The sequence below is a fragment of the Ceratotherium simum genome, chromosome 19, assembly GCF_057802395.1.
Source record: "Ceratotherium simum simum isolate JZ-2026a chromosome 19, ASM5780239v1, whole genome shotgun sequence".
NCBI lineage: Eukaryota > Metazoa > Chordata > Mammalia > Perissodactyla > Rhinocerotidae > Ceratotherium > Ceratotherium simum.
Genome location: NC_141918.1, coordinates 5342459 through 5414547, shown reverse-complemented (window position 1 = coordinate 5414547; position 72089 = coordinate 5342459). Strand labels below are relative to the sequence as shown.

The following is a 72089-nucleotide window of genomic DNA, read 5'->3' as shown; positions in this document are numbered from 1 at the left end:
TTAAAACAAAGAACGTATATTTTACATGTAGAAAAATTTTTTTAAAGTATTTTAAAGAAAAGGTCGTATTGTCAAATGAATATGGGTTCATCAATTTTAAAGTGAATTTACTAGCAAGTGCCAAATTCATCCCTAACCTTATTCTTCAAACAATTCAAAAAGATTACAAATGTCTGAAGATAGTCAAATGCTCTCATTTCATCTCAAAACCCAAATTTATAACCAGGAAAGGCAGGATTTACACAAATTATTCTTGGTTCTCAGGTGTGGTGATTTTCAAAGCCGGAATCAGAATCTACTAAGGCTGAGAAGCACATTAAAAGACACATCTCATATAATGCTTGGGTATCCCCCACATTCCACCTCAGGGCTGACTGGCCCTTTAGCACTCTAGGTCCAGCTGTGCCTAAGATGGAAAGACCCGAGTTAGTCTAACCAGTACTAGCCCCTCCTGCCCTTTCCTTCCCCCAGACTCAGAAACTGCTGGATCATCCTTTCACCACTATCTGCTCCAGACTGTGCCCCCTAATCCCCACCCATCTAATCCTGAGTCACTCTCTTTGGATTGGCAATTTGAACTCAGACTGACCCTTTAGTTGAGATCCAACACTTCATGAAGAAGTAGTTTTCAGCAACTGCCTGTTGATTCCCGACATCAAGGCTGCTGGTTAGATTGCATCAGTTTCCACACCCAACTCCAGGCCCAGCTGCTGCTGCTACCCCCAGGCCCATCCCAAGCCTGCCTTATCCCCACAGAGGTGTTGAAAATTTAGCCCAACACATCTCCATGACTGAGAACTCACTATCTCTAAAGGCATCCCTTTCTCTTTAAACAGTTCTGCTTATTAAAAAATGAGTTGGGATACGAAGTTCAGATCTGTCTCCCAGTAGTTTCTACCCAGTCGTCCTACTTCCTCATCGTGGGCCTCACCTACTCCAAGTCCTCTTCCACATAACAATGCTCCAAGAATGTGAAGAACCCTCCTGAGTTTTCTCTTTTATCTAAAATCCTGGATATTTAAAAGCACTCCTTACATGACATGATTTATATGTTTTTCTACCTTCCTGCTCCCTTTCCTAGAACCTGATCCATTGGTCTATAGTAGGGGCAGCCAACTCAAACATCTATGGGATCTTGTCTGAAAATGTGAATAAGTGAGCAGAAGGTTGAAGAGTACAGGCCTGCTCTAAAGGGGCGGCAGCTACTCAGCTCCAAATGATTATTGCAGGGGGCAAGATGGGCTCAGATTTGCCAGATCTTACCAGTTTTTAAGAGAACCTGAAAATCAAGATCATATGAAATTTCTTGATTTTTAAACTATTGACAATATTTCACTTTTTAGCTGCCTCCCCTCCACACCCTCACCGTTCCCCCTGTCCCCCAGGACCAAAGATGCAGCCTGTGGCCACCAGTTTGAGACTTCTAATCTCCAGCCTTTTTAAAGAGGGACAGCCAGAACTAACTCAGGACATTAGGTGTGGTCTGAGCATACAGAGTGGAGCTATTCTAGACCAGTGGTTCTCAAGCCAGGTGGAGTAGGGTGGTGCATGAGGACCCCAACCCAAAAGGCTTATCACAACCTTGGGAAGAAGGGGCTCTGCCGCGTGTATTTTGACAAACGTACTCTCAGGTGATTCTAATATCTCCTGCTCCCAGCTAAAAACCATTATTCTATTTTTTGTTCTCAATTCTACTTACTTGTTCTCCAATTTGGCTGCACATTGGAATCATCTAGGAAGTTTTAAAAAATACTGACATTTAGGTCCCACCCCCCAGAGATTCTGATTCATTTGGCAGGGGGTGTAGCTTGAGCAGAAGTTGTAAAAATTCCCTTGTTGATTCTCATGCATAGTAAAGTTGGAGAACCACTGTTCTAGATACTATGCTCCAATTTAATCAGTCTAAACTCATCTTACCTCTTCTTGGCAGCCATTTCATGCTGTTGACTGATACCAAGTGAAGTATCAACTAGTTCCTATAAGTTTTTTCTTTCTACAATCAATTGCTAAGTCACATCACACCATCCTGTACTTGTGCTACTGAACCTTTAATTCTTTTTAAATTTTATTTTATTATAGAGCCTTTAGTCAGTCAAAATTGTCTCACATCTTAATTCTTTTATCTAATATGTTTTCTATTCCTCTCAGCTTCACACAGTCCAAACTTTTAAGGAGGGTGTCTTTAATCTAGGACATCGACTGAAATGCTGAATACAAAGAAGAGTCTTGCTACTCTCCACTAGGGTCCTCCCTCCAGGCTGACACTAGGCATTCATCAGCACATTTAGAGATCCTCACCCAAATGGTTTCAATTTGCCTGATTTTACTTGTATCTAGAACATATTTATCCATTTTTATAAGCAATTTATGGAAAATGGGCCCTCCTCCTAACTTTTTAATAGTTCCTTCTTGGTATCCTTTATAGGTTACTCCTCCTCTGCTCATCACTCAAAAATGTTGGACTTCTTGATGGTTCCACTTGGATCCATGCTTTTCTAATCCACATGCTTTTCTACTATATTTTTAACCAGTACTTGTACACTGATGGCTAACTGGCCCCATCTTCCCCCTAAGTTTCAGAATCATATGTATAACTGCTTGCTGGAGAGCTCCAATAGATAACCTACAAGTTCCTCACATATACATCTTCAGAACTGAACTGATCATCTCTCCCTTGCCCAAACCTGATTCTCCTTCTGATTTCCCCATATCAGCTACTGATAACATCATTTATCAAGGTACCATGCCAGAAGTCCTTTTTTTTTTTTAATCAGCTTTACTAGATATACAGATCAGGGAAATGTTGTTGCTTGATTTATCATACTCTTTATCGCTAAATCAAATGTCACTAAATTATGCCTATCTTACATCCCATGTGTCTCAACCTGCTCCTCCTTTCAGCCCGTACCATCACTGCCCTCGTCTAGGCACTGACCCCTTCTCAGTTGGAGTCTACCAAGAAACCCCAAGTCAGGCTCCCGGTTTCCTCTTTTGACTCACACCATTGCCAAAGGGGCTCATCTAATTTGCAAATCTGACAGTTTTACTCCAGCAATTAAAATGCTTCAATAGTTTTCTTTGCTTCTGTAATTAAGTCCAAGCTCATTAGCTTGGCAAAAATTCCTTCCCTGAATCTGGCCTCAAGCTTCATCTCCTGCCGTTTCCCACTTTCCACTTTATAACACCATCACACCAAGATTTATTCTCCCTTTAAACATGCTATGTGGTGCCCTGTACCACTGCGGAAGCAGATGTCTCTGCTTGTAATACTGTGCTCCATCCCGCTCATCCTTCAGCATTCATCTTGTACCTTGTTTTCTTCTAACTGGTAAACTCCTCCCTCAAAGCTTTCTCACCATTCTGGATGTAATCCTCTCATAGTAAGTACTACTTTTTTTCTGAATTACCCTTTTATGTATGTGTCTCCTCTACCAGGCAATTATTTATCTTTACATTCCCAGTGTTTGGCATATATTAAATACTCAAGAAATGGTGGTTGAATTTTAAGTGAAGACCAGGTGCTCAATGTCAGGAAATCAATTTCCCTGATCTATATATCTAGTAAACCTGATCAAAAAAAATATTGTTTCATTGGACTGTTCTTAGCAAACTCAAGTCCTAGTGCACAATGCTTCTTTACCTAGAGCAAGGATCAACAAACTTTTTCTATAAAGGGACACATAGTAAATATAGCAAATTTTACACATTGTAAAAATAGGCTTTTGCAGGCCATATGGTCATTTTGCAACTTCTCAAAAATGTTTTGTAGTGCAAAAGCAGTCATAAACAAATGGGCATGGCTTCATTGCACTAAAAATTTATTTACAAAAATAAGTAATGGAGATCAAGGCCAGCCCAGTGGCGTAGTGGTTAAGTTAGTGTGCTCCGCTTCGGCAGCCCCGGGGTTCGTGGGTTCAGATCCTGGGAGTGGACCTCTGCACTGCTCATTAAGCCATGCTGTGGTGGCGTCCCATATACAAAATAGAGGAGGATTGGCACAGAAGTTAGCTCAGGGACAATCTTCCTCTAACAAAAAGAGGTGGATTGGCAAAAGATGTTAGCTCAGGGCCAATCTTCCTTACCAAAAATAAATAAATAACTAAGCAATGGGCCAGATTTGGCCTAGGGACCATAATTTGCCCACTCCTTATCTAGAAGCTCCCAAACCAACTCTTTAAAAATCCAACACCTTTCTCCCACAGGAGGCCTACCTGCCACTGCCATATCTCGAGTGATCCTCAAGAAGTTCCAGCACAGTTTGAGAATACTCAGCACCAACATCAATGGTTTGCAGAAAATAGCCTTTGCCATCACTGCCATTAAGGATGTGGGGCAAAGATACGCTCATGTGATGTGGTGTGGAGGAAAATAGGCATTGATTCACAAAGAGAGGTCACTGAGGTTGAGGTGAAGCTTGTGATCACCATCATGCAGAATCCAAGCCAATACAAGATCAAAGACTGGTTATAGAATAGAGAGAATGAAGTGAAGTATGGAAATTACATCTGGTTCTTGGCCAATGATCTAGACAACAAGCCGAATAAAGACCTGGAGCAACTGAGGAAGACTCAGGTGCCACTTTAGGGTCTTCATGTCCAAGGTCAGCACCCATGACCACTGGCTGTAGTGGCCACACTGTGGGTGTGCCCAAGAAGAAACAGGTCTATAGGCATTGTCTATTAATAAATGGTTTATACATCTAAAAAAAAATCCAACAAGTCATTGGTATTTATTATGCAAAATTTCCCTTCTTCCGCTTCTTGAAAATAGGGATAGTACTTACCCATCTCCAATAAACCAGCATTTCTACCATTCTTTATAGGTCTTCTTCTTTACAGATTAAATCAGCAATGTAATTTGAACATTTTTCACAGAATATTGGGATGTGACTTATTAGAGTTGGGAGACTATTTAGAGTAACTAGGTTCTCCCACCTTGGCTTCTCTTTCTCTTGCTAATGTGTCTCTCCTCCCTTCCTCTCCCCTCCCCACTCTCCTCAATAAGAAGATGGAAGTAAAACTGAGCTTGAATAGTATGGTTTTTCCTAAGTAATCTTTCAACAATAGGTCCCTGCTGACTTGACTCCACCCAAAGGGCCTTCTGCCTCTTTGTTCCTCTTTTTTAATCAAACTTTAAAAGTTGTGTTTATTGTTCCCTGCACTTTTGCAAATCTCAACTCATTTTGATTTCTAGGTTTAAGCTATACCTGTGTACTTGCTTTTGGTAGTGTGCACTTTCTTCATATATTACTCTTTATCCTGTAAGAGGAGTGTTCCCTTCCCTGTAGTGAGACAGCTGACTGTAGAGAATTAGGACCTGGAAATAGGATTCTCAGGTATAGGGAAAGGTATCCAGCTGTGGTGGATGAGAGGGAAACCAGTTCACCAGGCCTTGGTTTCTACTAGAATGCGAAGCTCCATAAAGGCAGAGTTATTTGTTTTTTGGTTTTTATTTCTCTATTTTGTCCGCTGTTATATTTCCAGGTCCTGGAAAAATGCCTGGCATACAATAAATATTTGTTGAATGAAAGAAAAATAGTTATCAGTGGACAGACCTACACACAAGTGATAGATAAGCCAAATGTCAGAGAATTGAACATGTAACCCTGGGTTCTGCAGATAGGCGAGGCCTGATTACGGAGGATCCGGGACAGGCGATGTGAGCAGACAGCACCGGGCAAGTCTGCTGGCAGGTAGCAGGGCATCAGCACTGCCAAGGCATTAGGGATAGAAATGCAGACTCTGGGGAGGAAGTGTCCCACGAGGCAAGGAAGGGCTCTGGTCTGAAAAGCACACTGTATGCGGCAGTTTACTCACAATGGGCTTTAGGCCCAGGGCAGTGGCAAACCCAACTTTCAGATGTGGGCCGTGTCACTGGGGATAACAGCAAAGCCATCTTGATGCTGCTGATTTCCAGATGGGCAAAAGTTCCTTAAATTCCTCCTGTCTTACTTAGCTCTTGATTCTAACCTAAAAATTTGAAATAAAATTTCCTAAAAATTTATTAGTCAGAGTTTTTCTTTAGAATCAAAAGCAGAAGTAAGAGCTCTTTGAGAACTTTCCCTGTAATCTCCCTTTGCACCCAAGCAGAGCACCCATACGGTGGGGTGCCAACCTGGATTTGAAGATGTAGCCAGCAGCTACGGTATCTAACGTCCCTGTAGAGTGACCTCTGAAATTTCAGAGGCCTGGGGAGCAGGCAAGGTAGAACCTGCTGATTCTTTAGACCAAAATTCTAACTTACCTATATTTCTTAAGTTTTACATTTGCTAAGTGAATCTCTTTTAGGTGAGGCTATATAAAATATAAATATAAAAAACAAAGAAGGAATAAGTTTTTGTTACCGAACCAGGTTCCTTTTGCCCGCCACCCAGAAAGCCAATCACCGAGACGAGATTGCAGAGAGAGAGAGGGTTTGATCACAAGGCAGTCAAGTGAGGAAAACGGGAGAACGAGTCTCAAATCTGCTTCCCAGAAAACAGGGACTCAGGGATATTATGGGGTATTCAGACCAAGGTGGTCTGAAATGTGGAGATAGACGATTGGAGGTGAGGAGAGGTGAGGTAATTGATGATCTGTGCAAGCATAATCAGGCTTCATGGCTCTTCATAGGATGCATGTCCACAAAATGGCAGCTTTGGCATGACCAGAGGGTGGAGTTTTTAGCCTCTTGCCGTCAAAAGGTCACTTATCGGACATCTACATGGGCCCAGTTGATGAGTTGGTGGTCTCAACTGGCCTGAAGTGGACAAGGGATTCTAATTCATGAAAAACAGTGCAAACACCCATTACCATGGTGACCCAGGCTCCAGGGAGATCTTATCTATAGGAACATAGCGGGAGTCAGACAGCATATTGCCTATGCAGCACAGTTAACAATGGGCTGGGGAACAACTAAAAGCTACAATCAGCAATTGCAAAAAGGAAAAAAACTTTAGTTACTAGCTACCTAATCATCCATGGCTAACTGCTTGCTGGCTTCATTTTAACAAGAGAAATGACTAGTCAGGTGTCACGTTTTCTTGAAATTGGCTGGGACCATCTCTTGCTGGGAGGCTGTGTCTCTAGTTCTGACTCAATGCCTGCTAGGAGCCAATAAAAATTTGTTGGTTGGGTGAATAAACAAATGAAGGAAATAGCCAGCTGATTAAAATAATTTCACCTTATTTTGTCAATGTATTTGTGTCAGGATTGACGATTTTAATGTAACTCAAGGTCTTAATTGAGAGGTGTCTCAATGCTCACCAGGGAACAATCAGTGGTGCAGCAAAATGCTGATAACAGAGTGGGGACAAGTGTGATGTTCCATCAACTTACAAAGTCATTTTTCTCTATTATATTTTTAAAAGGCTTTCAGCAAGAGTCTTGAAAAGCTCTTAAAAAATACTGTATCATGTACCAAGCATGCAGTAGTTGAGGTACTTTCAGTGTAGAAAAATAATGAAAAGACAAAATAACAAAAATCTGCTGTGAATTAGATAATGCTTTTAAATCTATTTATAACTTTTTAATCAAAACACGTAGAAATGTTTGTTAAATAGTGATTACACACATGTAAGAGACATATCATAGTTAAGACCGTAGACTTTGAGATTGAATGACCTGGATCTGAATACTAGTTTATCCATTTGCTAGCTGCATGATCTTGAGCAGTTTATTTAACCTCTCTGGAGCTCTTTCCTCACCTGTAATGGGGGTGATCACTATGCCTACCTCATAGCATTTTTGTGAGGATTAAATGAGATAATGTATGCAATGGGCTTGGCACAGTGCAGGAGATACAGTACAGTAACTCTTAATTAATACTGTTTATTCAGGTTACAGACATACTTGATGTGGATATTGATTCACATGTTCTTGCAGTAATTCAATGGCTTCTCAGGAATAGGAAGCCCACAGGTTAGAAAACACTGTGACAAAGTAGAACTACACCATGAGCAGCCTTTAGAAAGAATAATAAAGAGTTGTCTTGTCACTGAAGGAGTGGAGCTTGGAACTTGAAAGACTCTGTAAGGGTACTCTCTCCTCAGGAGCTGTGGCTGGCAGACGGAGCAGCCCCTGGAAGCCCCTGTCATGGGAACAAAGAGGGGACACCACTAACTGGATTAGCTCCTGGGAGCTGGGCACCACTGCTGACAAGAGCTCTGTCACGATGTCTGGTAGTGGTCTGCCGCAGGGACCTGCTGACCACACAGGCCATGAGGGTGGCTTACAGAAGGGGGACTAGGGAAACCCAGAGATTCAGGGCTTCTGATTCTGTCTTCCCGTCATGGCCTCTTGCTTGCAACGAAGAGTGTCAGCCCCAATTCTCCAGGCAACCTCCAACGGAGAGGCAAAAATCTATGCTCTGTACACACACGTAGGAGAGTCAATAATCATTTCCCACCGGGAAAGCTAGAGGCCAGAAACTGGATGAGGATTCAAGCCAGTTTAGGAGTTTGATCTAGATTCTTGTTCTCAGGCTTCTAGGGGGTTATTCGAGTCCTTTATCTGGGGTGGATGCCAGAGTTTTCTGTTCAAACACTCGGTAAAAATAGTAAGGATGCTGCTGCTGCTCGTTTTTATGCATTTACACACATCCACCACGTCACTTTTGTTATGATAATACCTTAGCAATAACTAATGAGAACATATTAGGTGATGTTAAATAATATAAATTTTTTCCCAAGCCTGGGAACAGTTTCTCAGTTCAAATCCCATTTCTACCACCATATAGCTTTTCTCTAAGCTCAGTTTTGTTCTCTGAAATTGAGAGTAGAAGCATAGGTTCTCAAGGTCACTTCCAGCTCTCACATTCTCTGACTAGACCACTCTACCATAAGGTCCCAGTGAAAGTCAAGGCTTGCCCTCCCTGTTTCTCCTTTTACACCTTTGGAATCTCGCCTCCTTCACCTTGTAGTGCTTCCTCCACGACATGCTTCAACTAACAGTGCCCATCGCCAAGGCTTCTTCCTCTCCCCATATTGGTAACGTACGAAGGATTTTAAATTCTGGTACAAAATTCTATTCCCAAACCATTAGAGAAATCATATTCTCTGAGAGCTTGGAACCTCTCAGGCTTCTCTTAGACCAGTTATTTTCTAGACTAAAACTGAATATATACACTTTCACAGTCCTGCCTTTGGAATATTTGTGAGTTTTCCTACAAAACTGTTAGCCTATATGTAATCGTTTCCTTCTTCTGATGAAGGTTTGTCTTATTTTCAACAAATGACCACTTTCTCAGCCAATTTTACCTTACTATTTCCAACTTAACTTATTTTTTCCTCTGAATTTCTTAATAAGAAAACATTTCTTAAACACTTATACTTTGGATTTGGGGAACACTCTTTCAGTCCTTTAATTTTTTTCCTTCTAGATTCAATACCATTTTTCCCAAATAAAGATATTAGTGAGTATACAAATCAATTATTATACAAATTATTTTGTATATTATCATTTGATATTAAATACACATCTATCTTCAAACATCATAAACCAAACTTGGGATTTCTTATTTTTTTGCACTATGTAAATATCACTAGCACAAGGCAAAGTAGAACTTATTACTGGAAACGTGAGAATGGAAGGATAACGTTTGTTTCCAAAAAACAACGCTACACATCAAAATCATCCAATGAAGCTGACCTGAGAAGAGATGTCATAGTTTTCCTAAAAAAATCAGAAGGATTGTCAGTTGGAAGTAGAGTCGATATGTTTATAATGGAACCAGAGATTACAGTTGAAACAAATGGATTAAAGTCATATTTTTTAAATGTATAAGTAACATTTACATTAACTATTATATGGAGGCTGTTTTATAGGTTCTTGAAGCATAAAGGGATGGGATTTAAATTTGATGACCTTCCAGTCTGAGGTCTTTTTCTCTACTCCAGAATCATATCAAGGTGGTGTTAGCATTCTGTTAGTGTTTGGTGAACTGTTTAAATCTAATAGCCTGATTTCAGAATATAACAAAGGATAGGCTTTCTGATCTAAGAGTCTAAGCCCCTAGGAAATAAGAATGTATTTAAAAGAACTCCTAAACCAAAAAAAAATGTAAGTATTTAGTTTATGTGATTTAATCTTAATATTTTCTGTCAACATGAACACCTAACTTGATATTGAAAGTTAATATGGTTTTTGTTCACATGTTGCTTGGGAAATTGAAAATGGGTTAAGCTTCAGATCTGAACTTGTATAAGGTACATTATTCAGCAACACAGCGAGCTGGCGGTGAACACCAGTTTTTGATAGCTTCTTATTTCAAAAACTGTGCTATAAAAACTCACCTTTTTAGATATGTACTTTCTAAACAATACAGAGCTTTAAGCAGGTTCTGCAGTTAATCTATACCATTTTGGGGTCCTGTTCTATAAAAGTTAGTATATCTCCTAGACATTAAAATAATAGACTGACCTTACTAATTATGTAAATAACACAAATTTTAAAATAGAACTAAAATAAGTAAAAACTACGTAAACATTAAATTAAGGCGCCAAGCATCAATATTTCCATTACTGCCTCCATGAAGCTCAACTGATCACCAACACCCTGTATGGAATTTCTGACATTTAAGTTTTCTTACCTCCAAAAACAGCAGTTTCCCATAGTCCAACCTGATATGAAATGGGAATATGGGCAGCAGGAGAATGATTTACACTAGTTGCTCAGAGTACGTTTTCCCAGTTGGAAGAAAATCATCATGGCATTGGACACCACTTCTAGGTGCAATATGATCTTTTCAGTCTATGACCAAAAGCAGGGGGAAAAATGTTGAAAGAAACAGTAGTCTGAGGATCCCCTGGGACTGGCAGAAGAGGGATCAGCTATATCATGAGAGCTGAGTCCCAGGAGCAGGGCACTGGGCAGAGGCAACGACACTGTGAGGCCGTGTGCAAGAGGAGCTGAGGCAGACCCTAAAAGCAGCGTTCAGACAGCCGATGGCTCAGGGCTTTTCAAGGGAAATGAACGGTCTTCCTGAGGCTACAAAATCCAAGCAAAGTGATAACAGTCGAGGTTAGTAGGAGTGCTACTTAACTTACACTTCACTTTTATTATTACTTCGAATCTTAAGCTAAAATGATAACTTTATTAAAAGATTTTTGTGAGGATTAAATGAAATCATGTATACAAGGACTCTGCACCTGATAACTGCTGGAAAATGTCAGTTTACTTCATACTCTGCTGAGAAACCCTGGCTTCTCAGGGTTTGGTCACAGAATTTGTTAAACGAGGGGAAAGTCTTGAAATAGAGCCTAGAAAGATTACTCAATAGCCTCCAGCAAGTTTATGTCAAAGGGTGCCACTCAAATGCAAAGGTTGCTATGTTTTTCTTCACAATACCATGAAAATAACTTATGTTTGCTTTCTCTCCTTCCTGAACCAGCATGACTTCTCAACAATGGTAACTTGGCTTCCACCCAGCACTGCTCTAAGCTGATCTGATGAATGTCACCAATGTCACCTCCTTAGGTCCAAAGTCAACATATACTTTGGAGAGCTGTGCAGCACTGGATACTTCTTGGAGCTTTCTCTGCCCTCCCTCTCTGTCACTTCTCTTTCCTGGTTTACCTGTACGTCCTTCCCTCTTCCTCTTCTCTGGTTCCCCTTTTACGTATCAATGCTCCCCAGAGCTCTTCACTAATTTTCATGAGTTTCTCCATGCCTTTCTCCAAACCCACCACTCTCGCTACTATCTACACATATTCCTATACCTATATCACCATTCAGGTTGTCTGCTCCAGCCTCCAGCCTGTAAATCCCACTGCCGAGTGTCCCAAAGACATCTCAAATTAAACATAGCCCTACCCTCCTCACCCGTCTGTGTTTCCACGGCACTTTGCTGATGACTTATCCTAGCATTTATCACACTATACTGCTGGGGTTTAAAGATATATTGTCATTATTTTATTGAAGACAGGGACTATTTCTTATGCAACTTAGAATTCCCGGCTCCTGGCAAAGCACTGGTGCATAGGAGACATCCACTCAATATGAGTGAGCAAGTACAAGTCTTGTGAAGCTGCTAACTTGAACCCGACACAGAGCATCTCCATTCAGCCTGGAGTGTTTCCTTCTTTCCTTGGCTCCTTAGCATGTCTGGGTTATGTTTTGGTTACTGGGTTGCTTTGTTTTCAGCTTTCTGATTGTTGCTGGGTGATTTCCTTGGGACTCTCTCCTGGTTGCTATGCTTCACATACTCTGAGATTTCCATTTGTAGCTAAATGGTCACATTTTTTATCAGCCTCTGGAATGGGATAGGGTTTCAGAGAAGCTCAATTGCAACCACACACATATTTGTGGACTATAACAGGCAGGAAAGAAGTTTGGCAGGAGTCTCCTTATCTCTACCCAAGTCATCCCTCGTGTCTTATTGCACTGTCTGCTTCCTCAAAAAGGATCTCCCTTTCCCACTATTCAACACTCTGGTGTGAATGTTTATTCCATGGGTAATGAATCTATAAACTTAAAAAATGAAGAGGTTTATTAACCTCAAAATAAAAATGAAAGAGTTGAAGGTTTTTTCTAGCTTTTTGGGATAAGGTATTTTTTTGGTTATTTTTCTTTTAAACTTTAAAACAGATACTCTATAACTGATTTTTTTATTTTATGAAAGACTTCTACTATCACCTGAATTTGGGAAAGACATCTAGATTATTTGCCTTTTACAAACGTTATAGTAAACTTCCTTTATCTGGAAATGTTGGGAACTGAGATAATCTGAGTCCTTGGATACTCTAGTTAATCAACCCAAAAATATTTCTTAAATGCTTTCTCAACACTGGCCTAGACATCCAGGGAAAATTAGAAGAATTTAAAAATACAGTTGGGACTGAAAAGTCTAAGACACGTGTAGTAATTTGTGAACAATTTAAGATGATGGTAGCAAACCAGATAAATCCTTAAATGGGCCCTCAAAACTGACAAAAATACTACTACATCCCTCCAGTCAATCTATTCTCCCAGTCTCCAAAATGAGTATTCAAGCCTTCTCCACTCTCCTCAAACTTCTGCCTTGATGCTGTGGCTGCCACCACCTCCACCACTACCTCCCCCTCCACTCCTCCGCCGTCCCTCCTTCCTCCTCCCCCACTCTCAGAGGGCAACCTTGACTGACACTCACAGGACAGAAGAAAACATGGACGTCCTCAGAAACATCCTCATCCTGCTGATGCCAAATACATCCACCAGCCTCCATCCCTTTCCCTCCAGTCTGATACAATAAAGAAATTGCCCTTTCCTATGTAAGGTCAACCCCTCCACAGAGTGATGGATCCTGCCCCTCCCTTCATTCTCAGAATTCTTAATTCTTAATCATTCTTTAATGATTCCCCTACTAATGGTCATTCTAGCCAAGGTTTAGTGAGTGCCACCATGAGCTAGGCACTGTTCTATGTAATCTATGTAGAGTAACTACTTCACCCTCCTGGCAACCCCGTGACAAGGGCACTCTCATCATCCCCATTTTGACTGTGAGGTAACTGGGCACAGAGAGGTTAAATTATGTGTCCCAGCTGCAGAGCTAGTAAGCAGGACGCTGCATTCCAGTACAGGCTGCCTAGCTCCTGGATCAGCCTGTAACTGCTCTCCATCCAGCCTCCTCCTTGGGGTCTGCTTTCTCAGGAAGGCTCTCACAGAGGCAGAACTTTGCACTGGCATCCTGCTTCAAGTTTTTGAAAACTTGCACACGGATGACCTCATTCCAGAGCCACTCAGAACCAGGGGCTGTGTTTCTTCCCTGGATGCCAGGTTTTGCGCTCCTCCCCTCCATACAGTCACACCCCCCCTCGATATTCCAGGCCCAGGCTCCCCAGGCCTCAGTTTCTACACTTCTCAAATTTTAGACCCAAGTTGAGCTTTCTATACTTTTTAAAGAAATTCCTTTTTGAAGTTATTCCCATAAAGAGAATATTCTCTCTTAAAATTTTTTTTTTCACCTTTTTCTTATTTCCTCCATCAGAATTTCCCAACAGTTTTTAAACATCTTCAAGACTTCCATCTAAAAATGACTTCCCCGGCCCTGTGGCTTAGTGGTTAAGTGCGCGCGCTCCGCTGCTGGCGGCCCCGGTTCGGATCCCGGGCGCGCACCACTTCTCCGGCCATGCTGAGGCCACCTCCCACATACAGCAACTAGAAAGATGTGCAGCTATGACATACAACTATCTACTGGGGCTTTGGGGGGAAAAAATAAATAAATAAAATCTTTAAAAAAAAATAAAATAAAAAAATAAATAAAAATGACTTCTCTCAACTCCCATTCTGCCACACAGACACTGTACTTTCTCTCCCCCTTCATAGGCATATTTTGCAGAAAAGTTGTCTACACTTGCAGTCTCCACTTCATCACCTCTCATTCACTTGTCAGCCCGATCTCGCTTCTGCCCCATCACTCTACCAAAAGAGCTACAGCAAATGTGACTGACATACTCCATGTGGCTAAATTCAATTGTTGTCTTCAGATAGCTTCAATATCACTTACATAATAATTCACAGGTCTATTTGTGAGAAGTGACCCCAACTCTGAAGCCAGACTCCCCACATTTGAGTCATATTTTTACCAGTTACTACTTCTATGCCTCAGAGAATTTACTGAACCACTCCAAGCTGTGGTTTCCTCATATAAAAAATGTAAATAATAAGTAATAACTAACCTCAAACACCTGTAGGTATCAAATGAATTAATTCTCTCACACATATATAAATTAGTTTGGATAAGCCTAGAAACCACTATTATATTTTCAGCCCCAATCTTTCTTCTGAACCCCGGACTCACGGATTGAACTGCATACTAGACATTTCCACTTGGATGTCTCAGAGGTACTGTATTAGTTTTTTATTATTGCTGTAACAAAGTACCACAAACTTAATGGTTTAAAACAACTTAAATGTATTATCTTACAGTTCTGAAGGATACAAGTTTGGCATGGGTCTCAAGGGGCTAAAAGCAAGGTATTGGTAGGGCTGATTTTCTTTCTGGAGGCTCAAGAGGGGAACCTGTTTCCTTGCCTTTTCCAATTTCTAAAGGCCACATTCCTTGGGTCATGGGCCCCTTTCCCCGTCTTCAAAGCCAGTAACATTGCATCTCTTTCTCTGACTCTCTTCTGCCTCCCTCTTCACTTTTTTTAAATTGAGATGTAGTCCACATACTATAAAATTCACTATTTTAAAGTGTAAAATCCAGTGGTTGTTAGTATACTTACAAAGTTATACAAGCATACCATTAATTCCAGAACATTTCCATTATCCCCAAAAGACATCCCATACCCCTTAGCAGTCATTCTTCAGTCCTCCCTTCCCCAGCCCCTGGCAACCACTAATCTACTTTGTGTCTGTATGGATTTGTCTATTACAGATATTTCATACAAATGGAAACATACAGTATGTGGCCTTGAGTGTCTGGCTTCTTTTCACTTCTTTCACTTAGTATAATGTTTTAAAGGTTCATCCATGTGGTAGCATGTATCAGTACCTCATTCCTTTTTATGGCTAAAAATACTCCATTGTATGGCTATACCACATATTGTTTATGCACACATCACTTGATGGATATTTGGGTTGTTTCCACCTTAAGCTAGAATTATGGCTAATGTTGTTACAAACATTATGTATAAGTTTATATATTAACATGTGTTTTCAATTCTCTTGGGTATAGACCTAGGAGTAGAATCATATTGTAACACTATGTTTAATCTTTTTAAGAACTGCCAAACTCTTTTCCAAAGTGGCTGAGCCATTTTACATTCCAACTGGTAGTGTAGGAGGATTTTAATTTCTTCAAATCCTCCTCAACACTTGTTATTTTCTTCTTCTTTTTCTTTTATTTCTGTAGCCATCCTAGTGGCTGTGCAGTGGTAGCTCATTGTGGTTTTGATTTGCATTTTCCTAATGACTAATGATGTTGATAATCTTTTCATATGTCTATTGTCCATTTATGTATCTTCTTGGCAGAAATGTTTACTCAAATCTTTTGCTCTTTTTTAATTGATTTTCTTGTCTTTCTATTTTGAGTTGTAAACTTTTTTTTATATTCTGGATACTACACCCTTCTCAGATATATGATGTATAAATGTTTTCTCCCATACTGTGGGTTGTCTTTTCACTTTTTGATAGTGTGCTTTGATGGACAAAAGTTTTTAATTTTGACAACATAGTATATCTATGTTTTTTTTGGTTGCTTGTGCTTTTGACGTCATGTCTAAGATGCCATTGCATACTCAAAGTTCACGAAGATTTACACTTACATTTTCTTCTAAGAGTTTTATAGTTTCAGCGCTTACATTTAGGTTTTTGATCCATTTTGAGTTAATGTTGGTATATAGTGTAAAGAAGGGGTCTGAATCCATTATTTGACATGTGGATATCAAGTTGTCCCACCATTATTTGTTGAAAAGACTATTTCTTCCCCATTGAATGGTCCTGGCACACTTGTCAAAAATCATTTGGCCATATGGTAAGCTCCTTGACATTGGTCTTTTTTTGTGTGTGTGAGGAAGATCAGCCCTGAGCTAACATCCATGCTAATCCTCCTCTTTTTGCTGAGGAAGACTGGCTCTGAGCTAACATCTATTGCCAATCCTCCTCCATTTTTTTTGTTTTCCCCCAAAGCCCCAGTAGATAGTCATATGTCATAGTTGCACATCCTTCTAGTTGCTGTATGTGGGACGCGGCCTCAGCATGGCCCGACAAGCGGTGCGTCGTGCGCACCTGGGATCCAAACCCGGGCCGCCAGTAGCGGAGCGCACGCACTTAACCGCTAAGCCATGGAGCCAGCCCTTGACATTGGTCTTGATGGTTTTTTGATTCAACACCAAAAGCAAAGGCAACAGAAGCAATAATAAACAAGTGAGACTACATCAAACTAAAAAGCTTTTGTACAGCAAAGGACATCATCAACAAAATGAAAAGGCAACCTACTGAATGGGAGAAAATATTTGCAAATCATATTCTGATAAGAAGTTAATATGCAAAATATATAAAAAACTCATACAATGCAATAGCAAAAAAGCAAACAATTCAATTAAAAAATGGGCAGAGGATCTGAATAGACATTTTTCCAAAGAAGACAGACAAGTTGCCAACAGGTACAGGAAAAGTTGCTCAGCATCACTAATCATCAGGCAAATGCAAGTCAAAACCACAATGAGATATCACCTCACACCTGTTAGAATGGCTATTACCAAAAAGACAAGAAATAACAAGTGTTGGTGAGGATGTGGAGAAAAGGGAACCCTTGTGCACTGTTGGTGGGAATGTAAATTGGTGCAGCCTCTATGGAAAACAGTATGGAAGTTCCACAAAAAATTAAAAATAGAACTACCATATCCAGCAATTCTACTTCTGGGTATTTATTCAAAGAAAATGAAAACACTAATTCAAAAAGATATATGCACCCCATGTTCATCACAGCATTGTTCACAATAGCCAAGAAACAGAAACAACCTGTGTCCATCAAGGGATGAATGGATAAAGAAAATGCGGTATATATACAAAATGGAATATAATCTAGCCATAAAAAGAAGGAAATCTTGCCATTTGCGACAACATAGATGGACTTTGAGGGCATTATGTTAAGTGAAATAAGTCAGACAGAAAAAGACAAATGCCGTATGATCTCATTTATATGTGGAATCTAAAATGACAACAACAAAAAATTCTACCAAGCTCATAGATACAGAGAACAGATTTGTGATTGCCAGAGGTGAGGGTAAGGGGTGGGGGTAGGTGAAATGGATGAAAGAGGTCCAAAGGTACAAACTTCCAGTTATAAAATAAATAAGTCATGGGGATGTAATGGACAGCATGGTGACTATAGTTAATAACACTGTGTTGCAGATTTGAAAGTTGCTAAGAGAATAAATCTTAAAAGTTCTCATCACAAGAAAAAAAATTCTCATAACTCTGTATGGTGACAGATGTTAATTAGATTTATTGTGGTGCTCATTTCGTAATATATACAAATATCAAATCATTATGTTGTACACCTGAAATTAATATAATGTTATATGTCAATTATACCTCAATAAAAAGAAAAGAAAAGGAAAAAAGTCAATTGGTCACATATGTATGAGTTAATTTCTGGATTCTAAGTTCTATGCCATTGATCTATATATTTATGTTTATGCCAGTACCATACTGCTGTTTCTTTGAAGTACGAATTGAAATCAGAAAATGTAAGCCCTCCGACTTTGTTCTTCATTTTCAAGATGGTTTTGACCATCCTGGGTTCCTTTTAATTCCACATGAATTTTAGGATCACCTTGTTCATTTCTGTGAAAATGGCAGTTGGAATTTTGACAGGGATTGCATTGTATCTGTAGACTAATTTGGGTGTTATTGCCATCTTAATAAGTCTTTCAGTCCAAGATCACAGGATGTCTTTCCATTTATTTAGGTACTCTTTTATTCCTTTCAGCAATGTCTTATAGTTTTCAGTGTACAGGTCTTGCACCTCTTTGGTTAAATTTATTCCTGAGTATTTTATTCTTGTTTATGCTATTATAAATGAAATGGTTTTCTTAATTTCATTTTTGGATTGTTAATTATAATGTATACAACACAACTCACTTTTGTATATTGATCTTGTATCCTGCAAATTTGCTGAATGTATATAATAGCTTTTTTTGTGGATTCTTTAGGGTTTTCTCTATATAAGATCATGTCATCTGCAAATAGAGATAGTTTTACTTCTTCCTCTCCAATCTGGATGCCTGGTTTTTGTTCATTTTTGTTTGTTTGTTTGTTTTCCTGATAAATATAGAAGTGTTAAGAGCAGAAATCCTTTGCTTGTTCCCGATTTTAGAGGAAAGTTTTCAGCCTTTCATCATTAAGTACGATGTTAGCTGTAGGTTTTTCATAGATGCCCTTTTATCAGTTTGAGGAAATTCCCTTCTGCCCCTAGTCTGTTGAATATTTTTATCATGAAACGGTGTTGGATTTAGTCAAATGCTTTTTCTGCTTCTATTGAAATGATCATGTGAGTTTTTTTCCTTTATTTTATAATACAGTATATTTCACTGATTTATTTTGTATGTTGAAATAACTTTGGATTCCTGGAATATATCTCACTTGGTCATAGTGTATAATCCTTTTTATATGTTACTGGATTTGGTTTACTAGTATTTTGTTGAAGATTCATAAGGGATATTGGTCTGTAGTTTTCTTTTCTTATGATACACTTTTCTGACATACTTTGGTATTAGGGTAACAGTGGCCTCACAGAGTGAGTTAGGAAGTGTTCCTTTCTCTCCTACTTTCGGAAGAGTTTGTGAAGGATTGGTGCTAATTCTTCTTTAAATACACTGTAGAATTCACCTCTGAAGCCATCTGATCCTGGGCTTTTCTTTGATAGAAGGTTTTTGATTGCTCATTCAATCTCCTTACTTGTTATATAGGTCAATACATATTTTCTATGTCTTCTTGAGTCAGCGTTGGTAATTTGTGTCTCTGTAAGAATTTGTCCAGTTCATCTAGGGAATCTAATTTGTTGGCATATAACTATTTGTAGTATTTCATTATAAGCCTTCTGTTCCATCTATACCCTGTAGTTGTGCGGTGCTGATCTGGCATACATTTTGTGTATCTTCCTTGAATTCAATGCCAATGCTGCTCATGTGATACCCCAAAACAACCCCCAAATGATTTGCTTAATCATTCCTTTCTCAAAGAATCCTTTCCTGTTATGTCAATTTCATCAAATCTGCCTTTAATAAGCTGTGATTCCACTATACTCTCCCTTCAATAATACTCATTGCAGTTATAATTTTATAATTATTTGTGCTATAAGTTTTATAGTCTCTACATTTTGTGTCTGGTTTTTTCACCAGTATCTCCCCAGTATCTAGCATAAATCTAGCACAAATCTAGCACGTAGTAGGTACTCAATGAATTTATTGAATGAATGCATAATTGATGAATTAATTGTGTGTTAAGAACTCAGAGGATTGAGTAACTCAAAGAATTGAAAAAAATCAGTGAAAGCCATACCATAATAGTCAGCAAAGGCCTGATAAGGCAAAAGTAAAACTGTTGTAACAAGTTATAAATCATAAAAACAAGCAGTATGACTCTAGACCTTGAGTTTTCTATTGAATTGTATTCTAAAAATCTTATTTTAAAGTTCGATTAAACCAATTGTATTTGACTGAGAGTTGCCATATTGTCACCTTAGAATGCTATCATATGTAGTAAATGCTAAAACTGTTGCAAATAGAATAATTCTTTGATACTTCAGATCACATCCCGGGAACGTGCAGTGCCTTAGGCTACATCAGAGCAAACCACAATGACCACAGCACAACTCAGCGGCTACAGAGAACACAGGCTTGTTTTCCGGGATCTGTCAAAAATGCTGCACCAACACTGTGCCTCCCAGTCTTCTGCTCTGCTCTGGGCTGAGGACAATGCCCCGGCATACAAGCAAGCAGGCAGAAGCAGCTCTTGCAAGCCTTTGGGTATGAAGGCAGCCACTACCCTCTATCCACAGAAAATGGCGTTCATGCCACTAACGGCACAAGCGTTTAATGTTATCCATGCTGAGGACTGCGTTAATGTAGTGGAAAGTATGACAGATTTTAGTCAAAAATTTGGGAGGGACTTAATCCTGCCTCCATCATTAACCAGTTGCACGACCTTGGAAAATACATTTGACCTCTGTAGAACGTTAAGCCCGAAAGTAACAGAAACATTTTCACTACTACACTCTCCTGTTAATAATTTTTAACCATGGACCTTGGGCTTCAAAATATTATGTCTAGAAAAAGTCACTTAGTGAGCAATAACTACGTGTTTCATTTTTTGTTTTGTGAAAAATTCTGACAAATCTCTACAGGGGATTAGGAATGGTGGTGACACAAACGAGGGAAGCTTTGGTAGGCAGAGGGCAGGGCAGGTGATGGGGCCAAAGGAGATGTCAGTTTCATGAGGTAATTAACCAACAATTTGATGTCCTGTTTTTGTGGAACAAAGACCTACAAAACTGAGCACATTAGGGGAAAAAAGCCCAGCAAGGGTATGACTTCATCTAGGCATTTTGAAATACTGAAAATAGCTCACAACACTCCATTACTATCTTCATAAGTATTCAAAGATCCCAGGCTGGACACCACTGCACAAGATGATCCCTGATGTCTCTAGGAAAACTGTGCTCCAAAATGAATTTCTATTAAATGAGCTTTGGGATCACTGACTCTGTAGTCAAATTAAGGAATTGTTTTTTTAGAGAGGGACAGTTGTCCCTTGTACATAAAAATTACATGTAAGAATCTCCCCAAAATTAAATTATACAATTCAAGAGAAAATATATCTTTCTTGCAAATATTTATTTTATAAATGTGTTCTGTCAGTGGTTTAAATTTATTTACATTATGCATTCTCAGTGGGGCACTATTACACCAAATAGGACAAAAATTGTTCCTTTGAGAGTGTTAAAAAAAAAAAATCTTAATATTACAATGTTATGTAGCCCTCCAAAGCTCAACTCTACCTAATAAAATCTTATTCCTTAGTATTTAATTCCTCTTGTTGGGTTTTGGGTTTTTAGGGGTACCACATGAGCAGCGTTGACATTGAATTCATGGAAGGTACACAAAATGTATGCCAGATCAGTTCTACAAAACCATGGCTAATAGAAGGCTGTGAATCCAGGACTTTCTCTTGCTCAATGGTTTGACTCAAAGTCATATTGCAAGAGGCGGCCTGCATGTGGCTACGGGCTGCGGTTGGCCTGGTTGTTTACGTTTGTTCCTCACGTTTTTGTGTGTGAGCTGGACTTGGAGAATTAAATAAAAATAGTTTATATTTTATCATTTAACTCGACAAAAATTATTTCCTACATTATTAGTTATGTCAAGTGCTGAAAAGAAAAATGTCAACAATATCTGTAACAATATCTAGTAGCTAAATTAAAAGTTATATTCTCATATAAGCAAAAGTCTAAAGTTAAGTTTACTAAAAATAAAGAAATTAATTTAATTTTTTCAGTAGTTTTACTTTTGCAAAAAAAATAACACTTTTGAGTGATTTTTTTAAAAATTTGGTTACATTGCTATCATTACTATGTATTTATACACACTGCTAGAATTTGTTCCCTTTCTGGAATTTAGTTCCCTTAGACTTCTTTGCATTCAACAGCTCTCTGTCTTTTTGAAAATATGATTTTCTTAGTTTGTCTAATTTTTTCCTATTTAAGGATGGAAGTGATTGTCACAACTTTCTACGTCCTAACTGGAGCAGAATGCCATCTATTTTGATTTTGTCATTTTGATAAACAAGAAAAATCAATAATATACAGGGATTTTATATGTTTGTTTTGAACCTTTAAGAAAAGAGGGGCATGTCAGCGTCTGAGACGAGGATTACTTCTCCAGTCCAGACACTGAGACACTAGGCAATTTACTCCAAAGGTGGTCTCAGCATAGGGAAGCAGCCAAATGAAATTTTTAGAAGTGGACCTCAACACTGGACAATGCTAATTCTCAGATTGTGGGGCTTCTTATATAAAGTCAGTTGATCCTCACCTTCAAACTAAAATTTCTCATGGTTTCCTCTCAGGGTCACAAGCTGATGTGAAGCCTCATTGGCTTTCTCTCTGGTCTAGCAAGAGATATTAGTCAAAACAGTGTCAATGCCAGGCTAGATCAAAGAGGGAGAGAGGAGTTCTAGTTTCTAATGTCCCTGTGTGGTGATGCTGTGTGGGGCACAGACTATGCAGGCCTGGAACTATGCAGAGCGTGCATCTTTCTGAAGTCGTGTGTTCTGGTAAGCGATCATTTCCCTGAAGTGTGGGGTTCTTGTACACCAAGGAAAGGAAATGACAAGTTAGCTGAAAACTGAATGTAAAAAAAAATCTGAATAGAAAAAAATATAATCATTTTGCTGTGTAATAAGATTTGATTTATTTATAACCTCATTTATCCTAAAGCTTTAAAATACTTCTTTGGAAACCACTGGTCATTTCTCAAAGCTCCCTTTCAAGGCCAACGTTGTAAGTAAAGCTCCCTAAGCTCCTTCCCCCTGTCTTTGGGAAACAGAGGCCCAGTGAAACTCCCAATTTGTTCAGAGTCCAAAATACAAAACGTGGTTCTAAACTTAACCAAATGTTCAAAGCTCTTCCCATCATTAAGAGAGGCAAACAGCTTGCTTTATTTTTCTAGTGTTACATGGTTAGACCTGAGATCAAGGAACTGTCCTGCCATCTGGTCCCCCTTACAGCCAAAAAGACGTGACAGCTGGCCATGGTGAAGGTCACTGACTCTGGTACCTCAGTTTTGCAGAGCTTTGTAATCTACAACGCACACTTGTACATGAAAACTACACAGTTTTCATGAGGTAGACAGTTAAAGCAAAACCCATCAGGGTCTTCGAGAAGCTGACAGGCATAGCTTAATACCTCTGTGTATCCACCTCCCCGTTGGATGGCCAGTACAGGGAAGAGTCAAGGTACCCAGAACGCTAGTAGTAAAGGACTGGGAAATGTCAACCATGCCTCCTCCAGTTCTTTTATTGGTTTTGTTGCTATGAGCTCTCTCTACATCTGAATGACAAGATTCATCCCTCAAATGATCCAGTTCAGAAATGCAGCATCATCCATTATAATGTAGCTCCACCTAGTTCTACTCACCAAATTCCCTGATGTCTACAAACCAAGTACAGTAGAGACTGCTGCTAGCTGCCACCTAATATCTATTTACACTTCTTCCTCAGTAATAGAAGCCCCAAATGTTAGTTAGGCACATGGACACCCAAAATAAAGACTACCTTCTCCCTTGTAGCTTGGTGTAGCAACATCAGTAACTTTTCCCTAGTGGAGCAGGAGCTGCAACTTCTGTTAGATGTCTTTAAAGGGACACAGAAAGCCCTTTTCTTTCTCTTTTCTTCTTTCTCATATCTGCTGGCCAGAGTGCAGGTACGATGGCAAAGGGGGAGCAGCCACTGCGTACCACAAAATGGAATCTACACGTCAAGGATGATGAAGCCTGGGAATCTGATCTTTGTGGAGCTTCCAATCAGCCCCAGATCTGACTTTTACTTGAAGTAGAAAAACATATCTACCCTGTTTAATCCACTGTTATTTTGGAGTATCTGATGCTCACAATCAAACCTAATTAGAATTTGGTACCTAGAAGTCTTTTCTGCAAGTAACAGAACTAAACATGTGACTTAATGAAAGTGGTCAAGCAGTGGAAGATAAGCAAACTGGAAAACTGATGATGCTTGCTATTCTGTGGCAAATATTTGGTAGTAAAGTGGCCATAGAAACCTTGACAGGCAGGGTCAATGGTAGGAAAAATTCAGACTGTAGGAGTGTATGGATGTTTTTTGCTGCCTTCAGCAAAGTCTTACAAGGAAAAGATACACTCAGGCTAGAACTAGATAGTGTGAAAGCAGAGAAAGTAAGGAATGTAGCTCGGCTAAGAGAGGGATAAGTCTGGTAATGTGGGGTTTTGCAGGGCTAAGAAAGGTCAACAGTCATAGCTGGAAATAAGACTGTGGCCCTACATCTTTTTCAAGCTATTCCTATTAAGAATTATTTGTCAGACCACAGGAGACAGTTGAGCAGCAAATATCAGAATAAAAATATTTTCTTCCTACCTGAGTCTATTGTTTCATATGCTCTCAAGGTAGCCATCATTTTATTGAGAGGGATAGATGGGAAGAGCATAAAGTCCAGTATTTAAAAGAATAATCTTAAGGCTTAAAAATTATATCTAGACAACATCTGGCTATTGTTAATTGCCAATGGAACTGACAGAAAGTAAATAAATTGGAAGCCTACCAACCGTTTGGGAGAAGTATATTGCCAAAGAAACTGCAAACTTAGAAAATCCAACACCGTTTGACCTCCAAAGCGATCCTTGGGCACTCAAACCATACCAGGAAGAAGTAGGATACCGAAGTTTAGCAGCTTCTAAATGGGATGAATTCTTCAATACCCACTTCATATTGGCCCTGAAGGATGCAGCACAAGGAAGACCTTCCCAGAGGGTGGAGTCAGGGAGTATGCAGGAAAGTGGGCATTGGCGATCCTCCTGAAGAGGAGAAGCTGCCATCAAGGCTGCTGGATGAGCCAGTCAAGGAACTTAGTGCTGGAGAACGAGTCTGGTCTACCCCATCACAATATATTAGGTATTTGGAGAGTAGATAACTTGGCTACATCCAGATCTGTTGGAGAGGACGGAATATCTCCTGCTGGTCCTGGACTTTGAGCTGGACACTGTAAATGGAAGAGATGGATGGGATTTGAGGGGTTTCTCCCTTGGCCAGGTGAGTCTGTTCTATGTGTGAAAAAAAGAGTATGCACAGATATTCGGGTGGCCAAAGAGGAGCACTGTGACTGAAATGTTAGTGCATTAGTTTTCTAAGGCTGCTCTAACAAAGTACCATAAATTTAGTTGCTTAAAACAACAAAAAATTTATTATCTTACAGTTCTATAGGTCAGAAGTCCAACATAGGTCTCACTGGGCTAAGATTAAGGTGTTGGCTGGATGGTGTTCCTTTCTGGAGGCTCTAGGGGAGAATTTGTTCCCTTGCCTTTCCCAGTGTCCAGAGGCCACCTGCATTTTTTGGCTCATGATCCCCTTTCTTCCTTTTTAAAGCCAAAGTGGTGAGTTGAGTCTTTTTCACATGGAATCTCTCTGACTCCCCTTCTGTAGTCACATATGCTTTCTAACCACAACCAGAAAAAGTTCTCCACTTTTAAAAATCCACGTGATTAGATTGCGCTCACCAGGATAAACTCCCCATCTCAAGGTCCCTAACTTAATCACAACTGCAAAGTCCTTTTTTCCATCAAAGGTAATATACTCACAGGAATATTCTGAGAATTAGCATGTGGACATCCATCTTTGGGGCACAATTATTTTGCCCACCATAGCTAGTTATACCTCCAAATCTGTTTTCTTCTTTTTCAGAAGTAGAATCTCCACGTTATTTACTGAAAGCAGAGAACATCACTGCCCAAAATAAAGACTATGTTTCCCAGTTTCCTTTGATGTTTGATGTGATTAAATTCTGCCATGGAATTTAAGTGGAAATGGAATATCCAGGTTCTGGAAGTTGACTTAAAGAGACAGGCATTTCTTTCTCTTTCTCTTTTTTCCTTCCTGCTGGCCAACATGTGCACACTAGGAATAAAGCTGGACCGGGTATCTGGGACCCCGGCATACAGAGAAGCTGCACAGTGAGGGTGACAGGGTAATGAGATAGGAGACGGCCTCCCAGTTGGTTGTGGAACTACCGTATCAACTCTGTGTTTTTAATGTGAGGAGAAAAAGCAACTTCTATCTTCTAAGCATCTGTTATTCGGGAGTTTGATGCTCATAGTCAAACCTACTCCTATCAAATATACAAGGTGCAGTGATGTTGCCAATCCAAAGTATAGAAAATGAGATAAATGGACAGGGAATGAGGAAAAGGGATCTGGGATTTCTCCAGGCCTTGGCCAGCTAAAGAAGGAGAAGTAACGGGTATGGTCATGGCCACGGCCACAAAAAAACAAAACAAAACAAGAAAAACTCCAGAAGAAGGTGTAACCAAGGGGACACAACAGAAGTATAGGACTCAAATACAGCAGCCTTCCTCACTATAGGAGTCTTTGATCAACGTGCTTCTCTGCAAACTTTGAAAGAGCTCAATTTTAATTTTAAAAGTTAAGACCATATCAGTTTTCACTGGGGAAAAAAAGGACTAAAAATCTCAGTGGCTTAAAACAACAAAGGCTTATTTGTCGCTCACTGTTCATGTCCAAAGGGTCAGGGGGGAGCTCTGCTCATTTTGATAACACAGGGACCCAGGCTGAGAGAAGCTCATCTTAATGTGTGCTTCCTTGCTCACAGCAGCAGGAAGAAGGGAGTACAGTGGATTCTACATGGGTTCTTTAGAACAGTGCTCAGCATGACAGCACTATTCACAATAGCCAAGAGGTGAAAGCAACTCAAGTGTCCACTGACGGATGAATGGACAAACAAAAGGCAGGTTACTTATACAGTGGAGTATTACTCAGCCTTTGAAAGGAAGGAAATCCTGTCACGTGCTGCAACATGGATGAAACTTGAGGACATTATGCTAAGTGAAATAGGCAGTCACAAAAAGACGAATACTGTATGACTGATTCCACTTACACAAGGTGCCTAGAGTAGCCGAATTCATAAAGACAGAAAGTAGAATGGTGGTTACCAGGGGCTGGGGGAGGGAGAAAAGGAAAGTTGTTTAATGGGTATAGAGTTTCAGTTTTGCAAGATGAAAAAGTTCTGGAGATCTGTTTTAAAAGCACATTCATGTGAATATGCTTAACACTACAGAATTATACACTTAAAAATGGTTAAGATGGTAAATTTCATGCTATGTGGTTTTTACCACAATAAAAGAAAAAAAACAGCACTCAGGAAAGACAAATGTCACTTTTGTTCACATTTAACTAGCCAAAGCAAGTTACATAGCTGTGCTTAACTTTAAAAGTGGGGGCAGGGAAAGTATAATCCTAGCATGGGCCCCTCAGGAGTGCAGCAGACATATTTGGTGAATAGTACTAATTATTACCACAGTCTCCTCTTCTGGGCATGAGATATTTCTCTGACCTTCCTTCTGGCATACACAATGCATTCACTCCCTCCCTTCCCAGGGAAGATGACTCAAAAGTCCCAGTGACGGCATCCAGCCCAAGGCCCAGGGTCTCTGGGTGATGTCCGCTAGTCTTCCTCTCAGGGGGTAACGTGCAAGGGGCCTTTGCAACAGGCCTGTGTGCATCTCCTCTTGATCCAGAGACAAGCCCCCCGCCCCCCACACACACTGGAGCAGGATCAGGATAACTGGTAAATGCTCACACTAAAAATAGGAAGAATGGGAAACATATGACCGTCACTGACCTGCTCCAATTCTGATATCAGATTGGACAGAAGTTTCAACCCCCTACCCCGAAGGTGAGAAACGTTCCCTGAAGAGACTCCCTGTGGGTGTCCTAGGAGGGCTCCTCTGTCCGTTGAGCTCCACGGCCCTTGGATTTTTCCTTTGGGAGCCTCCTCCTTTCCCATTGTCCTCGGTCTTGTCTGAGGTGGGCATTGAAGAACACAGCAGTCTTAGCGGTCAAGCAGCTTTCTCAGCCTACTTCCTGCCTAGAGATGGTAGGGAGTCCAAGGGTCATTTTAAGTCTCAAAGAGCCACGATCCCATTTAATCCCAACTGGTGCTTCTTTAGCAGTAAAACTCTTCCAAACTTAAAATTGGCTGACTTTTTATCTACTCCCGTGTTTCCTTTCTAGACATTTTTTTGCCTTAATTCTGTGCTCTCTTGCCCCAGCGCCTCTCTGTCTCTCTTTCTCTCTCCCTCCCTAATTGTAGATTCCGTGAACCTAGCAGTGAGAGCAATGCTTTTTCCCCTGAACCACTTAAGTCATTTTGAGTCCTTTAGTCCAATTGAAAGGAATTTTAGGGCCCCACGCCCTAATCCGTGCTCAGTGATCTGATCCCTGCTGCAGTTTTAATAAGCCTTTGTTGCTCAAAGTATCAATTTTATCTTCTACTGTTTGTGTTGAGAAACAGTTGCCTTTTCCAACCTTATAAGTCCCTGAATTTGTAGACTCTCTAGTCTCTTTTATTTATTCTGACAAATTGACAAATTCCTCTCTGAACATATCTTTTTCTTGTAATATCTTACCAAATGCAGCTAACAGCAACCAATAAACAGTAATAATGATTTGTTTCCGACCTCTTCCCTAAAATTAGGTGTGCCTTTTGCCTTCCAATTTACTGCAGGCAACACTTTTACCAAATGTTTCACCAATAGAAAACATGGGTTTCCATTCCTCCAGTCTTCAGTAATAGTTTCCTTGACTCACTCTGACCAGCTGTTATGCCAATGCCACATATTTTAGGGTTTATTTTATTATTAAAGCAGCACCCCTCTCTTAGGTTCTAAGTTCTGTATCATTTCAGGATAAGATAGATAATCCTGTGGTAACAAATTTCCCCCAAATATCAACAGCTTCGATAAAAGAGTTATTTCCACTTGTGCCCACATCCATTGGAGGGGTCTTCAAAAGGCTCTGTTCACTGTGGTCCCTCAGGGACACACACCGTCTCCATCTAAGCACCTGCTTCCAATATCGTAGCTTTAGGGGGAAGGGAAGGTGCTCCTTAAAGCTGGAAGTATTTGGTAAGCAACACTAATAGAAGCTCTAAAGCTGTGGGTTCAGTTGCAGAAAATAGAACCCACTGTGTCTAATTTAAGGAGGAAGGGATAGACTCAAGGATTCAATGGCTTATGGGATAGTTATGAGGACTAAATAAATAGACTCCAGTTGAGCTTTCAGAAAACTCTCCGAAGTCACAGCCCAGAACCAGGTCATCAACGGAGCTGTGCCTCTTCTGCAATCAGGAATCCACTAGTGTCAGGACTTCATGAAAATAAAAACACTTTCTCAATCAGGAAGCCACTATCGCTGCCGGTTCCAGGCCACACCACACCTGCTACAGTCTGTCTGCAGAGTGGATGCAGGAGACCTGCCTCTCAGCACCCACCACGCTGGCGCCCAGGATCTCTGCTGATGTTGTCGAGGAAAACGGAAAGCAGCAGACACAGCAGATGTAGCTAAGTGTGGCCTCCTCCTAAACTTCACCTTCCAAATCTCATGCTGGTGCTCTGATTCGCCAAATCCAACTCACACCCAGAACCCGGGTTGCTGGGGGCTCTGGAATAGGGTTTTTCAACTCCAGTATCCACAGTACAGCGAGGCACACTACAGCGAAGACAGAGCCAAGCAACAAGCCAACATATCTAGACAACGGCGTAGAGCAGCACATTCTATGGCAACAGTAAAGCTTGTGTATGATGTTTATCCCAGCCTACTTCAATTTTAAGAGGTTAACAATAAAGGCTCCTAATGAAGCCCTTAGGGATTCAAGAAAAGTCAAACTTTTCCTGTGCTCTCTTTTATAATGTATGAGGATTATAATACACTTTCTTCAAACAAAATGTGTTCCGTACTATGCTTCAGGCATATGTGCATTCCCATAGTTTATGGTCTTCGATTTTCACACCAATTCTATCAGGTAGTGTATCAGTTAGGGGTTGTATTCTGCTGCATGTCACAGACACCCACCTACAGTGGCTTGGTCCAGCATGGTGTTTCTTTTCCATGCTTAATAAATAGCCTGGACGGGGGCAATCCAGGGCCAGTCCAGGGACCCAGACACCTGTCTTTCTGTTCTTTGATCCTAAACTTGTGGCCCTCATCCTCATGGACATAAGATAGCTGCTCTACTTCCAGACATTATCATCAACTTCCAGGATGGAAGAGGGGAAAGAACACAGGCAGAAGGCAGCTGCTGGGCTGGGTCTGCCCCGCGATAGGCTGGTTACCCACCTACCTTGTGACCTCCACACACATCTCAGGCCCCAAAACAGTGTCACATGGCAACCACACTCCGCAGGGGAATGGGGAACTAAATTTTTTTAGGCCAGGACTATTACCCAAATCAGAATTCTGTTAGTAAGGAAGAAGGCTAGCATGAATATACAGAGGTAACTAGCAGTGTCTGCCTTGGAAAAACATTATCATTGTCATTTTACAACAAGGAAACCAGGATCTCAAGAGGTTAAATAATGTGATCATAGCTCAATGACTTGGGATTTGAATTCAAGCCTTATGACTGCAAATTCAGGGCATTTATTTAAATAGCTAAAACTTTAAGAAATTTTTGACATATAAAGAGGCAAATAGGATTATTCAGAAAACAAACAAAAAGAAACCATTGGCTAAAGATTCTGGAGAGCAGAAGTGGGAGTAGGAATGAGAAAAGGGGAAAGGATGAAATTTTCTGTGGGAATAGCGCAATCCCATGCTTAAAAAACAACAATAACAAAAAAGCCTCTGTGCTTAAAAGCAGCCTTAAAGATTAGGGCACATTTTCAGGCTAGTTTTCCAGTGCTGGGTAAAAATTTACTGCCTTGTGGCTACAATTCATTCTGACCTGGCAAACTCATTTCACTGCCTCTATTAACTCTTACCTAGTGCTTGAGAATTATAATAGTTATTAACCAAGCTAACCTGAAATCATCTCCAAGTGCTAGAAGGTGTTTTCCAGAATGACTCATTTGGTTCTCATTTTCCTAAACCGGGATTTTTTGCTTTCTCTGAGAAAAGGAAATGGTCCGATCTGCCCTGAAAGCCAGGACCGCTGTGAACAGACACATTCACAGATGTGAATGGTTGGAGCTCTTGGACGTTTCTTATAAGCACCCAAGGTTTGAAGGAAATGCAGAAGACATCAGAAATGCGTAGCCAACTTCGTCACCTCAGACGGCATGTGCGGTCCTGTGTGAGAGCGTGCTGGCAATGGCAGTAGTCTACAAGGATGTGTAACTCAGCTGAGAGCTCTGCCACAACCCCTCACCGGTCTTTGGCACCTTACAGCTCATGGTTTTTCCCCTAAGGGGATGTGTCCTTACTTTGCTGTGTCTTCTCGGGAGCCTTGGGGATTCCTCTCCCTCAACTCTGGCCTCCTTGAACCTGGCTGGCTCTTGGCACTGGACATGCTCACTATCTGGCAGAAAGGGATGGCTGAGCGAATGTAGCCCAATCTCTAGTTCTAGCTTCTGAACATGGCTAATTCACCCCCAGATAGTCATTTGGCAGCTACAAAGACCAAATTAATTACACTCTTGTGAGTTTAGGCATTAATAACAAGAAGGAGAGAAAAATAACACAGAGATTGAACCTGAAAAGGACTCGGGAGTGGGAAAACTGTGTAAAACATACTTGGGGTAAAGAATCTGCACACAGATTAAATTTGATTTAAAGCTGGGAAAAACAAAAACTGGGTTCCTCTTGGAAGATCACAGAATGCCCTGGACCCCCTTGCTGTTAATGCAGTTACAAGGTATGCGCATACAATCATTGAAATCATACAGCCTCGGAAGGGTGTGGCTTGTGGGACTTTGCGCAGGTTAGGTTCCCTTTGAGGTTGTAGGGCCAGGGAATTAAATCTTGCCACAGGCTCCAGGAGCCGCCTAGAGCACTGCCAGGGAAGATGGGAGGAGGTGCTTTTTTTAGTGTTAAAAAACAAAATTCAACTGAGTAAAGCAGAAGATCTAATTGGCTTTACCAAAAGATTCATGAATCTAGCAAGCAGAGAGATACTCCAAGGAGTTATGCAAAATTAAAAGCTTTCATAGAAAAGGAGGGTGGGGTAAGGAAGTCACTAGTGAAGGAAAAGTGAAAGTTCATTGGAGGAAAGAGTTCAAAGTGACCACAGCTTCTCATTGGCTGAGCTGCAGCATTTTCCCTTGGCTGGGCTGGTTGCTGGGCAAAAAGAAAATCTTTCTTTCTCCTGCTGGGGTAGTAGAGACAATTTCCTGTTGGAGATACAAGGTATAACTCTTCCTGTTTGGGGTAACTGACACAAGTGGTAAGGCATGAGAGCTCCCTCTACAGGCCTTGCCCACTGCAATTTTAGCTGGGATTTCCTTTATTAATTTTCACACCAGGGATCCTCAGGTGTGCAGTGTTTAGTCACCCTTCAGGCTCCTTGCAAGTAGAGAAGAAGGATGTGAAGTAAGCAGGTAGTGCCAAGCAAAACTGGAATTGAGGAGAGATGGAGCACGAAGCCCAAGGTGAGGTCTATGGTGGGGAGTTTCACCCACAGAATTATGTTCCTGCTTTGGAAGTGTGTTAAGAAGTCAACAGGCTTTTACAGATATACATCATTAGACTCTAAGTACCAGCATTCAGCGATTATTTGTTGAAAGTTAAGGCCTAGTCTGTAATTCTCAAATTCTAGTATAAGAATCACATGAGAAGCTTGTTTGAAATGCAGATTCCCAGGTCCAGCCATAAAAGATTCTGATTCAGTAGGTTGAGGTTGGAGTCTGGGAATCTGCATCATTATCAGGCAGCTCCTGTGATGTGGAATCAGTGGCTTTTGGACTATCCTCTTTACTTTGTAAAAACTAAACGTGGTCTCTTCAAAACTTAGCATCCAATTAAATTAGACACTTGACTAATAAAAATAAAACAAAATAGAGTATTCCTTTCCCACCTCTTGTTTCTTGTTTTTGGTGTTGTTTTGTTATACTTCTGAATTCATTCACCTTTGGAATTCTTTGGCCTATTTATTGAAGAACAGCAACTTAATCTGGAATTACAGTGCTATCAGAGGCAACAACATATAGATTCTAGATATGACTTCTCCAGCAATTTGCCATTACTTAGAGCAGAAACCAAAGTGAGCCTGCCTGTGCCTGCCTGGAAGAGGGAAGGAGGTACAGATCAAGAAGGAGGTGATCTGTAAGTAATTTTTTCCTTTCAAAATTTCCTTTCAAGATTTGAACATTAAGCACCTTTCTTCCAGAGGAAGAAAGCGCTGGAGCCCCAAAGATCCACAAGATTCATTAGGGCTGTGCAGTAGCTTTAAAGTTTTTTCACCAAGACCCATCCTAAAAATACATTTCAAGTCACAACCTAGCACACACACACACACACACACACACACACCCCATGTATATGTACATGTGTGATGTGTGTTTATGTGCGAAAGTATGGGAAATGGAAACTTTTTTTTTTTTTTTTGGTGAGGAAGATTAGCCCTGAGCTAACATCTGTTGCCAATCCTCCTCTTTTTGCTGAGGAAGACTGGCCCCGGGCTAACATCCGTGCCCATCTTCCTCTACTTTATATGGGACGCTGTCACAGCATGGCTTGATAAGTGGTGCGTAGGTCTGCACCCTGGATCTGAACCTGCGAACCCTGGGCTGCCGAAGTGGAGCACGTGAACTTAACAACTACTCCACTGGCCGGCCCTGGAAATGGAAACATTTTATAAACACTACTTACCTTTACCATACACTCTGATGTTTTCTACACTCTGCCCTTTCTTTTCTTTTCTCTTTTCTTCTCCTCTCCCTCTCTCTCTCTCTCTTTTTCCTAACAACAGTCATGACACTATAAATGGTTTTGCCCTGCTGTGTGAAAAATGCTGGGGTGGGTGTAGGATTCCAACAGTTTTGAGTAGGAAAGAAGGGAAGAGGAATTGGAATTGGAAAAGAAGTTTGTTCACTCATTTGTCCTCCTTTCTTCCTCAGGCAGTAACTCCCTTAATGTACCCCTTGTCTGTCCTGGCTAAGATAGTATCCACACCCTGTGGAGAAGACTTGACTGTCTTCTGCTCATTCTGCTCAGGTGTCTTTATCTCCTAACCTGGCATTCTAGTGACCCAACAAAATCCTTCTCTTTGCCTACTCCTCTTACCTCCAGGGTTGCCAGCGGAGGGCTGTGGTTATTTTCCCAGACCTGGAAGGCTCCTGAAGGTGCAGGGAGAGCCCTCCGTTCCCTAGTGTCCAGCTCAGGCAGGTGCAATCCACTTCAAAGGGAAGATAACCAATGCTGTGATTTATTTTACAACTACAGCTGTTATTTTCATCACCTATAAATGAACTAAGAGACTCAAATGACCCAATGTCCCCACAATCAACTTTCTTTATCCAACTAGCAAGCTTCATTTTCATTGCAGCCATTTTATTATTTTGTGCAGTAAAAACATTCACAATTTTGTTTGCTCTTGTTGAACGAGTGTTTAGCCTTGAAAAATATCAACTAAAGAAGCCAACTTCATGAGTTACTTTTCATCACAGAAGGAAAAAATTCACCATTGCCCTACCTTTGTTGTGACACCTTTTTATCTCCATAAGGAGAAACAATTCAACCCACATTTCACATGCTACCCAGCATCTTTCCCACACATATCTTATTAAAAACGTCTTCAATAGCTTTTTTTTAAACCATCAAGCACTTTGCAAATTAACTCTTTTCCAAGATATCTTTATTATAAACATTATTTTTAATGGTAAAATTATTAACCTCTAAGTTTTTATCTGTTTCTAGAGCAAAGAACTGGTTTTATCCCAGTTCTTTTGAGTATATTGTGATACACTGAATGCCTGAAAGCAAGGAATCTATCAAAGACATTGAGATCATGCCAACAGGGCATAGGCACTAATTTGAAAAGGCTTTCGTATTGGGGCAACATCAGCATCAAACAAAAATCGTAACAATGGCAATAAATTGAAGCACACTGAGTACATAGAAATCCACGTAGTCCTAAAGATATTCCAAAAAAGAAAGTCATTGCCACTTCCAGAGTTTGCTAGTATACCAATTCATTATTCTCAAAATTAATAAAGAAAAAAGTCAATCATTAATTACTTGATGACGTTAACACATATTTACTGCCTCTGTGTAACCAAACTAGATTTGGCAGTATTTGTAGTGTAAGGCTTTAATACATTTTCCTGTGATGAGAACTTTTGCCTTCTAATGTGATTATGAAACTAACCTTGCCTAATTTTGTTTTTTCTATAATTTAAATGAATGAAATTATCCAGCATGGTCTTTTGTATTTGATTTCTGTCACATAGCATTCTGTTTTTGACATTCATCCTTGTAGGAATATTTTGTTACTTTTTATTGATGAGTAGTATTCCATTGTATGTATTTACCACAATTTGCTTATCCACTCACTAGTGCTTTTCCTATATCTGGTAAAATGATCATATTGGTTTTTTCCTTTATTCTATTAATATGGTGAATTACATTGATTGATTTTCAGATGTTAAACCAACTTTGCATTCCTAGGATAAACATCACTGGTCATGATGTCTTATCTATTTAAATGTTGTTGGGTTTGATTTACTAACTGATTTGTTCAAAATTTTTGTGTCTATGTTTATGGGATATTGGTCTGTAGCTCTCTTTTCTTTCCAAGTCTTTCACTGGTTTTGGTATCAGGGTAAAACCGGTCTCATAGAATAAATTCAGAAGTGTTTTTGCAATGCCTGTTTAATGCCTTGCAGTATTTGGGGAAACATTAAATTCTGCATATTTAAATTATGTATATTTAAATATATGTTTCAAACATAAAATAATCTGTTCTGACCTTGTTCATTCTTTTTCCAATTTCCGTAACAAACACGCTATTCATCTTCAAGCCTAGTTTGAAATGGGCTGAATTAGTGAGTGACTTGTAATGACAGATTTTGGGAAATTAGAGCTAAGCAATTTTAGGGATTATTGTCACTAGATATCTAGAGAGGGATTCCAAGACCCTTAGAGACCGCCAGACTCGTCCAGAACAGAACCTTCCCACTCTTCTAAGTCTCCATCATATATCCATTACAAGGCTTTATCAGTAAGAAGCGTATGAACTGCCTGATGTGTATATATTTACATTTTAGCGTTAAAGTCTCTATCTTTACTCTTTTTGCTCCTTATGAAGGCCCACACTGCTCCTACTTACACAGTCCAGAGAAGGAGCAGCAAAACAACGCAGCTCCAGAACCGTGTGGTTTGGGAGTTACCAGTTGAACTGGGCATGCTCAGTCACCAGGCAGATTTCTTTCGAAGTGGAAACTACAACAGCGCGTACCGTACGCGCGGAGGTGGGCGTGCCCTCGTGGAATTTAGAACGTTCCCGCAACCAATGGGGCCTCGCGGCCGGCTGCCGGGGCTCCTCATTGGAGGAGTCGAGAGGCGAGCGAGTGGAGGGACCTGGAGGGACCGCCGAGGTGCAGGTCGGAGAAGCCGGGTCCGCCGTGCCCTGCGCGTGAGCAGCTGCAGCGGCGGGGCACATCCAGCGGCGGTGCCAGCACTTCCAGCACGTTGCTTGACTTTTTAGCTGCACGAACATAGTCATTATGCCGAAGAGAAAGGTAAGTCTTACCAAAAAAGATTTCAAAGGCCTTCAAATTGTGCTTACAGCAGATCTTGTCATTGCAGTGGATTGCGCGGAATGTGCTCGAGAGTAACTCGCGGACGCTTGTTTTCAGCTGCCTGTTGCAGACATTCCTCCCTTCCCCTCCCTCCCTCCGTCTTCATCAATCTCCGAATGTTACTTTCTCTCCAGCGACGCGGCTTCCTCTCTTTTTGAACTCACTCTCTCTGGAATGGTGTCCACCTCCAACAACAAGAAGCGAAAGCCCTTTCCATTCCCCCTTCCAGGAGGGGAGTTTCCTCTGCAAACTGCCAGGTTGTGATTAGTGTGGAGGGAGAGCAGCGAGAGGGGGAAAAGAAGTACATGCAGAGGGAGATCGGAAAAAAATAAGTCGGACAGATGTTGGGTTGTTCCCATGCGGGCCGTGCCCCGGCTGGGTGCGCCGCGACGGCCCTGAGGCTCGGGCAGAAGGAAAGCCGTGTTTAAAATACGCTCACCGCGGCTCGGCTCGGCGGCAGACCCGTGTGTACCCACTCCGCTGTCAGTCGGCCGAGGCCGAGGCCGGGGGGCGGGGCGGCGGGAGCGCGGAGGCGGCGCCGTGCGGGCGGGACGGCGCCCGCTGTGGCTCCGGGCAGGGCCGCGGGGTCCGCGCGGCGACCCGCGCCCCCGCTCGGCCGGGGTCATCGTGGCCTCGGCTTCCGCTCCCTGCGCACTGTTACGGCCCCTTCCGCGCCGGCCCCGGACGCCAAGTACTTCGCACAGGGACGCATGTTTCCCTCGGAGTCCGGCCGCCACTTGTCATTGTCCCCGGGAGGGAAGGGAAGGCTTTCCTCCACCCCGAGAAAACCGGGGTGCGGCAGCTGTGTCTGAGAGGGTGCTTTACACCTTCCCACCGCCTGCCCCAGTGTCTCCAACAGTGCCAACCAGTGAGGGTGTTACATTTGAAGCAAAATTATAAGTAATATCCTGCTTTATCAGTTAAAGACTGTGGACTGATTTGTGTGTGTGAGGGAATATGTTATTCAGAAATATTGAAGTTCTAAAAATACAGAAGCTTTTGCCTTTCTTAGAGTTTACTGTGCACATACTATGTGCCTCTTACTCTGGGAAGTTTGTCTTGCATTATTTCATTTAGTCCTCGGAGCACCTTCAGAGGTGGTACCTCCAGTGAGCTGGGGCTTAAAGAGGTGACTTGCCCAATATCTCACCAACCAGTGCTAGTACCAAAGATTTAATTAGGTGCTGCAGCTCCAGAGTCCCTACTTTCAAACACGGTTTACTCGTTCTCTTCGTTTAGTAGTGAATGGGTCAAGAGGAATTTAGGAACTCCAAAGGGATTCTCAGCCTAAGAAGGCGGATGGTATATTGAGAGGACTAATACTTGAGGTTGATTATTTAAACCTAATTTTTATGAAGGTATTGTTTTTTCAGCCCTATTGTACTGGAATGAGGATATTAAAACGATGCCACCATTTTCAGCATTTTCTCTGAGGTTTAATGACAAGCTTGGGAATTCTAGTCGAGTCAGAGGAACTAATCGTGAAGAAATGGGTTACAGAGTTAGTTGGTACCATCTCCTTTCCTGGGAATTATTAACAAATTTAGGTGAGCAGTAGGTTAAATGTGCATGAACTCTTTATGTATAATGGACCCCTTTGGCGGAATCCTTGTTCAAGGGCCAGAGTTGGTGAAACCATTCCTTTTACTTTCCTTCACTGCCCACCTCTCTCTCTTTTTTTTTTATTTTGCTGCAAAAGATTAGCCCTGAGCTAACATCCATTCTGTTGCCAATCTTCCACTCTTTTTTTTCCCCCTCCCCAAAGCTTCAGTATATAGTTGTATACTCTAGTTGTAGGTCCTCCTAGTTCTTCTGTGTGAGCCGCCACCACAGCATGGCTACTGACAGACAAGTGATGTGATTCCAGGCCCAGGAACTGAACCTGGGCTGCCAAGGTGGAGTGTGCCAAACTTTAGCCACTAGGCCATCAGGGCTGGCTCTGTCCACCTCTCTTAAGGAAATAAAAGGGGAGAAAAGAACAGCCATAGAGGAACTGGCTTTTGATTATTATTTTATTTCTCTGGAAGGCAGAGCCCCCATGAAGAAGCTAGCCAGGCATCTTGGGACGAGAGGTAGACCTGTGTACAGGCACCTGTGTGTCATCCCTCAGAACATCAGAATGTTCTTCAGAGATAGAAAACTTCTCATTGGTTAATAGGAAGGCTTTTCATCTCTACCTGGAGCCCAGAGATCTGGGCTGGTGCTTGGACAGGAGCAGTCACAAATTAAACATGGTTGCATGGCCATCAGTTAGACCTTGGAGTTGCCTCATGGAATTCTGGAGTTCACTGGAACTTACTTTGAAAACCATTGTCATTAGGTAAAGCCTACCTAAATGCAAAGAAAAGAACTGGGTACAGTCCGTGCATAGCTGTTGGAGATCTGTAAAGCTGGGGTAACTGCCAAAACATGTACATACTACTCCACAGTATTTTTCTTGACTGAAGTACTGCTTGTTCCACATTATAATAACTTTTAAGAGTGCCCCCACAATACTTTTTACCATCTTGGCCCCTTTTTTCACCTTTTCTCAGAAATCAAGAAATGTTATATATTGAGCACCTGTTTAGTTTATTCTCAAGCAAGAAGTGGCACCAATAAAGTCAGTAAAAGCTTCTAGAATCCTAGCACTGCATTAATGCTCTAGGGATACACAGTTTGCTCTCATGGAGCTTATATTTAATTCAATGAGGTGATAAGACTAGCCGGCACAAAACAATTGAATAACATTAAGCCTGTATATATGTTCCAGAATGTATAGTATAGATTCTAAAAGCTGTAGGATAGATAAGGAAAGAAGGTTGAATTTGGGCTGGTCTTGAAAGTATGGGTAAGGACTCAAATATACAAAGAGGAAAAGAGTCACTTTCTGTTATCAGGCATTAGAATGCCTCTTTTGATTGTATCTTAACATGACCAGACCTCAGTTTTAGAACTTCAAGGCCATAATATCCACATTTATATACAACGTTCTTATAACAGTTCTTAATCGTATCTTTGAGTTTTATCTATATTTTTGTATGTGATGGTCATAGCTACATTAAACTAGGTGGTTTTTGATAACTGCTGTAGTATTTTTTGAAGCACTACAGCACTCAACAGTGAGAAGTTCTTCAGTTAGCATTAAATCACTTTCTGAGTTTGTGAGATTTAAGTAAAATTGAGTTTCCTATGTTTATTACCTAATGGGTGGGAGGTCACGACCTTTAATAGTGACTGGAATAGCAGGGCAAATGATAATATTCATGACTCAGGTGGTGGTGGGCCAGGGAGTGACTAGGTTCTAGACTGTTCTGGTCAGCCGTCCACGAGTGCCCGCAGTGGTCACATTGTTATGTGATGATCTGATGTTCTACAAAGAGGCACCAGCCGGTGAGGCCTAGAGTCACAGTCCTGGCATGATGAGCAACAGCAAACACGTTTGCACATCCTTCTTTTTATTTTTCCAGTTCCTCATCACTAGAACTATTGGAAATGTCCACTCTGTCACATCAGAAATTCTCTAATGAGGCAATTTCCATTAGTTTGGGATGTAAACACTAGTGTCTCTTTACACTTAAAGGTTTAGGGGAGAAAAGGCTGCCTGCCTCTAGCTTTGAAATTTGAAATTAGGTTTTATCTGTTTTCTTAAAATGGAAAGGCTAGTAGTGCTGGGCCTGGCGCAGGGGTGCCTGACTAACAATACTCAAGGTTTCTGAATAATCTTTCAAACGAATGTCACTTGTTGTAACACCAGAGACAGACTCTGAAATGAAAATGAAAATACACATAAGTAAAAATATAGATAAATTTGACTACATGAAAATGAATATTTTAATATGGCCAAAAAAACTCACTGTTAACAAAATTTTAAAACTTATGAAAAACTGGGAAAAATATTTGTATCACATATCACTGAAAAAAGTTTGCTATTTTCAAGAGATTTACAGTCTCACATGTCCTTAAGGAAAAGATGTATATCCTTATAAGAAAATAATAGATTCAAATAGATGAAAATGTTTAACTAGAGACCAAAGAAATGTAGATTATTAGGAATAATGAGATGTGATTTTTTTAAACCAATCTGGTTTAAAGAAAGATTGATAGTATCACTGCCTAGGCTGAGGGATACTGACACTCCAGCACTCTAAAAAAGCAGTGTGGATGAGAGTATAATCTCCTTTAAAGAAGAAAAAAAAAGCTTTATTGAGGTATCACCTACTTATCATAAAGTCCCTTCATCTATTCAATGTATACAAGTTAATGATTTTTAGTAAAATTATAGAGTTGTGTAACATTACCATAATCCAGTTTTAAACCATTTCCATCACTCCAAAAAGGTCGCTCATGTTGTTTGTAGCCAATCCCTACTCCCACCCCAGTCCCCACAACCACTGATCTACTTTCTGTCTTTGTAGATTTATCTTTTCAGGAAATTTTATATAAAGGGAATCAAGCAATATGTAGTCTTTAGTATCTGGTTTCTTTTGCTCAGCATAATGTCTCAAGGTCCATGCATGCTGTAGTATGTGTCCGGACTTCATTCTTTTTTATTGCCCAATAATATTGCATTGTATGGATAGACCACTTTTTGTTCATCCTTTCACAAAGTGATGGACATTTGAATTGTACCAGTTTTCAGTTATAAATAATGCTGCCAGAATATTTGTATGTAGTACTTTGCATGAACATATTTTCATTTCTCTTGGGACATTTTCTAAGGGTAGAACTGGTGGGTGGTATAAAAGTCTGTTTTTAACATGTTAAGAAACTTCCAAACTGTTTTCCTAAGTGATTGTACCATCATGCAGGAGGGTTCCAGTTTCTCCGCATCTTTGCTTATATCTAGTGTTTGGTTTTTTTGCTTATAGCCATTCTAATGAATTTAATTTACATTTCCATAATGGCTGACGAGGAGGGCAACTTTTCCAGTGCTTACTAGCATTATATATATCTTAGGTGAGATGTCTATTCAGATATTTTGACCATTTGGATTCAAGTCCTTTATCAGATATATGATTTGTAGATATTTTCTTCCATTCTGTGGCTTTTTAAAAAAATTTGATTTGATGTTTTTTGAAAAACAGAAGTTTTGTAGTTTTGATGAAATCCATTTAGAGTCATATCTAATAAATCTTTGCCTAATTCAAGGTCACAGATATTTTCTCTTAGAAGTTTTATAGTTTTAGCTCTTATATTTAGGTCTGTGATCCATTTTGAGTTAATTTTGTGTATGGTGTCAGATAAGGATTTAAATTCATATTTTTGCATGTGGATATCCAGTAGTTCCAGCACCAATTGTTGAAAAGACCATACTTTTTCCACTGAATTGCCTAGGTACCTTTGTCAAAAATCAATTTATTGTAAATGTAAAGGTTTATTTCTGGGCTCTGAGTTATGTCATGTTATATTTTTGTGTATCCTTAAAATTACATCAGTACTTCATTATCTTTTTTGTGTGTGTGTGAGGAGGATTGGCCCTGAGCTAACATCAGTTGCGATTGGCCCTGAGCTAACATCAGTTGCCAGTCTTCCTCTTTTTTTGCTTGAGGAGATTAGCCCTGAGCTAACATCTGTGCCAGTCTTCCTCTATTTTGTATGTGGGTTGCCACCCCAGTGTGGCTGACGAGTGGTGTAGGTTGGCGCCCAGGATCCCAACCCACAAACCTGGGCCACCAAAGCAGAGCACACTGAACTTAACTACTGTGCCACAGGGCTGGCCCCAATACCACATTATCTTGGTTACTGTAGTTTTATGGTAAGATTTGAAATCTGATAGCGTCAGTCCTCCACTTGGTTCTTCTTTTTTCAAAATTGTTTTGGCTGTTATATCCTTTGCATTTTCGTACACATTTTAGAATCAGCTTGTAAATTTCTACAAAAATGCCTGCCATGATTTTCATAGGGATTGAATTGAATCTATAAATCAATTTGGGGAGAATTGCCTTCTTAACCATATTGAGTTTCCCAGTCTGAATATGAAAGGGCCTGACATGTAGTATGCCATTTATAAATACTTGCTGAGTTTACTTGAGTTAATATTGATATACAACCTATATTTGAGTAAAGGCAAATATGGCAGGGTTGTACCTTTTATTCATCCATTTACTCGCTCCATGTTAAAGAAACATTTATTGCGCATCACCTTTATGCAAGATACCATCACCTTGCGAAAGTAAGTGAAGTATTGTTTTTTTTTCAACTCATTTTGAAGTGAATGAGTCAATGCCCTTATTTTTAAGGATCTTTTAGTCTGACAGGGTAAGTAATATACATATGCAAGTATTTATAATTTATGGCAAGAAGGATAATGAGCCACAAGAAAAGCTATGAGCTATGGGCATTCAAAGGTTTGGCCAGAGAAAAAACACTACATGTCCAAAGAAAAAGCACTGACAAAAAGTTGTTTGGTTAAAAGGATTGGGGGTTATAGCTTTTTTGTTTTTGAATCTCAGGATAAGGGCTAGTTTGTGACTAAAGGGGACCTGCCATTGGCCTTTCTGTGAGGTCTTGCTTTCTTTGAAGTCCTATGAGGAATTCAAGGCCTGTTCTGACAGTTGAGATTCAATTGTGTGCAGTAGCTTCCCTCCCTCGTTAGTAAAGATTCGATGACTTCTTGGTCCCTTTCTTGTAACTGCTCTCTTGTGTTTTAGAGGTGGTTGTCTGGGACCATGTTTCTGAATTGGCACATGTTACCTGATTGATTACCTATTTTGGATTAATTTTGTGACCCTCCTAATTTGCCTTGACCGTGAAGTCTCTGATGGCTCTGATCTTTCTTTTATCCCCTGTGGTACCCAGCACGGTGGTGTAACTGTTTGTTGAACGAGTGTGTGAATGGATTGTTTTCAAAGGAAGAAGGGAGTCAGTTTAATCATTTCACATACTTCTTGGGAGATAGTCCAGTGTGGTTCTGACAGTTACTGTTTACTAGCTATATGATTTGGGGCAGGTTACTTAACTTCTCCCTATGCTTCTAAATTCCTAATTCTCTAAGACTCAGTTTTCTCGTCTGTAAAAGCAAGATAAAAATATGTTCTACCTCATTGGGTTGTTGGGAGAATTAAGTGAGATGGTGAATGCAAAGTACTTAGCACAATGCCTGGCGTGTGTAAAACAGTCAGTGGATGTTCATTCATTATTGTGTTGGTATTTTTAATTATTAAGAAAACTACAGTGACATAATGAGCTTGTAATAAGCACCAGCCTTCCATTTTGTAGGAGGACGAATGGCACGAGCAGTGGATAGCGAGCAAGGGGATCTCACCCTGGGTGTCTAATTAACCGCGGTTACAGGAGGAGATGTGCAACAACCAAATAGCAAATGTCGTGTTTTTGAAAGAACATAAGCTTTAATCTGGTGCATTTTTACATGCTTGATTTTTCTCACAGGAAAAACATATGTTTAAAAATATCTCCATATAACATTAAGATTCCTTTGGCAAATCAGTTACCAAGTGATCCTCTTTTCATGTATTTTTCCCCTAAAACATTGCTTTAGTTTACGCCAAAGTTAAATATATTCCACTTTCCTGCAGGGTACAATTTGGAAATGGTGACTGAAATAAACACCATTTAAGCTGTCTGCTTTCACGGTACCTAGTATATTGAAAAATGATGTTCGTCTCCTGAGTAATTTAAAAATCAGTGTTGAAGATAACAAACCAAATCAAAATGTTGAATTCCTTTTCACCAGCTGCTTAGTTACTGTACATTTCACTGTCTTCTGAAAAGAGTTCAATAGAATCACGTATTGGTTCCCAGTCAAGGTGTTATTGAGTCCAGTATTCTAATATCTTGTGGACATGTCCAGAAACAGGACCATTTAGATAAGCCCAAGGCAAATGCATATTCCGTTACGTATAGAGTAAAGGACATGCATATTCAGAAGTAGGGAAATAGAGAAAACGATTTTAAATTTCAAAATTGGTTTCAAAATTTAATATTTTAAAGGTAACATATCAATAACAACATATGAATATATTTATTGCTATTAAAATTTAAATAGCTACCATTTAATAAATGCCTGGATATACCAGGCCTGAGCTATGTGCTTTATATTTATTAGGCACCTTAGTTTAAATAAAAATACATGAAGTTATTAGAAATAAACATGTATGGGAAGTATTATGGTATAATTTCATTATTTCATTTTATTCTCAGAACAGTTCTATGAGACTGTCCTCATCTCACAGATAGTGATATTGACAGCCACCATAAATAACATTTAGGTGGCTTTCTGTGACTCAGGCACTGTTCTGAGCGCTTTGCATGAATACACTGAGTCCTCCCAAGCACCCAGTGGGTGTGTGCTCTTCACACTGCCGTTTACAGAAGGCCCTGCTGGCAGGGAAGGCCGAGCTGTGGGCCTGGCAGCCTGGCTCCGGAGCCCGTCCTCTTACCCACTGAGCCCTGTGGCCTTCCGCAGACACAGTGAGCATATCGGGATTTCAGGAGATTCAGGAATTTTCCCCAGGGCATAAGCTAGGAAGGGCTAGAACCAGGAATTCTAACCCAGCCCTCTTTTACTCAGGAATTTTGCTCTTAACTGTTACACCACAATACTTCCCGTAAATGTTTATTTCTAATAACTTCAAGTACTTTTATTTAAACTGAGGTGCCCAATGAATGAAACAAGGAAGAATCAAGAGTTATGGAAATATATGAATGTTCATTTGTTTAAAATGTTGCCTTTGTTAAGATAGAGGCTGCTGCTGTTGCTTCCAGTGCCAGTCATAGAAAGTTACCCAGCAAGTCATTATTATCTGTGATCATGCCCTAAGGCTGGCCTTGGGGGCCTGGCCTCTGCTTCTGGGAGAAGCACATTATCATGAAGCCTTCTGCGTGTGTTAGTAATCAATGGACTGTAGTGTCATACACAGGATATATATGTAAACAATTTTCTCACCCAAGTATTGATACCTTTGAGTATTGAGAGTCTGAGACTTCACATTTTCTCAAATTCCACCAAGAACTGCTGGATTTACTGTGTCCAAGATATATTGTCTTCGTTAATTTGTTATATATAGAATAACAGGGATACTTCCCTATGACCAGGAACATGTAAATATGCTTGCATATTATACAATATATTGAGAGATTGTAATGTAAATATTAAGCCACTATTACTTACACATTGGATTTTGAAAATGAGCAGGTAGCTTTTGTTTTTGAAACTCATTAAATAAGAAGAAAAGCTTTATAGCTTGGAAAATCTGTTGGACCTACGACTGCATGGATTTTTATTTCAGTGCTCTGGATTACCGATTGATGAATGTTTAATTACAAAAGTTATTTTTAAAAGGTACAAAGTGGGCCGGCCTGGTGGCTTAGCGGTTAGGTGCGCGAGCTCCACTGCTGGCGGCCCGGCTTCGGATCCCGGGCGCGCACGGATACACCGCTTCTCTGGCCACGCTGAGGCCACGTCCCACATACAGCAACTAGAAGGATGTGCAGCTATGACAGACAACTATCTACTGGGGCTTTGGGGGAAAATAAATAAATAAATAAAAAACAGAGCTCTAAAAAAAAAAAATAAATAAAAGGTACAAAGTGATATTATTTTAAAATTATATCTTGATTATTTTGACCCCATACAAAGATAAATACAAAGTCTCCTCTGAGAGGTGTTGGTTTTCTTATTTCTTTTTCTTTTCTGTCTTTCTCTCATTTTTTATTTAGGTTTTTAGCTGTGGTTTTTTACAATACTGGACAGAGTTAGTTAAATTCTACTTTGTGGGAAGGGTGAGTATTAGGCAGGGTGGGAGTGTATGTGGGAAATAAATACACTGAAGACTTGAGGTGATATAAGTGTGAAACTTTAAAAGCTCCTCCTGAAGTTCCATATGTATTCCATCTAATAAATATATATTTAAACTGTATTCTTTCTGTCTACTTCTCATTGCTTTCCTTTACCTCTTCTCTTAATTACAGTTTTGTTATTCCCTCTTTTAGTGGTCACATGTAGATCACATCAGAGTCAGCAGATTAGTTTTGCAAAAATTCAAGGAACGTTATAACTGTGTTTGCCATTTTTTAGAAGTTAATTTGTATCTGGGTAAATAGAAAAAGAAAGTAAGCATCTGGCAACATCCCTGTAAAAACCCTGGTGTAAAAAAGTTGGAAGACTCGGGCCTAGTGTGGACTCGGCCACTCTTTACTGGGGAAGGTCACTTGCCTTCTTTGAACCTCTATTCTTCATCTGTAAAATGGGAATACTAAGACTGCTTCTGAGTATCTCCGTGCTGTTGAGAGGATCAGATGCAACAACAATGTGAAAGTACTTTGAAAAATGTAAAGTGCTGTAAAAAATGACAGAAATGATTTGGTGGTTTGTCTTTTAGTTTCAATAGTGAGATAAAAATACTTGTAGCTGTGTATGTGATTATTTAAAAACCCAGAATAGTAAATTTATGTGCATCTCAACATATAGTATTTTTAATAGGAAATTGTTTATTGTTATTCCAAGAGGCTCAAGAATGAGATGGAATAGGAACCTTGCATATTATGTGCTCCTTGGCTAGCTCTACAGTTTAAAACATTTCCCAAACTAGAAGCCCTTTGCTCTTCTAGCATCCCAGATCGGCACCCAGTTTTGAAATTAGGAAAGCTGACACAAACCACTTAAAGTGGTATAGTGGTTAAGAGAATGAACTCTGAGCCAGCCTACCTGGCTCTGAATCCCAGTTCTTCCACTTACCAGTAAGATTACCGCTGGGTAATCTTGGGCAAGTTACTTAACCTCTCTGACCTCAATTCCTCATTTATAAAATGGACGTGATGCTCTTTTACCAACCTCACAGGATTGTGGTAAGGATTAACTCATTTAAATCATTTGCATTGCATGTGAGTGCAATATACACGTTTATTAAGATTATGATTATTCCTCTGGGTTTCTTCTCTTGTCCTTTTCCAAGACCCCAGTACCTTGCATCTCTGTAATATACACATGACACTTCATAGTGTGATTAATAAGTATCCAGCAGCCAGGTCAGTAGGTGAGTGAGATCTCCAGGTCCATCCTCTTAGTTTTACGTAAAGAAACTCAGGCCTGGGGACGTGAGATATGAGCCAGACTGGAATGCAGGCCTCTGACCTCAGCCAGGTGCTTCCTCCATGATCCCATCCATACCAAACCACAACACGTGGACAAGGGTAACACTCATGAAAGAGGCAACTCAGACCAGAGATGTGTAAAATATTTAAAAGTGTTTATTTCATATTTATGATATACACCCATTATTGAATTATATATATTTACACTAATAAAATTTCACTGAACGTACTGGAACATGGCTTTTTCTTTTTTTTGGTGGTCTTTTATACCTGAATACAATGTGAGATATTTTCCCTAAAAGTATCTCTCAGAAAAGAGAGAGACACTGTTGACTTCAGTTCATCCAAAGTCTTTTACAGCAGAGTTCTTACCCAATTACTTTTATCTTGAACAACAAAATATTATTTTGGGAAGACATACTAGCCTGACATGACCTTAATAATAAGTGTAATTTGGGTTTATAGATGTTGGTGAAATTAATAGACACAAGCAAGGGAGGAGGTAGCAAAGAAATTTAGCATCAGTTTGATTATTAATTCTCTGCATGTGATCTGTCAATTCCAAGTATTGGATTTTTAAAGATTATTTTAAAAAGCAAGGCAGTGTTGGAGGATCTCAAACATTACACCTGCAGAAGAATGAAAAACAGCCACACAAATGTTAAAAGTAGTCCTTGTGGCTTTGAATAAAATTTTCAGTGTCTGCTTCATGTGTCATAGGAACATTTGAATTTAAGGGAACTACATGTTTTTTGAAAAACCTCATAAGAATTTCATGGACAGTGCCCCCATTTGTGGAGAGAGATTAACATTGTGTTAATCAAGTAGTTGAGCTATATGTTAATTTTAGCAGAAAAGTGATAGTTAGTATAGACACATTTCAGCCTTTCTCTGGGTAGGCTATTTGGATTTTTTGTCCTAGAATGCTTTTCCTCTGCTAACCAGCTTGCTGTTGGACAGCTTTCTTTTCTCCAGCCTTGGGTTTGTAACAGAAAATGTAAATTACTTCTAAGAGAAATTTTAAGTAATCAAAAAACAATAATTTTAAAATATTGGCCAGCAAGTTAGAGAAAAATCCCCTCAAAGTAATACATCCCCCAGGTTAAAAGAAGTGACTGTTGGTTTATCTGCAATGTTATATCTACTCCCAGCTTTTCCACATTAGCGTGGATAACCCAGGAGTTGAGACTGGACTTGTCCTATGGCTGCTGCAAATGGTTGCTTGAATTTCATACATACTCTAGGCTCTCAGCTAATTCACTTAGGTTATAAAGCAATAACCCTTGTCACTTAAAATCTTAAGTAAAACTCTGAAGAGCCTACACTTACCAGTAAAGACTTTGCACTTGATATAAGGCCCAGCACTCATTACCGAGAATCCTGAGCCCTGCTCTTTCTTCTCCTGTGTGGCTAAGAAAGATGGCACCAGGGGGTACTCGCCTTCCTCTTCCAGGCCTCCTGCCACACCTCAGTGTCTTTCTCTAAGGTGACAAATCCACATGCTAATGCCATCTAGAGCTATTCCTAGCCAGCTGTTGAAGGTCATGAGGATTTTCCTGTCTTCTCTGATACCTTCCTGAGTTTGGAGAGAGAAAAATTGGGCTCGTGTCCCCAACAGTGCCCCTCTGTACCCAAATGTACCACCATTTATTGAAAGAGAAGCTGAGCATTGGGTCATTTTTCCTGTTGATTCCTTATGGATAGTCTATAGAATAAAAATTCCAAGTTTCTTTTCTTGGCTTCCTGATAAGACCCGCTGGTCCTGTTGTAGTCCTAAGGAAAATACAGTTGTATCCCCTTCAGTCCATTTTCGTGTCCTCAGGCATCTTTGTGTAAAGAAAGAACGGCAGTGGTACAGTCAGTCAGCTGCTGCAGGAATCCATGCTCCCTCTGCCCAGCTCTCCTCCCACGCCTGCTCTGGGGGAAGAGTTCTGAATCTGCGTCTGTAGTGCTCGTGGCTTCCCGCCTTGCCCCACTCCAGTTTCTTCGTGTCGGCACAAATGAAGCAATTATGAATTATATGCCTTGAACAGAACAGGAAGAGGCAGTGTATGAACCAGATTCATAAGCCATTTGAGAAGTGCAGAAAATGCTATGTGTAAATCTAGTCATGGAATTTGTGTTAGGGCACTGTTAAACTAGGCTTAATGGATAATATTTTTATTTGGAAAAAATTTAAAGACAGAAAAACTCAGGAAATAATATACCTGTTTACCCACCACTCAGAATTCACTAATTTGAACACTTTTATCATATTTACTTCAAATCTGTTTAAAAAACAAAATGTTACAGATCACATTTGAAACACCCTCTTGGTTCCCTTCCCTTCTCAGCCTCCCTAGAGATATCCATTATCATGAATTTGGTGAGTGTCCTTCCAGTCCATGATTTTATACTCTTATGATATGTATGTCATATATAAATAAATCCATAATATTGATTTGCACGTCTTAAAACTTGTGAAAGTATAATCACACACATGTATTGTTCTGTTTCTTCTGTCACTTGATATCATAATGAATGAGAATAATTTGTTTAGGTATACTGTCATTACTAATACATTGGGACTTTTCTAATGACTTATTTTGTGGTTTCTATTTATCATGTGTTTTTCTTTGTTTTGTTGTTTTCTTCCCTGCCTTTTATTGGTAAAATTTGCTTTATTCTACTCCTCCTGAATTGTAAGTTTATAGATCCTATTTCTTTTCTGAAAATTTTTAATGACTCTCTTTAAATTTTAAGAGAGTCTGAAATTATTCTGTGTCATCCTCCAGAACAAAACCAGGACCTAGTGCTCTAACTTCTGATCTATTCACCTACTCTCATCCTTGATGGTTGTTATTGTCTAAAACTCTGCTCTCCAGTATGGCAACCAATAGCTGCATGAGATTATTATGCACTTAAAAAGAATGAACTGAATTTTTCAATTTTATTTCATTTTAATCAATTTCAGTTTAAAAACTAATATTAGATTCAGATATTAGAAAATTTTAAATATCTTTGGAACAACCCAGGTATGTGAAACTACTATACATTTTATGAACTCTTAACTACAGATCAGGTATTCCTGGTGAAAATTTAGCCTTTGAATGGAGATGTGCTGTAAGTGTAAAATACATGCCAGATTTTGAAGATTTAGTACAAAAAGTTTGTGAAATACCTTATTAATGATTTTTATATTGATTACATGTTGAAATGATAATATTTTCAATATATATTATTAAAATTAATTTCACCTTTTTTTTTTACTTTTTTAAGATGACTGTTAGAAAATCTAAAATTACATGTTGTATTTCTATAGGACAACACTGGTCTAGGATTTCTATTGAAACTTTATTAAACACACAAAAAATAGGTATTATTATCTACAGGTAATGCTTAATTAGATTACCAATATCTTTTATACTTTCTTCTCATATACTTTCCTTCCATCTAAATTCAGTTTTTTTGTTGCTGAATTTGATGCTTTACTAATAGGTCCTGTTGAAAGAAAGGCTCTGTTGGTGGTAAACTTTCTTAGTATTTGTATTCTGAAATGTCTTTATTTTGCCTTCACTCTTGAATAAAAGCTGGGTATAGAATTCTAAGTGATGGTTTTCCTCAGCTCCTTGAACATAACTCCATATTTTCTTACATTTGTAGTTGCTGGTCAGAAGTAATTCTTTGTAGATAGTCCATCTCTTAACTGATAACTTTTAAGATTCTTCTCGGACTGGCCCTGTGGCTTGGTGGTTAAGTGCGCGCGCTGCGATGCTGGTGGCCCGGGTTCGGATCCCGGGTGCGCATCGAGGCACCACTTCTCCGTTCATCCTGAGGCCGAGTCCCGCATACAGCAACTGGAAGGATGTGCAGCTACGACACACAACTATCCACTGGGGCTTTGGGGGGAAAAAATAAAATAAATAAAATCTTAAAAAAAAAAAAAAGATTCTTCTCATTTTCCTTGATGTTCTGTAGTTTTATTATAGTATGTCTCCTTGTGTTTGTTTTGTTTTATTTTGTTTTCAGTTTGTTCCCTGGTGTTAGCTTTCCATCTGGAGAGTCATGACTTCAGTTTGGGAAAATTCTCAGCCATTATGTCCTTGCCTTCCTACTAGTTTTCTCTGTTCTCTGCTTCTGAAATGTCTGTTAGGTGTATGTGGAGCCTCCCAATGAACCACCGTGTCTCCTAACCTCTCTTTTATGTTGTTCATCTCTTTATTGCTCTTTGTTGCATTCTGGGCTAATTCCTCAGCAATCTGTGACAATTCATTATTTCTTCTACTATCCCTGTTCTAGAGTTTATGTTTTGAGTTTTTTTTATCTCCATGAGCCTACTTTTATTTTCAGAATTTGTAATTTAAAAAAAAATTCAACTACCTGTTGCTTTTTGCCAAAGTTCAGGCCTTCTTGGCTGATTCTCTGTCCCCATCGGTCACCAGGTGCTCAGTGATCCACCTGTCTGCTGACTTGCCCTCAGATCAGCTCTCAGTGGTGCTCCAGACTTCCGAGGATCCCTGCTGTGCCCTCCATCTGGCCACCTGGTGTGTCCCCCTCCCCCTTGCTGGCTCTCAACTCAGTACCCATGCCACTTGGATGCTGAAGGAGCTTCAGATACGTGAATGAGACCTTTTTGTTTGACCATGGTTCTCTACCCTCTTGACCATTCTGGGTTCTAACTGGATTAGCATAAGCCTGCCCTGTCCTGAGGAGTGGGGTGAAAACCCCTCTGCCTTGGAATTCCTCGAATCCCCTCTGACTCACCTCATCCTTCTCATCAGCCCACCAGGAGGTTGAAGTACATCTGAGATCACCTACACACGCCCCCAAGCCTCGTCTCCCCCTCTTCTTTGTCTTTACGCCTTATAGTCCCTTAGGACAAAAACTTCCGGCTTCTGTTTTAATCCCTTCATACCATGCCCTCCTTCCTGTCTCCAGCCCCATGGCTGAGTGTTCGTGGTGGACGTGGTGTGTGATAAGACAGCCTGCAATGGTAGGGCTTTCTGAAATAGTAGTATACCTGTTCCACTGTACAACAAAAACAGATGACAAGGTTGCAGGGAATCTGGATGTAAGGAAATGTGCTCAACTTTAAGGCTCTGTTGAATATAATTTCAAATTTGATAATTCAGAAGATTCATTAAGATTTTGTATCTTTTATTGCATAACATCTGTATAACAATTCACAATCTATGAAATCCTCTCTCCAACATCTTGCTTGATTGTAAGCATGACCCTTTGAGTTAGATGTCATTATCATCTGTCATGCTCGGATGAAGAGACTGAGCCCCTGTGATCAAGTCCCTACCCCAGATCACATAGCTCCTAGGTGGAGAGCAAGATTCAAGCTGGTGTCCTGACCTCCATTCGTGCCACAGTGGTCCCAGGTAAAGATCAGTGGGCTTGTTCCTGACTGTAAATTTGTAACGTGCTTGTTAATAGAAAGCACTGTGGAAAGATTGCCAGAGAAACCAGCTTTGCCTAGAGTTGTAGCTCTTCACATCGAGAGTCTTAGGTTCATTCATCTGAGGGCATTAACACTTTCGGTTATACCTGCTTTTTTCATGTAGTGTCTTTCCAAGTTTCTCTTTTTCAGTAATTTGCATCCAGTACACACAGTGTTAGATCAGTGTTTAAAGAGTGATCTCTCTGTCGTATTACCTGTGACTAATCCACTGCATAGAAGAATATTGAAAATAATGTCGTTAACATAAGTTTTTTATTTTTATTTTTTTTATTTTTTTAAATTCTTCCTTCTTTTCTTTTCTTGCTGGGAAAGATTCCCTCTGAGCTAACTTCTGTTGCCAATCTTCTTCCCTTTTTTTTTCTTTTCCTTTTTCCCTCCCCAAAGCCACAGTACATACTTGTATATTATAGTTGTAGGTCCTTCTAGTTTTCCTATGTGAGTGACCACCACAGCATGGCTACTGACAGACAAGTGGTGTGGTTCTGTGCCCGGGAGCTGAACCTGGGCTGCTGAAGCGGAGCCTGCCGAACTTGAACCACTGGGCCCTCAGGGGTGGCTCAGTTTTTTATTTTTTTTAATGTCATTTAACATCAGGAATAGCTATGTGCTGCTTCTTTAAATGCCTGTCAGTTACTGGTAGAGGGTTCCAGATTGAAATCTACCAAGTGGCCTGACAGGTATGAACGAGAGCCTAGACAACAGAGGCATGAGTTTGTAGCCTTGGAAGGGGCAAAGCCAAATGGCCCACCTAGGGGTTGTCTTCATGTGCTCAGACTTCCTAGGCTGTTGCTGTCTCTGACTTGCTGACTAATGTAACAGAAGAGCTGTGAAACACACATTCCTGTGCATAAGAGTCCGGAACAGAGAAGAGAATCGCTGTTTCCCTTCATGATAGAGGAGGTTCCATGGAGGAGGGGAAAGTAGTTCGTTGATTTGGGAAACAGGAAAGAACTCCATGGACCTGGGAGGTTCTGGAGAGGAACAAATGATGGACTGTAACAGGCAGCCCTTGGGGGGAAGAGAAGGTTTACTGTGTCCTTTGCCTTGAAGAAGAGCTTTTGTCTTTCTCAAAGACTTTGTATACTTCTGACCTATGTTTTACACATTATTTTATAATCTAAGGTTTTTAATTTAGCATTATTTTATGTGGACTTTCCATGTATTCACATAGACTATTTTTAATCCCATTGCATTAATAGTTACGTAGTTTGCTTAAACATTTCCATATTATTAATTGATCATGTGGGTTGTTTCTAGTTATTCCATATTGGAAATAGTATAAATAAAACCATATTTTTACAGTTTCTTTCTTTGAGTCCTGGTTCCAAAATTGGAATTACTGGGTCATTATCTGATTAGTCCTCTGTGTTTTTTCATATTGCCAGGTTGTTCTTTGAAAATATTATGTTAATTTACAGTGTCTCCAGCCCCGCCAAGCAGTGGGTGGGTTTCATCATGATCTTTTAAGTTTTTTTCTCGTTTTATCAGATAAGGCATTACCACATAGCTGTTTTATTTTGCTAAGCCAAACATTGTGCCAGATGTTGGTTTACTATTTGTATTTTTCCCTTTTGGGAACTCCATGCATATCTTGTGTTAAATAATTTAATTTTCTAATTAGTTAATTATTTCAATCTTATTTATGGTCTTTAGCCAGTAAAAATTGGTGTGTCATATAACTCTATTTTCCCCGTTGTGTGTGGCCTGTGAAGGAGTGAGGTGTGAGCTGTCATGAGAGTGGGCAGGAGCTGCCCCAGGGGATGGATCAACATCAGGAAACACATCCCCCGGGGTGGCGGGGCGCTTGGCTGTCCTGCTGAGGCTGAGAGTGGGGTAGGGGTGCTGGAGTTGATAATGGAAAAATAGTAACCCCTGACAAATTTGTCAGGTCGTATCAAGAAATGGCCTAGAAATCAAAGCTAGGCAGGTCTGGGATGAAAGTATGCTTTGCACTTGGCTTGGGCTTTCCCAGCATCCTGTCCTCATCTTAAAGGAACAAAGTGACAGGAACGTGCAGGTGCGTCCCGGCCCCACACTGACCGCTGGGTCCCTGTTCTTTCATCGGTGGTGGACTCATCAAAGACCAGTGAAAACTGCTTAGGTAGAATGTACATCGAGAACAGGGGCTCACCGCAGTTCTTGCGTGTTCCTGGTTTAAAATTAGAGCAGTTATGCAGATAAATGCAGTGTGTGTGTGTAAAAAACGTATCCTTTTACGAACTTACTTTTTCTCTACAAAATATCTGTTGGCCTATGTAATCCAGAGAATTGAAATAGCTTTTTTTTTTAAATCTCCCTCTAATGTGTGTTTTCCAATTTAAAAACAATTCACTGAAATATTTTCTTTCTAGTCTCCAGAGAATGCAGAGGGCAAGGATGGATCCAAAGTAACTAAACAGGAGGTGAGCGTTTCTTTGACATCCTGTATTTAATGATTTAACTGGAATTTTTACTATTGTTATCACTGTCTGCATCTGAATGAATGCTATCCTAAACAAGGTAGTTGAGACTACATACCCCAGAGATAAGAGTGTGGTGGTGCAGTCTCGCTTGGCCTAGGTATATTTCAGTTGGGTATACCAGTAAGGCCTTTTCCACTTACTGTGTGTTTATATTTCTACCTGTCCTTCCTGCTGTCTGTTAGAGCGGATACTGTGAATTCCTTCTGGGCAAAGAGCGAGATAATAGGTAAATTCATCAAGGAGAACAAAGTCTGCCTTTCACAGCAAGGAAATGAAAGACTGTTGGTTTAATAAATTCTCTGCTCCAGTGAGTGAATTATAAATTACTTTTTAGGTTCTAAGTATTTGCCTAAGAGGAATCATCTCTAAAGTCAAAAACTATGGAAGGATACACAAAATGTCAAAATATTAAAATTGGGTTTTTTTAATCAGGAAAATTCTTAGGGCGGGATAATTACTTAGGCAGTAATTCAAAGAAGCTTCGTATTAAAATACAGAAACCTCGAAACACTGGGAACTTGGGAGGGTTGCTTGCATTTGACCCTCCATGGTAATATCATGAGCTTCTAGAAGGAGGTGGATGAAAAAGTAGCAAATGGGATGGTAACTGTGATGACAGCTGTTCACTTTTGCACAGGGCTTTACAGTTTGTGGAAAAACTGCAGCTCTCACCCTTGAACTTATAAACTAAAGGAGGTCATGAGAGAGACAAAAACAATATCTAGTTACAGATTCTTTGATTGGGTGATTCATATCGTGGTTAATAATTCAGAGGAATTTGTCATGATAGCAAAACCCCCTACACAGATTTGTACAAGGAAATTCATTCTGCCAAATGGAGAATCTTTAACAGGATCTATAAAGAAATAATTTAAAAGCAGAACAAACAAAAACTGCCTATAACCAAGTCCCCACCATCCATTTACCCAGCATTCAGTGTTCAGCAGTTTGGGAGATGAGGTCTGTGATCCAGAATCAAGTCACTAAACAAATGCTAGAACCAACTAAAAAATGATAAATGCTTGAATTTTCTTGAAAATGGCAAAATATAATTTGTCGGACAGTTGGCTAAGTATAACGAACCTTAATGTTTTTAGATTTGGGCATGAAACGCATTTGAGTTTCTCCATAGGGACTGCTATTTAAATTGATCGGTCACTCAGAAAACCTACAAACCATTGCACACAGTAGATCTTGGATAGTGAAAAGTCTTTCCAGTCCTTCTACACTGAAAGCAATCCAGCTAGTTAGAATATATGTAAAAGATTTTTGCTTATACAGCTGTCTTATACATATTATTTTGGCCTCAATGTTTTTATTACTTCTATTTTTCATATTGTTATTTTTAATATTTTGTATTATTGCTAACAAAAATCTTTCCTAGACCAGACTCTACCTGTCATTTAAGCCAAGACCAGGTTAAAACTCATAATATGTCTTCAGGACATCAACACAATTGTTTGAAGAGTAAAAAGGTCATTCAATTAGCTGGTGGTTTAGGATAAGAACTATCAGATAGCATATTGATTGATGTTTTTCCCCACTGAATTGACTGAATCTTCTAGTTGTGTCATTGAGGATGCACAGACTTGACTATAGTGAAAAGATATCAGTTACAAAGGGGGATCCTCTTTTGAAAATCCTCTCCCACTGTCAGGATATATGAAGGGCTTGGTGTAGAGTAGAGTACTTGGACAATAAATGGCCCAAAAAATATATGACAATTACTACACTCGGCAGTTTGCAAAGCCCTTTCACGTCCATTATCTTATCTGATCCTTACGATAACCCTAACATGAGGGCAGAGCAGATTCATTCCACAGCAGCAATAATGTGTTGAGCACCTGTACTCCGCCAGCACTGTTCTACCCTCTGCAGATGCCACAGTGAACAAAAGAAGCAACAATCTCTGCCTTCATGGAGCTCCCATTTTAGTGAGGGGAGAGAGAGAGAGTAAAATAAAATAACTGGATATTTGCTGTGAAGAAAAATAAAGCAAGGAAAGGGAATAGTGAATGTCAGAGAAGTGCTATTTTTGATAACAAATAGGCATATGCTAACAAGGTTCTCAGAAAAATGTATGATTTTCCCCAGGTGTCGTAACTTGTTAGTTGCAGAATCAGGAAAGATATCTGAGTCTCCTAATTCAAAATCCTCTGTGCTCGTGCCCCTTTTGTGGTAATCATAAAAATCTGATTATCCAGTGCTTTTTCTCTGTCTTCTCCATTCCCCAGCCAAGGCTCTGATGTGTATCTTTCCCTACTTCCCAGTTTTGCGAAGCAGCTACTTTCTATTTAGCTCCTTGTTTGTTTGGGGGAATTAAAGGAAACTTGACTTTTGGGTTTGCTTGGAAGTACATGGTTAGGCTTACGAGCAACAAGAAATCTCATAACAATAGAAATACTTCCAAATTCCGATGGAGTGGCCACGTGTGTCGAGCATGTTCAGCAAAGTCCAGTGGTTTTGCTTGGATCTCACTATCCCAGTGAACTTGGTCCTGGCAAGATTAGACTCCATGTCTCATTTGCAACCAGGACATTAAAGTAAAAGACTACATGTCTTTCAGAGTCGCCTTCACCAGAATTTTCTCCAGCCCAGAGGGTGATCAGTTAATCAATAAATGCTTACTGAACAATTCCTTTGTGCCCAGCAGTATAAACCACTGGGACAAACCCTCACATTAGTTGTTTCTGTAACTCTCCTGGTTACTTGTCATTCTAAAAGCCTTCCTTCCTTTCTTCCCTGAGAATCACTCTTTTGACCACTTTTGCTGAAGATTCACACATAATCAACAAATGGAGAAAAATTCTTGTCTTTTTTTCATAGTAATCCTACCCAACAGCCTGAGTCCCAAATGAACACTTCAAATTCTAGTGTTTGAAAGAGGAAAAATAGCAGTCTAGTCTATTTTATGTCCAATAAATAGAGTTCAATCATTTATAGATTTAAAGGCTGTGGAAGCTGATGGAACTTTCCAGGAAGGTGTACACACCTGCATGCATAACCACTCTGCTGACTGAGTGAAAGATTCGTGTCCACTGTTTGCAGTAAAAAAGAAACTCTTACGATGGTTACTGGAAAGGAAAGTATAAGAAAAGTCTTTTTTTTTGTATGGCATAGAAAGAAGAGCTGGTAAATTTTAGGCAGGAAGTCATAAAATGATTTTACAGTAAAAGAGGGATGTGCTTTTTAGAGATTGGTTGGTTTAGACAGCCTAGGGAGGCAAACTTTGCTTTTGCCTTAATTTCTTAGGCTTTCTATTTTGAACCTCTTGTACTGGACCTGAATTATCAAAAGGTAGTGAGTTTTCTGGATCACAACTTGTTCAGGCCCTGCAGGGCGGTGCGTGGTTGGAATGTCTCTGGAAATCCTGACGGGCCGTCTGACATCACTGCCTCGTTAGTGTGTTTGGGTGTTTATATGGAAAGGAGACGAGCAAAAACTTTGGAGTTGAGGAATTTTTCACGTTTTGGCCTCACTTCAATGAGGGCCCCTGCTAGGCATTGGAGCTCCAGGAATGCAGGAGAAAGATGTACCCCTGTGCAGTAGGGGTACAGACATGGGACAGATGAGGTGAGCAGTGAGGTGAGGCCAGCGTGGTATGCATAAATTACCCCAAGTGGAGAGGGATTCAGGAAGGTCCGTCACCCCTCTTTAGCATGGAGGCTGCCGCTCCTCCTTTTGGGGGCCACCTTGCTGAGCAGTCTTCTGCTGACTGCGCTTTACTTGTGAGATGGTGTGGATAGTTCTTGAGGCCACACGGAAGCTTCCAGGTTGAGCTCTATGTGATAATCGACAGTGCTCCTTTGCTTCTCCACACTTGGAAAGCGTGTTGAAGAAGCACAAGTTACCTACTTGCTGCCTGGTTTAGTTGATAATGTTGCCTTTTCTTCAGTGATACCCACTCATGCAATTGAAAAGCCATCACAGGATTTGGGTTCTGCTTCCCCGTGACTCGTGAGAGCGTTGTCGTGAATGTACCGTGATAATTCTGGCAGAGGCTGCAGTGTTTCTTGCGGAGCATCTGATACAGGTGCTCCCCCAAAACTGTGTGCCAAGCTGTACATCCCCTTATCTGGTGCAGCGAATATATCACAGCCTCCACTTAACCTGCGCAGTCCTCTAGTCTCAGCACATACTGCTACCTGGCCTTCAGTCCAGCTCTGATCTTTCCTCGAGTCCCCAGAGTTAAAATTATTCGTGGAGACTCTGGCCCTTTATTTGCTTCCGTAGTTTAAAGAAAGATAAGTTTAGCTTCCTCTGGCTGTTTTCAGCAAGAAAGTTCTTAGATGTGGAGATGGCAAGAAATATTTCTTCCAGTTTGGCCTGACCCACTGACCTAGACTTACCTAAGCATGGCTTCAAGAATCTCCTGATTCTTTGCAACCATGGCACGGGCTCCTACTGACTGTTTTTGCTGACTCCCTTAAAAAATTATTTAAAACATTTATGCTATTGTAATGAGACAGTTGCATAAGGCAGCAAGAATTAGGGAAAAGCTTGAGTTCATTTATTCAGCAAGTATTCCTGAGTATCTGCTATATGTTAGGTGGTACACTATTCTGCTAAAGAAAGAACAGTGAATTAAAGGGATGAAAAGTGTAGAATATTTACTTCTGGAACACTTCTAAAGAAACGAGTTGTACTTTTAGAAGGTGAAATCCCTTGGGAAGCCATCTTTTGCTGATGGTAAGTAGAATATCAATTCTGTATGCTTATTCCTGAAATGCCTAGAACAGTTCTGATATTTTAAGTTCTCTTTGCAGTCTCATTTGCTGTTAACTTGCACCATCCTTGAAGAAGAAAAGATGTCCTGAAAAATATCACTTTCAACACAGTTTCTCTAAATTCTTTAAACTTCCAAATTAAAAGATTAGTGAACTTTTTACTCTATTTAAATTTTTAAACCTATGTGTTTGGTAGATAAATAAATATGTTTATTTTGTTACAGGTAAAAGTAAGTCTTTCTTGTTAACTGCCTAAGATCTGTAGTCATTTTCTTTCTAACACAGTAACAAGGTGGGGAACTCCTGCTGTTTGGTTTCTACACAATTATGTCTCTTTTGTATTAATGTATAAGCCTTAGTTCCATTTGTAAGGAACAAGAGCAGACTGGAGCTAGACCTTCAACAGCACCCAATGTTCTTGCTGTCAGTTTCAGCACAAAAGTAGATTATGGTTTGGGTCAGAGCCTAAACTCATTTTCTTTCCTTTTCTTACCTGCCGCGCCCTTACCTGGGAGAGGCCGTTTCTTTGAGCAGTGTGCCCTGGCCTCTTTAGAAACCCTTCCTCTTGAGCGTTAGGGTGCCCAGGGCATGTGGGGTGTATTTCACGGTGCTCACCTGGAGAGGGTGACTGCAGTCATACATTATATTCTTTCAACAAAGTAAGATGTTAAGGATGAATTTTTTAAAATCTACTTGGTTGTGTATAATCACCAAAAAAATATTTTCCGTTTTCTTTTGTAGCCCACCAGACGGTCCGCCAGGTTGTCCGCGGTGAGTATTTCAGACCCCCTTGGTGTTAGTTCTGAGGAGTACATGTTCCCTCTGTCCAGAGCTCAGCAACAGAAGGAAGATGAAGGTGGTAATGCCCTTGAGTTTTTGTATTTCCTTTTTGAAAATTACCTGGGTCACAATTTCTAGCAAATTTGACCAGTGTTGCCAAGCCGTTCTGTTGATCAGATGTATCGGTGAAAGACACTGGCCAGCCCATGACCAGGAATGTAAAGTCCGGGGAGTGCTTTGATGTTGCTAGATCTCTGAGTAAAAGAAGTGCTTTAAGCAGAGTCCTCGCCTTCCGATTCCACATATGGTGTGCTCAAGGGGACAAGGATCCTGATCCTCTGTGTGCGACTCCTACTTTAGTCAGAAGGTTTGGAAAGTTGTCTGAGTCATATACTTCAGCCTCATTTCAGAACTAGAGAATCTTTGAAAAATTAATGATTCCACTTTGCGCTTGGAGTCTCCCTCTGTGGGCCAGGCCCAGGGAAGAGCAGGGTTGGATCGTGAAGCTGGGTGAGCAGGGCTGTGCTGGCCCTCAGGGAAGTCTGGACTTCATCCTCAGCCAGCACCTGGGCCTGGCACAGGGCAGGGAATCAAAGCAGAAGTGGGTGTTAGGACCACTCACAGGTTCAGAAGTGTAGCTGCGTTTTGGGTTGGGTGAGCCAGTGTTTCACAGAGTCCTAGCCTAAGGAAGCGACACCAGAGTCACCCAGAAGATTAAGAGCTGGAAGGAGCGGCTGCGTGTGTACACAGTTAATCCAGATTCTGCTGAAACCCCTCGCAGGTGGTGTGCTTGTCCAGTAGTAGATTTCACCATGGTTCAGAAGTTATGTTTTAACTCTTTTTGGATTTAATTATAGATTATACTGAAAGCCATTGTATTCCACGGATCTCTAGCCTGTTAAGGCAGTAGACCTTGTAAGTCAAAAACCAAAATTTAAAACAAGGCTTTTCCTGAGCACCAGGAGCCAGCAATGTGAGCACCTTCCACTGAACTCGTTGCTGGTGGTGCAGACGCAGAGCCTCCCGAGAGGCCAGTGGATTACAGATTGCAAAACCTCGTCATTTCCTGTGCCATCAAGACACTTGAATGCTGAGTCGGGGGGGAAGTGTCTGTTTTACAGAAAATAATATACAAGGAAATTATTTGCTATAAACTGGAAAAAAAGTATATGGTAATACAATATATCAAAGCCCAAAATAACAAAATTTTTAAAATCCTAAAAATTTAGGAGCTATGCAAGCTCCTGTTTGGGGGAGCAGACTATAGATTTAAGGTGATAAGATTAATAAAAACATTCCTAACTTTTCAGGCTCAATTTTCTTTTTTTATTTAAAGGTCATATCTAACAACCAATCTTCCAGAATTGAACTGTCTACAATTTCACTTTATGCCCTTAATGAAAAGGGCTAGATTCCATATGAAGCTGAACTGCCTAGAGGCATTAGGGAGGAACATGTATTTTTCTCCTCAGGGGGAGACCCTGGATAGTGTTTTCTATTTAAAAACCATTCTTCCTAGTGCCGGGAGAGATGTACACTTATTTTTTTCTAGCTCAATGAGGGGAATATTTGCCTTAAAATATCTATAGAAAACCTGTGGTTTAAACTGGTTATCTTCTCCAGTGTCCTCCTCTGGCACCTGGGGTCACCCGCCAGGGAAGCTGACCAGGGCCACAGGGCAGGTGGGCATTGCTCATGGGAACGGGGAGGAGAACCACATGAGGCAAGAAAAGAATAGTTGCCTAGTGGATTCTTTGGCTAATAAAATCTGTGAAAAGTGTTCAATTTTGGGAGCTAACCGTGGACATTTTGTCATTATAATGCTGTTCTGAATAAAAAGCTCTAGGGACAAATGAGCCCAGTGTCTGGGTGGGCGATAGATTCTTCTCACCTTGGGCTGGCATTTGAGGATGAAAGTCGGAAGAAGCTTGGCTTCAGAACTTGACGTGCACATCAGAGGTGGAAGGATTTGGATGATTTTGAAATCCTTCACAGGCCACCGTCTTCCTTACCAGCTGGGCTTTGCCTGTGATTGTGCTGTGATTTCTAGACTGTTGGGGAGGCCAGTGTGATCGAATTCATTGAGTCATTTGGCCGAGGGCCTGAGTCATTCCTCTTGCTGCTGTGCTGTGATGAAAGGCAGTACAGAGACATTGGAGATAGAAGCTTCAGCCTGTTCCCAGAGAGCTCTTCTGGACCAGGGAATAATGAGTTGACTTTTAAACTTCACCTGCCGTTCACTTGAGAACCCAGGATGAAAATAGTTATGAAATGCAGGCTTCTTTATGCTGTTACTTGGTGCTGAAAATAGGACGAAATATTTTTTAAATGACAAAATCATAGTCAAAATGGACTGTTGTCTTTTGCAGTCTTTCTGTTCCTTTTGGTGCTGGAGGATTGTCTTTTTCAGTACGTGTATAATTTAATTTATCTTTTCAGAAACCTGCTCCACCAAAACCTGAGCCTAAACCAAGAAAAACATCTGCTAAGGTAAGAGGTGCTCCCTCCCCCACTTTGGCTTTTTAAACAATGAATAAATTATAATTCCATATCCAAAAGTCATCCGAGGAAAGATCCCATTTAGTGATTCAGGCTAAACGTGCTGACTAGAAAACTGTGACCCCTGCTACAGGCTTTCTCCACACACAGAAGGCACAGTTGTATGCTTTACCAGGAATGTGTTTTCCGTCTGGTCAGGAAAGCAACGGAGGTCAGAGCATGTTGCTCTGAGAAGCCTCACGTCCAGGGGGGCTTGGTGACGGCCTCGTGGACATGCTGTTCGCACGGCGCTCAGAGGGGTGAGCCTGGCTTGGGCAACACGGCTGCCCACAGCTCGAGGAGTGGGTAGGGCCTTCTGACTCCATATAACTGGTCTTAGTGGGCCAGTCTGATGACTAGTAATAATCGTATAATAGTACTAGCAGACATTTATATGGCCTTTATACTATGCCAGACCCTGTTCTGATTGTTTTCTCCTATAACCCTCACGTCAGTCCTTCCAAGGTAGATAGAGACATCCTGTTTTGCAGATGAGGAAACCGAAGCACAGAATTATTAAGAAACTTACCCCAAATGGCTTATCTTTACTCTTCCCTTCAGAACATTGTCCCTTGTTGTGAATTGCTTGAAACTGTGTGTCTTGTGGCATGAGTAGGTGATTCTGAAGCAGAACTCACTTCTGTGGCTTGTTCTTAAAGTTAGGAACTTTTCACCCTCTGGTCCTTCATTTTCAAGCACTTTCTCAGCTTTCCAGTCACCCAAGCCCCGCGCCCCCGTGTGAGGTGCTTCACTTGCTGGCTTCTTCCCCGCGAATGCTTGTCCCCAGTGACCCCGCGGCTGCCGGTCTCTCCACGGCAGAAGCGCTGCTCGCTCCAGCCAGAGGGGAGGCCCCCCAAACACGTGCAGGAGGGGACTCCGAGGGTCTTCCCGGAAGCAGCCTGTTAAATCCGCACAAGACTCACTGTAACTCACTTGAAGCCCAGCAGAACTGGGTTCCCATCTCCCCGTAAAAGCCACCGTAGTAGCCATGGTCGTGCTGCACCTTGTGTCTGGGTGGAGGCAGGCTCCTTTCAGCCAACATCACACCGTGTCTAACATGCTCTGTTTGCCTGTGCTTTGGTCCTCTGTTAGAAAGAACCTGGGACAAAGATTAACAAAGGTGCTAAAGGGAAGAAGGAGGAAAAGCAGGAAGCTGGAAAGGAAGGTACTGCACCATCTGAAAATGGTGAAACTAAAGCTGAAGAGGTACTTGCTGTCAGCACCTGCCACTGACTGAATCAGTGTCTTAAAAGAAATTGCTCGATCCTTCAGCCGGTGATGGCGCGTTCATAATGTCTCTCTTTATCGCCCGTAATGTTATTGCAGATCCACATCTCTCGCTCAACTGTTAATGTCTCAGCCTCCAGAGGTACCCCACCCAGCACACTGTCAGTAAAGGGGCAGATCGAAACAGTGAGAGTTAAGGGTACAGTAGACAATCCTGCATGTTTGCAGTGACTAGAATCAGATAGTGGTGTGGTGTTCTTTATGTGAACAGTGGGAGCCTGCAGGCAAAGCTTCTGTGGTCGTTTGGACAGCAGAAAGCAACAAATGCAGTGAAGTGTTCGCGTAATATATTCCTGCCTTCTCCATTTTACACCCAGAGGTGAAATAGGTTTTGCAGTAGAGCTGCTAAAAAACAGATGTTCAGAAGTGTGTGTGTTGGTGGGGTGGACTTTTCTTTGGCTTCTAGTAGTTTTAATAGTAACTGTACCTTTTTTTTTCCTTTCTTTTTCACAGGCACAGAAAACTGAATCTGTAGATAACGAGGGAGAATGAATTGTCATGAAAATTGGGGTTGACTTTGTGTACCTCTTGGGACAACTTTTAAAAGCTATTTTTACGAAGTATTTTGTAAATGCTAATTTTTTAGGACTCTACTAGTTGGCATACAAAAATATATAAGGATGGACATTTTACCTTCTCATAGTCATGCTTTTTGGAAATTTCCATCATCCTCAAGTAAAATAAATATCAATTTAATATTGGAAGCTGTGTGTAAAATTGATTCAGCATTCCATGCAGTTGGTTTAAGAATTTAGTCCTGTGCATACTGTGGTGTTTTTACTGTGCAATTTGAATTTTTCACGCGGTTTTTCTAGAGCAATAATCAGTGGTGCTTTTGTACCTAGGTTTTATGTGGTTTTAATGAAACATGGATAGTTGTGGCCACCTGCTGACTATTTGTGGTTTAAAATAAAAGGTTTTCTTGCCTGCAAAATACCTGCCTCTTATTAGTATCTTCACTGAATTTAGTCAGTGTTTCATTTTATTGTTGCAGAAGATGTAAGGAATTTCTACAGTCTGTGCCGTGATGGTATCTCTAATAAGTCAGATAGGATTGCTTCTTAATTGTCTGGCCTTTTAAAATGTTATTATTTTAATAAAATCACCTGTGAGTGCCAGTATAGAAGAATTACATCTAATATACTTTATACAAAAAGTGGCCAGCAGTGATTAACTTATAATAAAACTTAATAAAACACTACTTTTTTTGAAGTCTTTATAAATAGGATAGCATTCCATGAAACCAGAGCTAGTGAAAAACCCTAAACTAGGGCTCATCCTTGAAAATAATACTAAATCACGTTTGCACTAAAATCCTTTCCCATTCATGGAGGACTTCACAGCTTTGAAAGCTCTTTACTCATGACCACGTTTCAGCCTCGTGTCCACCTAGGAAAGGAGTTGGCATGGGTATTATTAAAGCTCCTTTCTAGGCTAAGAAATAGGGACATGGAGAGTATGTTGCTTACTTCAGACCCACAGGAAGGAGAAAAACCAGGATTTGAACCTGGTCTTTGGAATTTTAAACATGGTATCTGTTTTAGTCAGTTCAGGCTGCTATAACAAAATACCACACTCAGTGGCTTATAAACAACAGAAATTTACTTCTCACATCTCTGGCGGCTGGAAGTGCGAGGTCAGGTGCCACTGTGGTTGGGTGAGGGCCCTCTTCAGGTTGCAGGCTTCTGGTTGTATCCTCACATGGTGAAGGGGCTAAGGAGCTCTCCGAGGCCTCTTTCATAAGAGCACTGATCGCACTCGTGAGGGCTCCACCCTCACGACTTAAGCACTTCCCAAAGGCCCCGTTCCCTAATACCATCATCTTTTGGGGGGTAGGATTTCAACATATGAACCTTGGGGGCCGCAAGCGTTCAGCCCATAGCACTGTTTTTCTGTTTCTGGAAGGACGTAGCAGTGCCAGAAACTGAGGAGCTATTTCATAAATGTGGTTTTTTTTGTTTGCGTTCCTGTGAAGTTTGGTAACTGCATGAGCGCCCCAGGAAAGCTGAATTCTGGGAATTCCTCTTACACGAAGACTTGAATCTTTTAAGATGGAGAACAGTGCCTGCGCTGCTCAGGGACTCTTGCACAAAGGCTGTTGTTCCTCAGGGTCTTCGCCTGTATCCTGGAGCTCAGAACTGAGTGCACCTGTGTGATTGTCCCAAGTCTGTCATTAATCTACTGCAGATACCAACCATATTGTGTACAGAATAATCTTCATAGTTTCCTTGGCTTCTGATTATGAAATGTACCGTAGTTCATGTTGTACATGCTGAAAACCACTTTTACCCCACTGAAAAATAGCTGGTATCCTGTGAACACTTCACAAAAATATTTTCAGTGTGCAGTTCGTACACAGTTGAAGTACATTGCTGGCTAGCTTCCAATTCAGAAATGGAGTATAAACTCCATAGGTTTACTTTTTTAAAAATTACCCAAGTGCTACAGGTGATTTTTTTTTTAAATATCAGACATTACAATAATATACAAAGCAAAGAGTCAAAGTCCTCCTTTCCCCCATTCCTATGTCCCAGAGGTAATCACTGCACACCATTTTCTCTATGACTGTGTATGTGTATATATATGCACATACACACACACACATATGCACATATAATTTCCAAGAAGGGAATCATACTAGACATTCTGTTTTCAATTTATTCAACTAATAAATTGTAGTTGAAGATAAAGATTATTTGTAATGTTGCAATGCTACCAATGATTCTGCAGTAAACATTCTTGTACACAAAGCTTTGCCTACTTATATATTTCTACTCAACTAAATAATTTCCTAGAAGTTGAATGTCTAAATCAAAGGGAATATATATTTGACGTTTTGGCTATTGCCAAACAAGTTGTACCATCCACTTCCATCAACAGCATATAAATGCCATCTCTTCTTAACTTTGCCAGTGCTTTTATTTTGGTCAGTCTAATAAATGAAAAATAATGTCTCACTTTTAATTTTAAATTTATTTTATTGCTAGTAAAATTGAGCTTTTCATATATTTAATGATTGTTTGAATTTCTTCTGTGAATTATGACTTCTTTCTGTTTTTCTATTGGGGAGTCAGTGTGTTTTCAGTTATTATTTACAATGACCATTGATGCCATTACTTTTATTTCAAACACATGAAGATCAGGGATTCTGTAAGCCATTGGTATAGGTAGGTTAAAGTTGTTGAATATTATCATTGCCATATTGAAAAAGTGAGAGAATGCTGTAGAGCAGACAGCTACCAAAATAGCCCCGGAGCCCCCAGTTGGTTCCCCAGAACTTGAAGACCTGATGGATACACTGCTTGCAAACACATGGAAGGTTTGGAAATACCCATTACTGCCACATTGGTTACCCTTTTGGTGAATTTATACATGTTAGAAGAAGGGCCCCCTTCTCCAAAACGTGTGTCTGCTAATCTGCTGGAAAATCATAAGAACCCTGTGTATCTACGAGGACTTTGAGTCAAATGGTGCCCCCTGTAGTCATGAGGAGTAGTCCTTAAATTCTCCCTGGAGGCTGCCCCATGGATTATGGTGGTATAAGAGTGGGTTTTGAGAGAGAAAACGGCCCAGAAATTCCCTTTTTTTTTTGGTGAGGAAGACTGGCCCTGAGCTAACATCTGGTGCCAGTCCTCCTCTTTTTGTTGAGGAAGATTGGCCCTGAGCCAAAATCGGTGCCCATCTTCCTCCATTTTGTACATGAGACACTGCCACAGCATGGCTTGATAAGCGGTGCATTGGTTGGCACCAGGGATCCAAACCTATGAACCCCGGGCCGCCAAAGTGGAGCCTGTGAGCTTAACCACTACGCCACCAGGCAGCCCAAGAAATTCCCATTTTTAAGTTCTGTGAAAAGATAATCTGAACCAAAAGTCAAGATCCATTGGTCCAATAATAGGTGAACTGTCCTATAAAATCTTGAATGTAGATTTGCATAATTAAGGAGTTTGAAACAAGGTTATGAAACGAAACTTTTTTTCCTGTTCCCAGATTTTCAGGGACTTCACTCTTGGCTGGAGGTACAAGTGCTGTCTCTTAGGTTGCCAATCCTAGCAGGCACAGGGAAGTCATCACGTGCTTTTAGCTGTCCCATACCCTAACGTCTCTCTTCTTCGAGTGCTTTTGTCTTAATCATGAGTTCCACACTTTTATTATTTTCTGCTTAACATTTTATTCAGAACGTTGATTTAAAATCTCTTATAATAATTATAATGATTAAGATAATAATAGTAAATGGCCACAATTTATTTAATACCCTGTATCAGCACTTACATAAATTAATTTGGGAGAAAATTTGTAAACTCTTTATTTTAATATAATGTTCCCATCCCCTAGTAAAAATAAGCCCAATTTTCCAATGCCAGGTAGAGGTTCAGCCTCATTTACAACTGCAAAGGGAACATTGTGATTACAGTTGTCCCTCAGTATCCTCGGGGAATTGGTTCCAGGACCCCCAACAGGTACCAAATCTGTGGGTGCTCAAGTCCCTTATGTAAAATGGCATGGTATTTGCATATAACCTACACACATCCTCGCATAAACATCTCTAGATTACTTACAATACCTAATACAATGTAAATGCTATGTAAATAGTTGTTATACTGTATTGTGTAGGGAATAATGACCCCTCAGAAAAGTCTGTACATGTTCACTACAGATGCAACCATGGTAAGCCTTTCTGTCCTTGGTTGGTTGAATCCATGGATGCAGAACCACCGATATGGAGGGCCAACTGTATACATCTCTCCCTGGTGGGAGAAGAGAAAGTCTTTGAAAGCTCAGTTTTAAAATGATACGTACATATAAATTTCATGACTATGAATTAGGCAATGGTTTCTTAGGTATGACACCAAAAGCACAACAATCAAATAAAAAATTGGACACATCAAAATTAAAGACTTCAAGAAAGTAAAGAGAGAAGCCATTGAATGGGAGAAAATATTTGCAAGTCATATATCTAAGGGTCAAGTATTCAGAATATATAAGGAACTTTTACAATTCAACAATAAACAATTTAAAAAAATTTTTAAACGGGCAAAGGATTTGAATAGACATTTCTCCAAAAATGATATTATATCAATAACCAATATGCAAATGAAAGGATGCTCAACATCATTAGTCATTAGGAAAATGCAAATCAAAATAGTAGTCAAACACCACTTTACATGCACTAGTATGACTTTTAAAAAACAGAAAATAAGTGTTGGAGAGGAAGTGGAGAAATTGGATCCCTTATTCATTGCTAGTGGGAATGTAAAATCGTGCAGCCTCTTCAAAAAACAGTTTGGAAGCTCCTCAAAAAGTTAAACATGTAGTTATCCATGGCCTAGCAGTTCCACTCCTAGGTATGTACCCTACAGAATTGAAAACATATATTCACACAAAAACTTGTACATGACTGTTTATAGCAGCAACAGCCAAAAAGTGGAAACAATCCAGATGTCCATTAACAGATGAGTGGATAAACAAAATATAGTATATCCATACAATGGGGTATTATTCAGCCATAAAAAGAAATGAAGTACTGATTAGTACTACCACACAGATGAACCTTGAAATCAGCATGCTAAGTGAAAGAAGGCAGGCATGAAAAACCACTTATTATATAATTCCATGTATATGGGATGTCCAAAATGGGCAAATTCATAGTGGCAGAAAGTAGATTCATGGTTGCCAGAGACTGAGAGGAAGGGAGAGTAGAAAGTGTCTGATAATGGGTACAGAGTTTCTTTTGGGGAGTGATCAAAAAGTTCCAGAATTAGTGGTGATGGTTACACAACCTTTGAATATACTAAAAACCACTGACTTGTACACTTTATAAAAAATGACATTTATGAGGCTACTGAAAGTGCAGGACTTAGAGTCAGGAGGTCTGGGTTTAAATCTCAGCACTATTTTCTCACTAATTGTGTGAACCCGGACAGGTTATTTAACTTCTGCCTCTCAGTTTTCTCATCCTTAAAATAGAGATAATATCTGTTTGACACAGCTGTTAGGATTGAATGACAGTCACCGTGAAATTACCTAGTGCAGTGCCTAAAATACAGTAGGTTTTCCATAAATGCCAATTGAATTGAAATTGGATGGTTACAAATGGGCTGTGTAGGCGTGCTCCGATGACTATGCATCATGTTTGTTTGGTCAATGAGTCTCCTTTGAACAGTGCAAAAAGAAGAATTGGGCTTCACTTAGAAGGCAATATTCCTTGAAATTAATGCAAGAATTAAACCATCTTTATTTCATTTAGTTTATATTTAACCTAAAGTCTTTTAAAACACTAATACCATAACTTCAAGAACACTTTCCTGTTGGTTGTGGTACTATTTGGGGGACAATACTTGTTCAACCTGTGTACTCACATATTTACTTTTAATTTAGACCTAACTTCACTTTTCTAGAAAAATTGCACCATGATCTGTAATACCTTTCTTTCTAGATCGCAAAGTAGTTAACAATTGAACAGGAAATATTGACTTAAAGATAAATACACCTGCACTAGGTTAATGGGTCTCATTGAGTTCCTTGAAGCCAAGTCATCAACTTTGAAAATGGGAAGAACCCCTGAGGTCATTTAGTTCCTCTCTGATGTGGCTTAGATTCTCTTTTACAACAGGACCAGCAAAGAGTTTCTCAGACTTATTGAATACCTCCAGTCCTGAAGAAGTTATCACTCAAACAGCTCTGAGACTTATAAAGTACTTTCTTATTCTTGAGCCAAGAACCATCTCCTAGTAGCTTCCAATTAGTGATCCCAGTTCTTCTAGGATCAGGGACACATAGAACTGACTGATTCTTCCCCCAGATCATGGTCATAGACATAGATCTCTTTTTAAAAGGTAACGCATTTAAATTAGTTTCATAAATTGAACGGTTGAGAAATGGGAGCAGAAATTTTTCAAAACAATCACATTAGGCTAAACCATATGAAATGCTTATCTTATCTTCTCTTTCGGACCTTCAAAAATAGCAATTTCAGGGGGCCGGCCTGGTGGCGCAAGCGGTTGAGTGCGTGCGCTCCGCTGCCGTGGTCCAGGGTTCGCCGGTTGGGATCCCGGGCGCGCACCAGTGCACTGCTTGTCA

At 40.3% G+C, this 72089-nt stretch overlaps 1 protein-coding gene and 1 pseudogene across 5 annotated transcripts; both read left to right on the top strand.

The window, feature by feature from the left end:
- LOC147914491 (small ribosomal subunit protein uS13 pseudogene) overlaps positions 1-4703 on the top strand; it is a 10841-nt pseudogene extending 6138 nt beyond the window's left edge.
- A 31800-nt stretch (positions 4704-36503) lies between these two features.
- On the top strand, positions 36504-65943 carry HMGN3 (high mobility group nucleosomal binding domain 3). Of its 5 annotated transcripts, none has more exons than XM_014781077.2 (7): positions 36505-36675; positions 55567-55617; positions 61146-61175; positions 63624-63674; positions 64815-64928; positions 65049-65148; positions 65463-65943. In XM_014781077.2, exons 1-7 carry the CDS (start codon positions 36661-36663, stop codon positions 65474-65476), a joined length of 375 nt encoding a protein of 124 aa, XP_014636563.1. In that variant the 5' UTR covers positions 36505-36660; the 3' UTR covers positions 65477-65943. The 5 variants fall into 5 exon arrangements, with proteins under 5 accessions (XP_014636561.1, XP_014636563.1, XP_014636564.1 ...); XM_014781078.2 differs by having other exon boundaries at positions 36508-36675; positions 65049-65091; XM_014781075.2 differs by lacking the exon at positions 65463-65943 and having other exon boundaries at positions 36504-36675; positions 65049-65456.
- The last annotated feature ends 6146 nt before the right edge of the window (positions 65944-72089 follow it).

What these genes read in the sequence shown, in the direction of transcription:
- HMGN3 (XM_014781075.2), top strand. An exon ending in CCAAAGTAACTAAACAGGAG is followed by an intron (nt 55,618 to 61,145) that starts GTGAGCGTTTCT and finishes TTTCTTTTGTAG; the next exon opens with CCCACCAGACGGTCCGCCAG. An exon ending in GTGAAACTAAAGCTGAAGAG is followed by an intron (nt 64,929 to 65,048) that starts GTACTTGCTGTC and finishes ATGTTATTGCAG; the next exon opens with ATCCACATCTCTCGCTCAAC.